The sequence below is a fragment of the Anser anser genome, assembly GCF_964211835.1.
Source record: "Anser anser genome assembly, chromosome: 7".
Classification (NCBI taxonomy): Eukaryota; Metazoa; Chordata; class Aves; order Anseriformes; family Anatidae; genus Anser; species Anser anser.
Genome location: NC_139727.1, coordinates 3,605,376 through 3,666,323, shown reverse-complemented (window position 1 = coordinate 3,666,323; position 60,948 = coordinate 3,605,376). Strand labels below are relative to the sequence as shown.

The window sequence follows — 60,948 nt, the reverse complement described above, 5'->3', positions numbered from 1 at the left end:
GATGGTGCGCACACCAAGATGCATACTTAGAGAAGTCATCTACATTCAGATTTCACCATTTCAAGGTATTAATACTGTGCATTTTCATTTTCTTGACCACCTTAAAAACATACGATGTGCTTAGCAGATAATGCCAGGAGAAAAAGAAAAACCTCTCAGCTTCTCAGAACATCCGAATCCCCCACCTCACCCCAGTTGTACCAGTACACTCATTTGCTTGTTACCAGTAACATGATCTTCCTGCATCAACCCTAAGCCCAAGAAGGAAAACATTTGCATGAACTTCTCCAGTATAAAAAGTGATTATAAAATAGAATAAGTTATTCCATCTCTAAACTTTATTTCCCATGGGAAACAGATTAAAGTGGTGGATAGGATGTGACCTTCAATTTATTAATGATTTAGCACAGTCAGCTGTGATTACTTGTACAGAGACAAGAGCATTTGAATTCACACCAGGAACCCTGCTCACAGACTGCTTCCGCTTTCCTCTGCGATAAACATATCCTTACTTTAAACTAGACTGTAATTCATTCAACAATATCAAACTTGGTATGTCAAAAACTCATTCACCTGAGCAGCTCTGTTTTAGAGCGCTTGCATGTTTAAATGGCTGCAGCATTGTATGGCTCAAAAGCTTTTTACTTGTGTATTGATGTTTCCAGTTCTGTTGAACTTGTATTCTACATAACTGGCTTGCAGAGTATTACCAGAAAAGAAAGTAGACTTTGTCAGACATGCAAATGTATGTGAAGGACAGAGTAGAGCATTTTAACTAATCACAGTGAAGAAAAGTTATAACCATTTTCAAAAGCAGCTAGAAATAACTGACATTATTATTTTTTTTTAAATTCAAATATTTTTTTAATTCCAAACTCACTCACGTTCAGTCATTTGGGAAAATCATCTTAGTGTAACTGCCATACCAATACCATTTAGCATGCTCTTTTCCCTTTCTTCCCAACCACTCTCTCTGTGCCCCACCCGGGGATTGCTTTATTGCCAAGACACTTAAAGTATGCTACAGCCTCAACTATGATAGTTATAAGTCCCATTCCTATTTTTCAGAGGTTGCCTGTCCAGATTCCATTAAAACAAGATAGTAGCTGCTGCACCACCTGAAATGCATGGAGATTAATATAACTGCTAACAAACCTTTTCCTTCTGGCTTCTTTCAAGACTATCACAATTGTTTCCACTCCTTTCAGCAAGTAGATTGCTGCAAAAACAAAACAAAACAGGAACCTATAGATCTGGAAGACATCCACTCCTCTGGATACACCCATATTCTAAGCACAAAATGCCACCATACCACCATCTAATTTTCTTAAGTGTACTCCAGCAGCATAAGATAACAATTCAGCACTTCATTCCTTCTCAAAGCTTAACAAATAAACCACCCAAAGACACCAATGTACCTTAAGCTGGACCACTCCCCTCTTAAAAAAAAAAAAAAAAAAATTGTCATGGAAGCTCACCTGCTTGACTGACTGCTGAAATGAAAGGGAAGGCTGGTAACAGAGGCTGTAATTGGAGAGAAGAAAGTATTAGAATCAGCTGGAAGCTCTGATAGGTGGTAGCTCCCCACCTGAGCTTATGCTCCTAAAGTAATTGTTACTTGTTTTGTTCTAAATCTTTTTTTTTTTTCACTGTTCTGAGGAGTTATTTTCAGATCAAAAACAGCCACTTGTGCTGCATTGTAGAAAACCAGATGCGGTTATCTACAGGTGGGGTGTGATTTTGATTGTACTGTAATTTTGAACACGCAACAAAACTAAAACTAAAATTAAAAAAAAAAAAAAACACGTGGGGAGAGCAGCTGTGGCATGGTGGTGAGTCCCTGGGAAAGCCATCATCTGGCGGAAGAAAGCCCAGGGAGACTTCTCAGAGGTAAGAAGCCTTCAAATGTACAGGGACCCCTAACTCGTGTGTCGAGTGTGCGAGACAAACGTCTGTGGCATGAAGATCAAGGACGACTTCTCAGAGGTAAGCAGCTTTCCCTTTGTTTCCCCGTCCTCTCAGGAGCCATCCTTATGCCCTTTGCGCACTCTTGAGGCCCACAACACTCATTTTTTAAGTGGGCGGGTGGTCGGGACGACACGTGGTCGGTGGCTTCTGCAGAAAAGGCCCTTCTGCGGGGCGGGGTCGGTGCCGCGCCGCACTGGACCGGGTGTGCTGCACGGTCTGCACTGCGCAGGGCTTCGGGGGGCTGGGGGAGAGCGGGGCGGAGGGGCGGGAGGCGGCAGAGCGGCGGGGGTGCTTGGCTGACTCCGCTCTGGGTTGGATGGGCTGCTCCGTCCTGAGGCATGCTGGGAGCTGTAGTTGTGTGGAGCCGGGTAGCCACGTGGGCTCCGGGATGTGCGGCCGGTCTTTCCCCGAGCCGGGGCCAGGCTGTGCGTGCCGGGAGGTGCAGGTTGTCGCTGGCTGCGAGCGCGGTCGCCGGCAGTGAGGTGAGCGAGAGCCTTCGGGGGTGCCTCCCCGGAGCGTCGGGCCGGGAGGGGTGGCGGCTGCGGCGGCCGGGCGCGGGTCCTCGCTGTGTTTGATCGTTGGACTGCGCCTCAGAGGTTTTCCTCTCCCTGTGTTCTGACAACCGGTTCTCTCCTTTTTCTGCAGTTCACCAGGGCAGAAGCAGCTCCCCGCCGCTAGGACCCCTGTGGGTTTTGTTGCCGAGCGAAGGTGGCGCACCAGCTAAACCAAGAAAAGCTGCAGCTGGTGTGCTGCAGTTGCAGGTTTCCCAGGAGAAAGAGCAGCCCGTCTGTCCCGACTGTCCAGGTAAGTCGTAGCGATTTTCGGGTGAAATCAAGGTGTGACGGGGATTTTGTTGGCTCTTCCAGATAGCTGTTCCTACTGTTAGCATTCACGAAGACACATAATCCACAAAGTGATTATATGAAGGTGCTTTATTAGGCGCCAGAAGCTAGGGGCATGCCTGCCCAAATCTAACTTCGTCCCATTTGTTCACTCAGTTCTCTTTTATCTCCTAAAATATTACATATGCATTAAGTTTCACAACACATCTATGCATATTCATTTCCTAGCTCCACCTAGCCCCGCTTCATATGCTAATTATCATATCAGTCCTTCTGCGCTTGCGTATTACTCTCTGGTGGTTGTCCAGGTGGTCATTGGGATGAAGTAAGATGTCTTCATCAGAGTTGAACTTTTTAACTTTTTCTTCTTGCGCATGCTCTCTGAGCCCTTGGCCTCAGTCCAAACTGCAAGGTTGGTTTGATCCAGTTCCCGGGGTCCGAGAGGCCCCTGTTATCTAGATGTCTTGTAAATTGGGCATTCTTTTAGTCCTCCTCCTTACTCCTCATCATGAATCGGTGCATTCTCTCATGCTATCCTTGCACATATATTTTGTATCTTCCAAGCGCAGCCCAGGCACAGTACATCGCAAATGTAACACATATTAAGCAATATTGCATATTTCATCTTCTATTACCAACACTACCGAAGATCCCATCGGTTACAAAAGGCAGTAGTAACCTTGTAGTTTCTACGTTCTGTAGCAAAATATACTGGCAGATGAATAAATGAGCAGGTACACATACATGTGACTCTACAGCTGAGATTAAATAACGTGCAGTTTTTTCTGTGTTTTATTTTTCAAAGCACGTTGTTGCCAAGTGCCTGAGCTTTTTGCTCATGTTACTGAGGAAAGGAATGGCTGCGCTTCTCCCCCCCTCTGTTTTTCTTTTTTTTTTCCTCTCCTCTTCTCCCTCAGTGACGGGGACTTGAAATGTTTTTCTCAGATGTCCACATGAAAATTAAAAAAAAAAAAAAGCTGATGGTGAACACTGACAGAATTGGGTGACATTTTCAAGGTAGAGGGCAAATAACATGGAAATTTCTAGTACGTTAGTGTTACTCTGTTAACAAAACCGACGTACTAGCTGCTTGCTGTTCCTAGTTTTTTGGTTTGGCTTGGTTTTCCTTTCAGTAGTCTCCCCAAAGGCCTTTGTTGACAAAACTTTGTCCCGCTTCAGTTTTAAGAATTATCCTAGAAGTAATGAAACAAGTGCTTGCAGGGCTTTCCAGAATGCTAGTTTTGGTTGGTCAAGAAAGACTTGGGAGGCAATTCCTTTCACAGAATCGTAGAGTGATTTGGGTTGGAAGGGACACTTAAAGATCATCTAGTCCATCCCCCTTGCCTCGATCAGCGGCATCTTTCACTAGGTCAGGTTGCTCAAAGCCCAATCTAGCCCAGCTTTGAGCACCTCCAGTAATGGGGCCTCCACAACTTCTCTGGGCAGCCCGTTCCAGTGTCTTACTACCCTCATCGTGAAGAATTTCTTCCTTTTGTTCGATCTAAATCTATCCTCTTTCAGTTTATAGCTGTTGCCTTGCCCTGTCACTACAGGCGCTGGTAAAAAGTCCTTGCCTGTCTTTTTTGTGAGTCCATTATATGTGTTTAATGGTAGTAATGAGGTCTCCCCAGAGCCTTCTCTTCTCCGGACCGAAGTGTGACAGAGCCCTGCTGCTGGCTTGCAGGTCAGTGCCAAGCTACTGGAAGGAGGTTTTTATGTACTTTTCCACTTCCTTCAAAGGGAAGTTGAAGCACAGACAAGCTGACTGAGAACATCCAAAGTGGTAGACGTGAGACTTTTTGTAGGACGCCAGGTCTTTTCCCCTGTGAGCGGAAGGAAAGCTTGTTTGGGCACAGGTATCTATCACAGAGGGATGCAGCTCTCTTGTTACCACTTCTGCTGACTCCTGAAGTGATCCTCAGCGCTGGTCTGATATCCCTGTGGCAAAAGATGTCCCTCAGATTGCAGAAGCAGCATTGTGGAATTTAGGTTTTGGTAGGTATCGAGGTTGTATCCCTGAAATCTCATCCATCTCAAGATACTACCTATCCTTGCAAACCTTGCTTCTCTGAAATCCAAGTCATTGTCCTTACCCCAGTAATACCGAAGGGAGAAATGCTCCATTGAGAAACTATCAGAAAGAAAGAATCTGTTTTGGCAAGCCTCCCTCCCTTGGAATCTGTGGATTCCTTAAACTGGCCCTGGCATGAGTATTTGAAGCAAACGCTATCCAAGAAAGAAAAATTATTTTATCTCTCATTTATCATTCTGTAATAGTTCCAGCTGACTTTGGTGACAGCATAATAGCGAAAGTGATTTCACTCTCTACCAAATAAAAACGTAAATTACTTCTTTTGACTGTCTTGAAAGAATGGTACTAATAATAAATAGGTGGGAAAACCAGAACTGTTGCGTTTCAGGAATTTTAGGTGGCCTGAGAAACACACAGCATGCACTAGGGTAGCAGCACAAAAGTATCTCAAAAACGGGCTCCTGCAAACAGAAAGACCTTTGGGAGGTCACTGACATTTGGTCAGAGTGGGCTGACTCAGCCATCATTCTGCCTTCGTTATATTTCATAGCAGTTTTGCGATATTGCAGGTCTTCAGCTTAAGGAAGACTTTTCTTCCAGGGATTTTCCCTATTGTTTGTTTACTTCAAACAGTACCAGGAAACAAAGTTGGAAGTTCTCATGTGTCCATTCAAGGCTAGGAGCTGGTTACCCAGCAAGATGCTTGCTTGAGGCACGGGCTCACCAGCTGATTAAATAACTGTCCTGGGGCAGGAGCATGTGGGACAAAATACTGCAGACAGCACAATCCATGCGTTTGGTTGCTTAATGCCACTGAGCTATGCTTTCGTAGCAGGAATGTGTCAGAAGTAGCAGTAATCCAGGGAAATGATGCAAACCTGGAGGTAGGCAGTCAGCTTTGTGAGCAGGGAGTGCTGGCATGGCCCTGCTCCCCTGACTACACCTGTGTGAATCAAGTAGGGGAAGTGAGTATGGGAGTGGTATTTCAGCCCTTTCAGGGAGCTGAACATCACTTGAAAAGATGATGACATCCCTGCCCTGAAGGACCTGCCCACTGCAGTCTGTAGCATTGTGTGCATTTGTAGCTTGATGGGCCTGAGAGTAGGGGACTGTGGGATGCTGGGGCTGGGATTTGATTTGCGGGTTGCTGCCGCAGCCCCAGGAGCTTGTGTGTTAAGTTTAAGCTTGGAAATAAAGGGGGAGTGAGGGAAGAAAAAAAGCAAAGCCTTGCAGAGCCTCAGCTCCACCGAGGAACGAATAACAGTCTGTTTGCTTCTGGAAGAACTTCCCACTGCTGAGGATGGATGGGGTGGACCCCAAAAGGTAGATGGGATTGTGTGAGAGCTGGTGATACTGCTAGCAGGACTCCACAGCTGACAAGAGACATCGCTGGTTTTGATGTCCATCACAACGGAAAATGCTCGTTTCATTCAATTTGGGGAAGTCATGTGAAACTCGCAGACAGAAACAATACCAGTGAGACTCTGTTATGCAGTCATGGTGAAAGCTTAGCATAGCGAAGGAACAGTGTATACTAGGTAAGGTGAAAAATCGAGTCACACCTCCAAGAAGTCCCAGTTTGTGGTCTTTAAGCTTTTTTTTTTGGGGGGGGGGGGGAGGAAGGGGGAGAAAGATGAATATTACCCACCAGAAAGGTGACCAAATCCATGCCTAAAAAGGTCAGCTGCTTAAAGCTTTTATAAATGATCTTTGTACTGCAAGTTTCAGTTTTCATGAAGCCAAGTTGAGATAAATCTGAAAATTTCTATCAGTTTAAAAGAACGCTTACTAAAATATTCTTGCCATTCACAATAATAATGGAGTGAGTGAACTTGTTCCACACAGTGACCTTATTTTTTTTTTTGTATTCCAGCAAACTGTGTACAGTCCCAGGAGCATAGGTACAGTCTTGTGTAGCATTGTCATTCTGCCCCACCACTCTGATATCTAACAAAGTAATACGTTCTGGATGTTGTCTACGAATTCTTTCCTTCCTTATGTAAGAGGTCAATGCACATATTGCCTAGTTTGTCATAGAGCATCGCTGAAGTACTGTTTTACTTGCATTTGTGAAGACAGCAGAATGAAAGATAGCAGCTCAGTGACTCCCACCGAGATGGTCATTAGGATAAAACAGGGAAGTTTCTAGCATATATTAAAAAGCCTGGAGGAATTAGCATAGCTTGCAGGAAAGTGTGCTGGAAAGAGATGATATTTGAGAGCAAGCGTGAAAATGTCTTTTTACCAAGAATGATGAGAACTGATGCATCTGCCCTGTGTTTGGATAGGTGAGTGAGAGAAGAGGAGCTGAGCATAGAGTTTGCAGGGGAATTGGGAAATGAATGAGATAATTTAACCTCTTTTCCATGCAAGCATGTTTTTTTTTTTTAATCCCATACTTTTGTTATTATCCAGAATTATTAATATAACTCTCTATTTTAACTGGTTTGGTTTTATGGGTAGCAGCTGACTACAGAAAGAACTAAGATGCTGAAGTGTCCTTGGAGCCGCTAACTCTACCTCTTTATCTGTTCCCTAAGAAGATGTCCCGGATTTAAAGATGATGTGTATTAAATGAAGTATGAGAAGAAACAGCTTCTTCCGACACTTGCGCTCCTTTTCTTCAGCTCATGCAGAAGGCTGACAGCCTGTCTCACTCTCTTCAGTGCTATCCCACCAGCTCCTTTAGGAGCTCAGCACCGCGTTTGGCCTGTTGTGATCTTCCCGATCTCCTCATTTCTGTGCTGCAACACCACCATCCACGAGAAGTCAAGTAGGATCTGAAGACCTTTGACATTGCTAAAGAATCAAACCTCAGCTGTCATTTTTAGCCCTTTGTATTCCAGATGTTTGCTTTGCTGGACGATGGTTTCATTTTTGATTTTGTAATATGTTCTTTGTAGAGGTTATTTTAAGCAGACAAGTAGGTAGCCTCCTTCCTTCAGTGGAATTGTGTGGGTTTTAGCTGAGCTTTGCACATCTGAGCGATTGCCCAGTGGTTGTTCTGGTCTTGACGCATCTCTAAAACCTTTGTCTGCCTCGCCCCCCTCTTTGTGTATTAAAATGCACGTTTGTGCAAAAATTATGTACGCTGTGCATAAGATGCCCGGTGGTTATGGGGCATTTTCAGCATTTCACAGATAAGGCTCCATGTTTACTTAATCACTTAAGTGTAGTCCTGGCTTTAAGTGTAGGTGTAGCTAATGATGGTTACTGAAGTGGTTATAAAGCTCAAAATGTTTGTGTATATCTATATAAATATATATATATATACATACATATGTATATGTATATATATATATATAATGAAACTGATTCTGTGGAGTAAAAGACTTCTCTGCTTGTTGCATATATTCATCTATCAGCAGACTCTTGCAGGCTGATCCAAACTGGGTGCTGTGCCTTTTTTGTTGCCTGGAATATGCAATCTGTGCACCTCAGGTGTACCTGGTCTATTAACTATCTCTTATATTGTGCCATCCCGTTAATATCAGTGGATGTACCCAGCACCACCTTGGGGCTACACATAACGTGGAAATTTCTAGTATGTTAATGTTACTCTGTTTACAAAGCTGACATACTAGCCACTTGCTGTTTCTATTTTTTTTTTTTTCTTTTCAGTAGTCTCCCCAAAAGTTTTTGTGGACATGTTGTGTATCTTTTCTGGTCTTCCAGGATTCATTTGTCAGGAAAGACGACCATGAAATCCGAGGGCTGTGGACAACCATCCACAGATGGTTGTCGCAGATGCCTTTGGTCACGTTATTTGTCCTTTTAGCTCGCCCTTTCCTTTATCTTGAGTTGATTTTTTTTTTTTTTGCAGCGCTATGTTTGCAGGGGTAACATTGCTGCCGAGGTGTTTTTGATTAAAAATGATCTTAACTGTAATAGTGAATTCACCGAGTGTGGCTTTGTATAATGACTCCCAAGATCATAACATTTTTTTCCTTTGTCACAGAGAGGAGAAAAGCTCTTTCCAGCGAGATGGAGAAGGAATTAATTATACCTCTGCCTCATCCTGTGAGACCAGAAGACATGGAGTAACTGTAAGCTGCGATTCTCAGGAGACACTAAGAGTCTCGGGTTCCTTCTCTGCCTGCCTCCCAAGGCCTCAGGGATGAGAAATCTTAGGCTTTATGTTTTTCCCTATGAAATACCGTCGTGTTAAGGGGCGTAGCTGACTTAACTGTTACGGGTCTGGTCGGATTCAGGTTACTGAACTAATACGGTCACGGATTCACCAATAACGTAGCACATCCTTGATCTAGTCGCATTCAATGAGAACTATCACGGCTAGGAACAATGCAATGAAGGGCAGTTTATTACAGCAGCCAGGGACACAGGTTCTTTGGATTGCCGGAGATAAATTCACTGTCCGCAAAAGCAAGCGAGCACGCATGAAATACACAGGTACTTGTCCTGGCTATTAACGTGTTAAAAGGCACAAAGGCTCTAGAGTTTTCTAAGTTTCCATGGAGACACCTGGTACAACCAAGTGTTCAAATCTTACCCCATGACATCCCAATGCAAGGGGAAGAGAGGCTCAGCCCATCGACTGATCCCGGAAGTCAGAAAGGTATCCTTCGTGATGTTATCTTCCCTAACATCCCCTTTCACTTAAACCAATTTACATTGTCCGCTGATCTATTCTCTTTAGTGACCAGTGATAGGACCCGCAGGAATGGTGTCAAGCTGCGGCAGGAGAGGTTCAGGGTAGACATCAGGAAGAGGTTTTTCACTGAGAGGGTTGTCGCGCACTGGAACAGTCTCCCTAGGGAAGCAGTCACTGCACCAAGCCTGTCGGAGTTTAAGAAGCGTTTGGACTGTGCGCTTAATCACATGGTCTGAATTTTTGGGTTGACCTGTGTGGTGCCAGGAGTTGGACTCGATGATCCATGTGGGTCCCTTCCAACTCGGGATATTCTATGATTCTATGATTATTTTCTGTCCTTGAGTGACTCTAGTCAGGCATATCTTGGTTATGATTGGTAAAAAGTTATCTTGCTTTTGTTCAAAGGAGAAATTCAGAGTGCATGCTCAGTGAGGGGTGGTCGCACCTTGGAGGCAAGGAGCTTTTGGGATGAAGGCGTGTTTTGATATTATAATGATGATATAATGAGCAAAAGTTCACTAGAGTACAGCATTTTTTCAAAAACACGACAGGTCGTTGGCTCAGGGTAGCAAATGTGCAGCGTATCGGTCTCAGTGTGCACAAGGCCCTCTGTGTTTGTGGCCTCTGTAAGTGGCCGTGTTGCTGGTTGCAGGTTCCTGGGTGTGGAGGGGACAGGGGCTGGGGGGTTGGCCCCGTGTTCATTGTCCATGGGGGAGCTGATGGATACAGACAAGCGATCTGGGTGTGGGGGCCACCCTGCTGGAGAGGCTGCAGGCTGGGGGGGGGGGGGGGAGTAAGGACAGCAATGGTGGGGGGAGGCCTGTGCTGTCTTTGCTCCCTGGGCCAGGTGTGGTGGGGCTGGTCTGCTCGGAGGGAGTGATTGGCGAGCGTGACCTGGGTTGCGGCTGCTGTGGAGGAGCAGGTGAGGGAGGGACTGGGGTCCCTGGTGAGGGGGAGGGAAGGGTGTTGGGGAGGCTGGGTCCTGCGGGATCAGCGGCTGGGGTAGGGAAAGCCGCGGGGGGTAGGCGGCAGGTCAGAAAGCACAGATTTGGCTCTGGGGCGGTGGCTGGGAGCATCTTGCCCCAGAGCATGCCGGGAGTTGTGGTCTTTGGGCTCCGGGCATCCGGTTGGCCATGTTGGTTTCCAGAGCACGCTGGGAACTGTAGTTTCATGTTGCCGCTCGGCACAGGGCCATTTAGGATGGGCAGTTATTTCCTCCGCGCCAGTGGAGAGGGGTGCCTTTTCTTGCCGTTTTCGTGTGGTGTTCCACGTGGCTCCCGCCACTTCCCTTAACGAGCAGACGGCCTGGGAAGCTGTGCCTGCCGTTCTGCTTCTGCCCATGCACGGAGCAGGCTGGCGTGGCGGCGCCTGGTGCCACCTGGTGGCCGAACAGCGAGCGGTGCTGTAGGCGAAGAGGCGCTGCAGCTACGCGTCGCTCTCTGCTCCCACCTGCTGGCGAAAGGGGGGTACTGCAGGCGGAGGAGATGCTCATGCGCTTTAGCAATTGCCAAGCTTCGTGCCCCGCAGGATGCCGGGAGTCGTGGTCTTTGGGTTTTGAGCGTCCTGTCGGCCATGTTGGTTTCCATGGCATGCTGGGAAACGTAGTTTTTCACATTGCTGTTCAGCTTCCTAGCTGGGAAGGGCACGTTGCTCAGGGCAGTTATTTCCTCCCCGAGACGACGTGGGGTGTGTTTTTCTGCCGTTTTCATTTGTGGTTTTCCACGCGGTTCGCACTGCTTCCGTTATTGAGAAAACGGTTTGGGAAGCTGTGTCTGCCGTTCTCAGGATGAGGGCGGTAGCGCCCTCTGCCACCACCTGCTGGCGAAAAAAATCAGTAACGCAGGCGGAGCCATGTAGGACTTCTCAGAGGTAAGAAGCCTTCAATGTATGGGGACCCCTAAACTTGTGCGCCAAGCCCGCAAGACAAATGTCCGTGGCACGAAGCTCAAGGACGACTTCTCAGAGGTAAGCAGCTTTCCCTTTGTTTCCCCATCCTCTCAGGCGCCCTCCTTACGATGCTTGTACACACTTCAGGCTCACAACACTCATTTTCTCCTCTACTTAGTATTCCTAGTCCCTGCCTAACCCCCACCCCCCACTTTCCAAGGACCTATGTGCTCTTCTCAGGTCCCTCCTGAGGTCCTACAGATCTTTTAAATCTGCTTAGTGTCTTTTCCAGGTTGTACTGTGCCACTATTTTTTCCCCTGCTCCTTTTGAGAATGTCTGTACCCTTCTCAGATCTTGATTGGGTTGGCTTTTTTGGACCCATCTGCATAGCCTTTTGTTTTTTAGATAGTCTACTAAGGTATGTTACTTTGCCTGTGAGTTATTTTACTACATTGAATTGCTTTTTTGTGGTTTGTAATCTGTTACACTCCTAGATTATTTCTACCTATGTAAAGAAAGGTTTCAGCTAATTACAGTCAAAAAAAGTTTTAGTTACCTACTTGCTCATATTGTCATTTCAATAATCAGAACTGAAGCAAAAGCACAGGAATTGTTACTTCTAGTAACACTCCACACATCATTGAGCTAAGCCAAATAAAAAATGCAGCTACTGGTCCTCCTGCTCTCTTTATCCCTTCCTGTGCTTTGCCCCTCCTCCTTCCCAGGTGATTGGGACAGGGTGCCGGGTGGGGCCTAATGGTATATGAGCAGCAGGTGTCCTATATGAGAGCTCATATGAGAGCTCCACCTGAGCAGCTCTTTGTGGGAAGGGAAGGGAAGGGAGTGCTCTGTTGTGGTGGAGCTCGGTCGCCCACCCCAGTAAAACCACCACAAGGGAAGATGTTCAGGTGTTTCCCTCTGAGGGTCTGAGGTGAGGCTGTTTGGGCCAGAGGAGCGGTGTGGCAGGTGGTTGCTTGCAAGCACAGTGGTCATTTTGTCCTTTTGTGTTGACAGGTGGCATGGGTGATGCTGTCTACTCCTTTTGAGCTTGGATCTAATTTCCAGGTACAGAGGCAAGTGGACTGCTGTTTTGAAATGATAAAATGAACTATGGAGTCACTTCTGTTGTTGAGGGATGGGTGCTAATGGTGGCAGCTGAATGTTTATCTTCTGTGTTTTTCTTTGTTCAGGCGGAAACGCAGTGTGCGATACAGGATGTCATGGCCCGAGCTGCCTCTGGAGTGACTCTGGTGGGCGATGAAGAGATGTAGCAGTTGCTTTTGGGGTGCGGTTGTCACTGCAGTTATTTTACGACATCAAATAGAGTAAAATTCCAGTTTGCCTTTTCGAGGTGCTGTAAGTGGCTAAAGAGAACAGATGGAAGCATCTGCTCTGTGGGGTAGGTAAGCTGCTGAGGTAAAGGAGGGGATGAGAGTAACTGACCTAAGGGTGCTGTGGCTATTGCTGCTGTGGTTGCTTTCTCTTCTGTTTCTCAGGTGCCACAGGCAAGGTGGACTGTGATAGTCTTCAGAATAGGAGCAAAGCAGGTCACTTGAATGCTGCCTGGTTCGTGAGAAAGGGGTTGTAGAGGAGAGAAGCTTTCAATATTCAAAGTTGAAGCAAAAGCATGGGCATTGCTGCTTCTAGAAACACCCCAGTTCTCTTGTCTGCACTCTGCATGGTGTTGAGCTAAAATCCAGATGAAAGAAAAAAAAAAAACACAGCTGCTGCTTGTCCTGCTCTGTCTACTTTGTTGTTTCTTGCCCCTCCCCTTTCCCAGGTGCTTGGGTTTGGGTGCTGGGCGGGGCCAAATGGTATATGGGCCCCAGGCAAGGCATGAGGGAGCTCCTTCTGCCTGGGCTGCTCTTAGGGGTAAGTGCTTTGTTTTTCCTTCTGTCAGTTGCAGGGTTCTTTAGGTGGGTCAGAGTCTCTGGATTTCTAGATTGCAAGTGCTTGGAATTCACTTAATAGAGGGCTATTTAGCAGAGGTTGCCAGCTCGCTCGTTTTTGGGACGGTGGTCTACGCTTCTGTTTTGGGGTTATTTTAATCTCGAGATGTATCAAACCTCTTGTGTAACTCTCCAGAGGACTAAAAAGAGCTTGTTTACACACTGCAAGAGGCTTGACCACAGGCGCAGTATTACCAAGAGACTGAGCAGGGTCATACCAGAGTTACCTTTTCATCTGTAAAGGGTAAGTCTGTGATTACCCCTGCTGGGGCTGTTGTGTGTGCATGGCTTTTTGGCATTTGTGGAGCTCAGTTGTTTTTGTGTGTATGTTCTTACTTTTTTTTTGAAGGGCAAATTGTGTGCTGAGTGTGGTTGGCAAGAGGAGGTGGGGAGTTGTCTGGCAGGGGAGCTGTTCAGGATTGGTAGGTTTGGTTTCTAGGAGCGTGCGGCATCCTTCCTGAAGTGGGATGCGACATTGTTGGGCAGGAATGTTCCAGCTGTGGTGTGTCTTAAACAATGTAGCTTGTGTAGTGTGTGTTGTGCGGCCCAGGCAGAGTTTGCTGTGGCGCCGTGAGTGAAGAATCTCAGTTAGAGCTGGTGAGTGTAATGGGTAAGATGTATTTGTTCATTGTATAAAGAAATAAAAAAAAAAAAAAAAAAGAAAAGGGATAAGATGGTTATAAAATAGATAGTATTTTACACGAGGTTGGGACAGAGCTTCCTGATCATAATAGAACCTTGATATATGATGACAAAGTTGGGGAGGGGGGGGATTTGCTAACTATCTGTAAGGAATTTGGGAATCTGCGAGGGAGATAAGGTTGCACAATGTTGCCTCAATGAAGGGGAGGCTTATTAGGCAGATAACAAGAAGGGGGGGTGTTGGGTAAACATCCTTGAACAGGTACAAAGACTCTGTGAAATACCCCATCGCAAGACATCCTGTCTGCTACTTCACTCCCCCCCACCCAAACATTAGCACAACGCGTGAGCACCAAAGAGAGGAAGCAGCCCCCCCCCCCTTTGGACTGCATAGCCGCAGCTGGTTCAACAAGCCCGGACAAGCTGGAACTCGGATACTATAAAACAGCACCCCCGGAGAAGGAAAATTGTGCGCCGCTGCGGAGTCGGAACTCCCTGGCCGCCCAGCGCTGTTTTGCTTCTGCTTGCTTGCTTACTTAATTAATAAATTCTGTGATTAATAACATTTATTAACAGACCGACTTCGTATGCGAGTCTGTTCATAACAATTTGGTGCCGTGACTCGGATAGGCAATTTGATTGAGGACTCCCCTTTGGGGGTGGCGCCCCGCCGATTTTGGCGGCCCTCGAAGCAGGAAGTCTCATTCAGGCCTTCACCGACGAACCTCAAAAATTAAGCAGAAGCAAATAAAGCCGGCAAACCCTTAGCAATCTTTGTGCACGAAGACCGAACGAAGACCCACGGGGTGGGTAAGTATAGGCCGGTGATCCGTTCGGTAAGGGTGGGGAATCCCGGAGTACGGCTTCTGAGACGGCCAATCGCGGCTGAAGCGAGTGCGGACCCCTCGGTAGTGCGGTTCCCACATCCCGCGAGGGACTGGGCCACGAAAAGGGGGAAGTGTGTGTGTGTGTGAGTGAAGGAACTCCGGAAGATGGGACAGAAGAAAAGTAAGCCTTCTGGTCCCATGGGTGGGGGAAATAGCGGTAGGAATATTCCTCCTATTCCCCCGGATAGCCCGCTGGGGCTAATGATTAAGAATTGGAGTAATTCCCCTTCTAGGCGGGGAAAAAAGTAAAGTAAAAATGATTCATTATTGTGTAGAGATCTGGGGTAATAAGCCCATAAAGGGGGACAGTGTGTTTTGGCCCCTTTTCGGTTCCTTTGAGGATTGGATATGTCAGGCTCTAAATATTTATGTTAATTCAAAGGAACCATTTAGTTTAGAGGAAAGCGAATACGCACATTTATGGATAAATTTTGAAACTGGGACCCAGTTATACCCTCTAAAAGAAAAAGGAGGGAAGGGAAAGAAGAGAGATTTGGAAGTCCCAGTTGCGCCACCTCCCTACGTGCCCTCTTTGCCAACAGCACCCTCTGCTGCCGAATCTGAGGATTCGGATGACAGTGCCTCGGTCCAAGGGAGACGAGGGCCAGTAACTAGAAGCCAGACTCGTCGCGCTAAAGAAGGGTTGTACCCCTTGCGGGAGATTGCAATGGGGGGACCTCAACCAGGGATGGGATATGTAGCCGTCCCCATTAATTCAGGGGATGTTAGAGACTTTAAAAAGGAGATGGGAAGTCTCTTAGAAGACCCGTTAGGAGTAGCCGAACAGGTAGATCAGTTTTTAGGGCCAAACATTTATACTTGGGAAGAATTACAATCTATTTTGGGAATATTATTTACATCAGAAGAGAGAGGAATGATAAGGAGAGCAGGTATGCGAATTTGGGACCAGCAACATCAGCAAGGTCCTGCTGCTGATATTAAGTGGCCAATGCAGACACCTAACTGGAATAACCAGGATCCAATACACAGGGGCCACATGCAGGATCTAAGAACAATCATAATACAAGGAATCAGAGAATCTGTGCCCAGAGGACAGAATATAAATAAAGCATTCAGTGAACAACAGAAAAAGGATGAAACTCCAACAGAATGGTTGGAGAGACTTCGTAAAAGTCTGCAATTATACAGTGGGTTAGACCCAGGTACCCCGTTAGGGGAAGCATTACTTAAGACACAGTTTGTGGCTAAGTCTTGGATAGATATCAGAAAGAAATTGGAAAAAATAGAGGATTGGCAAGATAGAGGTCTGGACGAATTATTAAGGGAAGCACAAAAGGTGTATGTTCGTAGGGAAGATGAGAAGGAAAAGAAGCAAGTGCGAATGATGGTGGCAGCGGTGCGAGAAGGATCCAGAAGGGCTGGCAATGAACAAAGATGGAGGAATGAAGGGTTTACTAGAAGGAATAGGAAAGAGAAAAAGGGTGCCCAGGAAAGAAGAGATGTGACCTGTTTTTACTGTAATAAGAAGGGTCACATGAAAAGGGAGTGCCGACAGAGGAAAGAGGATGAGAAAATGTTTAGAAATGAATAGGGGTGTCAGGGGCTCTATTTGCTGGGGACCCAAAGGAACAGTGAGCCCTTGATAAAGTTACGAGTGGGCCCCCAGTGCGAGGAAATCGAATTCCTCATAGACACGGGAGCTGAAAGATCAACTGTCCAGACATTACCTTTAGGATGTAGAACTTCAAAGGATAGAATACAGGTAATAGGAGCAAAAGGGGAGCCTTTTGGGGTCCCCGTTATAAAAGAGGTACCGATTGAATTGGGATCAAAAAAGGGTACGGGGCATCTGCTTCTTGTGCCAGAAGCCGAATATAACTTATTAGGTAGAGATTTGATAATAGAATTAGGCATAGGACTAGAGGTAGTAGAAAAGAAACTGGAAATAAAGCTGTGTCTTCTTCTGGTAGAGGATGAGAAAGAGATAGACCCCGAGGTTTGGTATACCTCGGAGAGCGTTGGAAGGTTAAACATTAAACCATTTAAGGTAACTATCAAAGAGCCAGAAGTACCAATCAGGATAAAACAATACCCCTTGTCTGAAGAGGGTAGAAAGGGTCTGAAGGAAGACATACAACGATTATTACAACAGGGGTTGTTAGAACCCTGTATGTCTCCTTTCAACACCCCTATATTACCAGTTAAAAGAAAGGATGGTAAATACCGATTGGTACATGATTTGAGAGAAATTAATAAGAGAACTATAACCAGATTCCCCGTGGTAGCAAACCCACATACCTTATTGAGCGAATTAAGCCCAGAGGACAAGTGGTACAGTGTAATAGATTTAAAGGATGCTTTCTGGGCCTGTCCTCTTGATGAGGACAGTAGGAATTATTTTGCCTTTGAATGGGAGGATCCCGACACTCACAGGAAACAGCAACTAAGGTGGACAGTGTTACCTCAGGGGTTTACAGAATCTCCAAACTTGTTTGGCCAGGCCCTGGAGCAAATTCTAGAGGATTACGATAGAATGCCAGGGACCAAAATGATCCAATATGTAGATGACTTATTAATAGCGGGGAAAGATGAGAAAATCGTACGACAGGCAAGTATAAACTTGCTGAATTTTTTGGGCTCACGGGGACTAAAGGTTTCAAAAGCAAAATTACAATTCGTGGAGGAAGAAGTAAAGTATTTAGGCCATTTATTAAGCAAAGGAACAAAGAAATTAGACCCTGAAAGAGTTAGAGGTATTTTAGAACTCAGGGCACCAGAGACGAAAAAACAAATCAGGCAGTTGCTAGGATTGACAGGGTACTGCAGACAGTGGATAGAGGATTACAGCGGGAAGGTAAAATTTTTATACAACAAATTGAGTAACGAGGGCCATCTTAAATGGACAAAAGAGGATGAGGAACGACTGATGCTCCTAAAAGAAGAACTCGTGAATCCACCGGTTTTAAGCTTTCCCGAATTAAAGAAGCCCTTTTTCCTGTTTGTTAATACTACAGAAGGAACTGCGTATGGAGTACTGGCACAAGAATGGGCAGGATGTAAAAAGCCTGTGGCCTATTTGTCAAAATTGCTAGATCCAGTCACTAGAGGCTGGCCAAACTGTTTACAAGCAATTGCAGCAGCGGCCTTATTGGTTGAGGAGGCACAAAAGATTACCTTTGGAGGAGAAATTAGAGTAATATCTCCCCACAACATTTGCGGAGTGTTGCAGCAAAAAGCAGACAAATGGATCACCGACGCAAGGCTGTTGAGATACGAGGGGATATTGATCTCTTCCCCAAGATTGACTCTAGAAACTGCGCCAGTACAAAACCCTGCGCAATTTCTCTACGGAGAAACAAATGGCCATCTAGAACATGATTGTCTCAGCAACATCGAAGAACATACGAGATTAAGACCGGACTTAGAAGATACCGAATTGACTCATGGGGAACAGATATATGTGGATGGATCCTCTACGGTAATAGAAGGGAAAAGAAAATCGGGGTATGCCCTGATAGATGGGAAAACATTTAGAGTCATAGAATCAGGACCCCTCAGTCTGAGTTGGTCAGCTCAGGCTTGTGAATTATATGCAATGTTAAGGGCTTTGAAATTATTGAAAGATAGAAGCGGAACCATCTATACGGATTCAAAATATGTTTATGGGGTAATACACACCTTTGGAAAAATTTGGGAAGAGAGGGGACTTATAAACTCCCAGGGGAAAGGACTAGTTCATCAAGAATTGATTGTTAGGGTTTTACAAGCGATTAGGGAGCCAAAAGAGATAGCGGTGGTACATGTAAAAGGTCACCAGTGTGGACTGACCCCGCAAATAAGGGGAAACAATCTTGCTGATCAAGAGGCAAAGCGGGTAGCCCTCATGACTAACTATGTAATAACAAAAAGGGCGGATTGCCCAACTTGTGGAGAGGATTTAAAGAGGGAACCTTGTTATGGGTGTTGGAAGAATTGGGGGATGGATGGAGTAGAATGTAATTGTTCAAAGGAAGAGAGCCCTCCTTACAAAAATTGTTTCAAACATGGCTTGCAAATGTCTTTGATAGGAGGGACTTTCTTCTCCCCCTTGTTGTGTTTTACTGTGCAAGAAAAAGGGAAAATGATACAAATGGGAATTAAGGAAAATAAGGAAGGGAGATGGTTGCTACCTGATGGGAGAGAGGTATTGCCTAAATCAGTAGCTGTGAGGGTGCTACGGAGATACCATGATCAATCCCACTGGGGAGTACAGGCCCTAGTGGACCAATTTGCATACAAGTATATGTGTATTGGAATATATGATATAGCAAAGACAATAGTTAATGGATGTATAACTTGCCGAAGGGTAAATGCCAAAAACATAAGGAAAAGGAGTATGGGAGGAAGGGAATTGGCCCATCGACCCTTCGCAAAAATTCAATTGGACTTTACGGAACTCCCCAGAGTAGGGAGATATAAATATTTGCTCGTGATAGTAGATCATTTGACTAACTTTGTCGAGGCATTCCCTACGGCAAGGGCAACGGCACAAACAGTAGTAAAAATTTTACTGGAGAACATAATCCCTTGATACGGAGTTATTGAAATGATAGATTCTGATAGAGGGCCTCACTTTGTGTCAAAGGTTATACAAGAAATTATGAGAAACTTAGGAATCAAGTGGGAATACCACACTCCTTGGCACCCTGAGAGCTCGGGAAAAGTAGAACGAATGAATGGGGAAATTAAGAAACAACTTACTAAATTGATGATAGAAACTAAAACCTCATGGATAAAATGCTTACCTCTTGCTTTGCTAAACCTGCGTACGAAACCCCGAACTGATCTGGGGTTGTCACCATTTGAAATGCTATATGGGATGCCCTATGACTTAGAGATACCCGTCGATCACCCCCACATTCAAGATGAGAGTTTGAAGTCTTATTTAGTACAGTTAGGGAACAGAAGGAGGGAATTGCAGAAAAGGGGTCTGGTTATACAACGCCCTCCTCTGGATATGGCAATACACAATATACAGCCTGAGGACCAGGTCTTGATTAAAACTTGGAAAGAAACTGCATTGACCCCACGTTGGGAAGGTCCCTATATTGTTTTGCTAACTACAGAGACTGCTGTCCGGACTGCTGAACGGGGATGGACGCACGCCAGCCGAGTTAAAGGGCCAATACAGAACGACAGGTGGGAAGTGACTTCCGGCTCTGAGGACTTAAAGCTGACTCTGCGACGAACTCGGTAGGCATTACTGGGAAGGGGTGGAGGCTCCATGGTCCCTGAAGAATACTACTGCTGCCGAGAAGAATCATAACCCCGTAGGTGGTAGCACCTCATCTGACGGGCGAGGCAGAGTGGTAAAACAAGTGGGAATGGACCTTCACTACCCCCTGTGGTGCTTGGGGTTATTCGCGATGGTCATGCCACCCACCGCTGGTCAACACCACCCGCATCAGCCTTTCTTGTGGAGCTTGATAAGACTTTTCGATACTACGGTCGTACAGCAGATTGTTACGCCAGGGGCTCCCAGCTTTAAGACTGATCTCTGCAACCTCACAACGACTTTGGAGCTATGTAACAATCAGTCAGATTTCTACTTATGCCCAGCTTCTAACCCAGGGAAAAGCTACTGTAATTCCCCAGCACAGTATTACTGCGCTTATTGGGGTTGCGAAACTATAGCCACAGCATGGAATCCAGGCGGGGGAAAAGATAAATATTTAACTGTCCAATTTGGGCCTCAGGGTTGCAGTAATCGGAACACGGTTGAGGCAGTCTATCACCGTGGAACAGGGACCGTACAAAAAGGGAATTGCGCGTTTTTGTGGGTTAACGTAACTAATCCGATGGATCTGGGGTGGATCCTTGGAAGGACTTGGGGAATAAGGTATTATGAGAAAGGAGCTGATAGAGGGGAAATAATTTTAATAAAGAAGGAAGAACCGCCTAAAACACCTCGAAAGGTAGGCCCCCTCTCACATTTGGAAAACAAAGGGACGTCTCGCCCCACGACAACTAAATTGACCCCCACGCGGCCTGGTAATAATAAAATGACGTCCATTCCCACTCCTACTCCCACTGCGATAGGAAGAAATAGGGATGATTCTTCCTTAAGTAGAATGTGGAAAATTATTGAAGCCAGCTATCAACTCCTTAATCAAACAAACGCGGAAATTACAAAAAAATGCTGGTTATGTGTCAGTGCCCAGCCTCCATATTACGAGGCAATAGGGGATATGGGTGCACTCGAATACTCGAATGAATCAAACCCCAGCACATGTAACTGGGGGCAGGAAATCGGGATCACTCTAACACAGGTGACAGGGAAAGGTAGGTGTATAGGAACAGTCCCAAGAGGGAAAAGAGATTTATGCAGTATTACAGAAGATAGAAAACAACCCTCTAATTGGTTGATTCCGGCTAATAATACTCGATGGGTATGTTCGTCTTTAGGGGTAACTCCGTGTCTGTCTTTAAAATTGTTTAATTCGTCCCGCGACTTCTGTGTACAGGTAGTAATTATACCAAGAATTCTGTACCATTCTGAAGAGTATATATACATGCAACACACAATACCACAATTTAATCTAAAAAGGAGGGAACCGGTAACAGCTGTTACCCTAGCCACTTTAATGATTTTAGGGGCCGCGGGAGCTGGAACGGGGATTGCATCCCTAGTTAAACAAAGTCAAGAATTTACCTCTTTACGAGTTGCTGTGGATGAGGACTTGGCTCGCATAGAGCAATCGATAACGGCCCTAGAAAAGTCAGTCAGGTCATTATCTGAAGTAGTGCTCCAAAATCGCAGAGGACTGGACTTGATATTCTTACAACAAGGAGGACTTTGCGCAGCCCTGCGAGAAGAGTGTTGCGTATATGCTGACCATACAGGAGTAGTAAGGGACACTATGACAAAACTCCGAGAAGGATTAGAGAAACGAAAAAGGGAACACGAAGCTCGCCAGAGTTGGTATGAATCTTGGTTTAATTACTCACCTTGGCTTACAACATTGTTATCTACTATTGCTGGACCATTATTGTTGCTAATATTTGTGTTGACTTTTGGCCCATGTATCTTTAACCGGGTAATTGCTATTGTAAAAAGTCGACTGGAGGCTGCACATGTGATGCTTATACGTGCTAAGTATGAAACTGTAGATCAGGAAGAAGATACTGAAACCTTGATGATGTGTAAAAAAGCTTTGGAAGAATTTAATGAACAAAATAAGTAGCCTAAAAGAAAAAGGAGGGATTGTAATGGGTAAGATGTATTTGTTCATTGTATAAAGAAATAAAAAAAAAAAAAAAAAAAAAAGAAAAGGGATAAGATGGTTATAAAATAGATAGTATTTTACACGAGGTTGGGACAGAGCTTCCTGATCATAATAGAACCTTGATATATGATGACAAAGTTGGGGAGGGGGGGATTTGCTAACTATCTGTAAGGAATTTGGGAATCTGCGAGGGAGATAAGGTTGCACAATGTTGCCTCAATGAAGGGGAGGCTTATTAGGCAGATAACAAGAAGGGGGGGTGTTGGGTAAACATCCTTGAACAGGTACAAAGACTCTGTGAAATACCCCATCGCAAGACATCCTGTCTGCTACTTCACTCCCCCCCACCCAAACATTAGCACAACGCGTGAGCACCAAAGAGAGGAAGCAGCCCCCCCCCCCCCTTTGGACTGCATAGCCGCAGCTGGTTCAACAAGCCCGGACAAGCTGGAACTCGGATACTATAAAACAGCACCCCCGGAGAAGGAAAATTGTGCGCCGCTGCGGAGTCGGAACTCCCCGGCCGCCCAGCGCTGTTTTGCTTCTGCTTGCTTACTTAATTAATTAATAAATTCTGTGATTAATAACATTTATTAACAGACCGACTTCGTATGCGAGTCTGTTCATAACAGTGAGCAGCTGAAGTAAAGGAGCTGGGAAGAGAGAGGTATTGCCGCAGGTACGCTGTGGCTGTGAGGTGCCTCAGTATGGGTGACGCGTTCGGTGACAAACTGGAGCTGATTGATATGGTGATGCACGAAGGGTTAAGAAGAAGGTTACTCAGGGGCATAGAGTGGTAACCAGGCTAGAATAAGAGACAGTGGGAACCAGTAAGAAGGAGTTGTTAGGCTCGGATGGGCCTATAGCGGGCTATGCGTGATCAAAAGGAATGCACCAATCAGAAGCCTGTAACTATGTTTGCCAGCCATGTGCAGCGCGTGTAGGGGCCCAGAAGAACTATGTAAGATCTGGCATCGGGACAATAAAGGGTCTCCATTTCCAACTATCTTGGAGTCCGTGTCGTCATTCCCTTCAAATGGTAACCCCGTCGTGATAAGGGGTAGAGAGATGCTGTATGGGCATCCGGAGGGAACCCAGCCGAATGAATCAAGCTTGCAGCTGGACTGCAGCTTCAACCCTGGGACATGGCCTGAAGGACAGGTGAGTGGCTGGGCATTCATGATGGGAGCCAATATCTCAGCAGAAGAGGCAATAGTAAAATTATTAACGCAATTATTAATAAAAAGGGGTGTAAAATATGACCCGTTTAAGATAAAGCTACTATCGAAGTTTTTGCAAAAGCAAGGGGTCCCCTCGATGGTCTCAGCTGTGTTTCTTGTAAAGACTTGGGAACAAGGGGGGAGAAAGTGTGGGAGGCAGCATCAAGTGGGGGATACAAACGCTGCTGGGCTGCGGGCCCTCACCTTGCTCCTCCCTGCTGCCAGAGGGCAGCACCACGGCGGCGGGCAGGGTCCAGCACCAGTGGCAGTCCCCGGAGCAAGGCAGGAGCTCACTGGAGAGGAAGAGCCATGGCTCACCGGGCTGCAGAGCTGACAAGTTAAGACCACCTTCATCAAGCCCTTCCAGTATTATTCGCCGGACTTCCTTGTTGGACACACTTGCTGCTCCCTATCTTGCTGGACAGTGGCCTCGTGATAATCGTGGCCAAGCTGTTCCATGTATGTGAGACAAAGCCACTCAGGCTGAAAGTGCCTGGGCTGAATAATATTTAGAAAAGAAGAGAAGCTCACACAAACGTTCAGCATCGTGGGGCAATCAAATGGTTTTGCAAGATGTTGTAAGGAATAGTCCAGCAATTCGTGCCACTAAGGGGTGTGAAGGGTTAACATTGAGGCCTGGGTTTAGGCGAGAAGAGAACAAAGGGATTTCTTCAGAGAAAAACTGCTGACTTTGCACGGACATGCAGTAACTTCTGACAGCCGGCCAAGAGACCACTAGATAAGGAGGAAGAATATGAGCCTCCCTGTCCGAGCGGCCCCCGAGAAACTAACAGAGACTGATAAGCAGGCGCACCTGGGAGGACTTCGGATTTGGGAAACCAATTATAATAACCCTGCCTCTTCTAGAAGTAGTAATGAATATGTATTAGCCTAGGAGCATAAAAACCAGCCGCCTTACGTAACAGGTGTGCGTCCCGGTGGAGCAGAGACTCCCGGCGCACCCAGCGCTGTTTGCTTGCCTCTATTCGTTTAATAAATTGTAAACTCTGATTGTAATCCTATTTGGGACCCAGTCATTTATAACAATTGGGGGCTCGTCCGGGATGGTCTTGGTTCCTGAATTCTGACTTGATCTAGGAGGGGCGCCCCCACCATTTGGTGGCTCCTGTTCGAGTCAGGTCAGGGCTAATGCCATCTTGAACCTGAATAAGGGCAAGCAAAGATTTAGATTTTTTTATGAGCTCCCTTTGCCGGCTGCAGCACTATATTTTGCCCGTAATTCTGCGCGCGAAGATCCGAACGAAGACGACGGAGTCGTAAGTATTTAAGGCGTATACCGTTCGGTTGGGTGGGTTTCGGTTGCCTGTGTGTGTGAGAGTGTGACTGAGACGGAACGTAGTTCCGAAGCGATTGTGGAGGTCTTCTAACCGCGGTTCCAATCTCCCGCGAGGGACTTGGCCGGTGAAGGACCGAAGCGATTCCTATAGGATTCGTGGGTGGGTGATAGGTCCTAAACCCCCTGCAAGACACTCTCACTAAGGCAACCAAGGGCTGTAGGAATTGCCACAGTAAAATTCCTAGATGGGTCAGACAAAATTGAAGACCCGGGACCAGAGAAAAGGGAGCAAATTACCAGACATACCACCAGAAAGTCCATTAGGGATAATGATTAGAAATTGGAACGATAGGGGCCCCAGAAAAGGGAAAAAGTAAATTAAAAATGGTTCAGTATTGTATGACAGAATGGCCAAAGGAGCCTTTAAGACCACATGTCTTTTGGCCCGTTTTCGGATCCTTTGAAGACTGGGTTTGCCAGGCCTTAAATATACATGTTAATTCAAAGGAACCTTTTAGCCAGGAGGAAAGTGATTATGCAGGATTATGGATCAGGATCTCACGTCCTTTTCCAGCCTCAATATTTACACTAAAAGCAGACGAGAAGTTTGACGAAGAAGAGAACAAAAAAATAAAAAATAAAAAAAAAAAGGAAAAAGAAAAAGATGATGAATGGGAGTCATTGGATAACCTACCACCTCTATATCCTAACAATCCACCCCCGGTGGTGCATCTTGTAATCCTGTTTTGTTCTTAAATGTTTTGACTGTGTCAAGGAGGAAGGTGGGAGCATTATCTAAGTAACAGTTTAGAAGTTTGGGTATATTCGCGGTGGTGTTCGGTCAGTTTCCCAAGTATCGGGGGTGGGGGGCTGACTGATTATCAAAGTGGTAGAACGGAGAGCCACTTTGGTGGTTCGGGCCTGAGCCCTGGGAATTTGGTAAGAAGGGGGAGAGCGAATTTATTTAGGCCTCAATACCTTTTTAAACCCCCATCTTGACGGATACACAGGAGTGATTCCTTGTTTTGTGTAGGCTTACTAACAAAGTGCATGAGAAAAATTAGCATTTGGCTTGAAATTCGGTCTTATTGAAATGTAAATTTTGTGGAAAAGGTGTTATTGTTTGTCTAGAAGACAGAAGGCTGAGTGCTTCAGGTGTTTTTCCGAAGTCCTGCGGATTTATGATTGGAATGGGGCTCATTAATAATCTGAAATAGTAAAGTTTGTATGTGGAAAGAAGAGTTTAATCCCAGAGAATTGGGACATTTGGGAAGAAGATTAGGAAAGATAGTAAAAACCTGCAATAAAAAGGTTTGTGTGGAAATTGAAACAAGGTACAGTAACTAATATAAATAAATAAAAGGGAATGGGAAATCAAGGAAAAGGGGAAAATCCAAAAAAAAAAAAAAAAAAAGACGTCCTTGGGTGCATATTGGCACATTGGAAGGATATTGTTAGAAATGGGGGCACAGAAAGCAAGAGGACTTTCACTAAGTATTGCAATCAATGGTGGCCACTATATAAACTAAATGGCCACTTTATGGATCAATCGACTATAACAGTGTCTTGCAATTAATGTTTTTGAGGAGAGAAGGAAAATAGGATGAAATGTTGTATAGTGATATGTTGTTTCAGCATGTTGGAGGGAAAAGGTTTGGAATTAAGTTGGCCCCTGACTGAGCCTTTGGTGTTGGCATTAGAAAAGTACGGGCTGGAGAAAGATAAAGGAAGTGTTAAAAGGATTGTTGAAGGTGTTAAAGGTTGTGTGGCATGTAGTATTTAACAGAGCTGTTTGATGCTGAATGAGCAGGGAAAGAGGATGTAGGAATGCTAATAGTTCCGCCTCAACCCGAGGCTGAGATCTCAAAATCACGGTGTGAGCCCTCTGGGGCGGAGGGACCATGATGGGTCCGAGAGAGTTGTCGTGGAAACAGAAAAGCAGCTAACTCTTGAAACAACCTGAGTTCCTGTGTGAGCTCAGATTGCCAATGGGACCGCTCAGGGAACTTTCAACGATTGCATTCCCCTGACCGACCCCCTCACTGAGACCCTAATCACCCCGGAAATTATGTAAATACTAAAATCTGGTTAAATTGGCTATTGGGAATTGAGAATCTGTTCCAACAAGGTCCAAAAGAAACCCCTATGGAATTTATGGAATTTTTGAATTTCTGGACCAACTTTGAAATGCAATGAAAAAAAAAAAATGGACCTGGCTTAAAAAAAAAAAAAAAAAAGAGAGAGGCAACTGGCTAACCTCTTTCCAGGGCAATCAGCCCCTGATATCAGAAAGAAATTGTCTTAGGCTGCAGGACAAACAACAGTCAGGAATGATGGGGACCTGGGGCATCTACCCTAGCAGGTCCACTAGTTGAAATAAAGCTAGGAAACGAAGACAGGCTTGAATTTTTTGTTGGTTATGGGAGCTTCTTTCTCTGTGTTAATTAGGCTGTAAATGTAATAGGAGCAACATATTCAGTGTTAAATAGTTTAAAAGGACGATTAGGAACTAAGACAACTACAATAATTGGAGCCACAGGGAAAGAGGAAGAATGGTCATTCTTACGACCCCTTGATTTGCGTTTTGGGGGTGAGGAACTAACCCATAAATTTTAGTATGTACCAGAATGCCCGATGCCACTCTTGGGACGGGATCTATTAGCCAAATTAGATGCAACAATAACCTTTGAGGATGGAGAATTAATAATGAAGGTACCTGAGTCCAAAGTAGGCCAAATCCTAATGATCAAAGATAAACCCTTTGTTAATATTCCAAGAGAAGTAGAAAATGCAGTTATAGCAACAGTACGGGAAACAGATGTACCAGGGAAGTCGAAACTGGCACAACTGGTAAAGGTGGAATTAAAGGAAGGAGCCAAACCTGTTTGAATCAAACAATATCCACTTAAGATAGAAGCTAGGCACGGGAATAGTGAAAATTATTGACAAATTTCTCAAATATCAGATTCTGGAAGAATGTAAATCGGAATACAATACTCCAATTTTTCCAGTAAAGAAGCCGAATGGCGAGTATGGATCTGTACAAGATCTTAGAGCAATAAATGAAATAACAAAGGATATTCACCCAGTAGTAGCTAATCCTTACACATTGTTAACATCTGTGAAAGAGAAATATAAATGGTTTACCGTGATAGATTTAAAGGATGCCTTCTTTTGCATACCTCTTGATAAAGATAGTAGAAAATTATTTGCCTTCAAATGGGGAAACGTATTGAAGTTTTTGGACCACATATGGTAACAACCGTTTTGGAACAAAGGGGGGGGGCACTGGTTATCACCCAGCCGGATGATGAAATATCAGGCAATCCTAACTGAACAAGATGACATAACCTTGAAAACGACTAACCTGTTATATCCAGCAGTATTTCTAGGAACCGTTCCAGAAGAAGGACCGTTGGAACACAATTGTGTGGAAATAATCGAACATACGCCAGCCACAAAGATTTGAAGGATGTACCCCTTGAAAGGTATTCAGTGGGAATACCACACTCCGTGGCACCCACAAAGCTCAGGGAAAGTAGAAAGGATGAATCAAACAATAAAACAACAATTGGCTAAGTTAATGATCGAGACACAGCTGCCCTGGACGAAATGCTTACCATTGGCACTTTTAAACATAAGAACTAAACCACACAGTGAGACTGGATTATCATCACATGAAATGTTATATGGTATGCCTTATTCTCAAGGGATGCCCCTAGGGAACAATGTAGTTGAGGATCATAGTATCCAGAAATACATAATTACCATTGGAAGGAGATTACAGGAGATAAGAGAAATTGGGATGATGACTCAGACACCACCTTTAGGATTTGCTATTCATAAAATACAACCAGGAGACAAGGTCTTAATAAAAACCTGGAGAGAAGAATCATTGAACCCCCGATGGGAGGGACTGTACCTTGTTTTACTTACTACTGAAACAGCTGTGAGAACAGCAAGAAGGGGTTGGACCCACGCATCCAGAATAAAAGGACCAATAACTACCGAAGCCTGGAGGGTTGAGTCCACTCCTGGGGAACTGAAACTGAGACTAAAGAGGAACTGATATCCCAGCAGTGAGGTTCTGCATGAATTAAGGGCACTGGATAAAGAGGACAAGGCTGAAGGGAGGAAAGGGAGAAGGCAAGACCGGGGTAGGACCCTCCACTGCGGCGTGTATGGTCTACCGAGGGAGGCAACCCCTATGGGTATTGACCGCCGAGTGAGAGTGCCTCGACCGGACTTCTCCCGCGCTAAGATCAGGTTGTCCTGAGAAAAATAACATGAGAACCTTTTAAACCCATAATAAAATTGTGATTAGTTTTTCCAGGAGCTGGATCACCCTGAAGGGCTGAATGGTAACACAAGCTCTGAAAGCGGGCCCAACCCCATGATTGAAGGAGCTTCCCACACTCTCAAGATTGGACGGCGAAAAAGGCTTATAATATGACAGGTCGCCAAAGAGAACTGAATTGTGACTGTAAGTGGAAACCCAACGTGGGAGCTTGGAAGCGTGCATATACGAGTACAAACGGGGCAGACATTGTAACAGGACCACTCGGTAACAAGGACACTCTGTATTATCACACCCCAAAGGGTAAAGATGGATGGGATGGTCATTTTCCAAACGGGACGTGGGCCCTAAAGGGACATTATTGGGTGTGTGGCAAACATGCTTAGAAGAGGCTACCCGGAAACTGGTCGGGAATATGCTATGTGGGGTACATAAGACCCTTGTTCTTTTTATTGTCACAAACACAAGGAAATCATTTAGGAATAAGATTATATGATGACCTGAACAGACTAAAACGATCTATTGATACTTCCTTATCCGGGGATAGTGCCCAATCATACAGCATTATGGGCCAGCTACCTGGAACCCAAATGAATTGGTATCAGGAGCCCGAGAACCTATTTATAATTTGAACCGAATAATTAGGTCGCAAGCTATCCTCGAAGTTGTAACCAATCAAACAGCGACGGCCTTGGATCTTCTGGCTGATCAGTCCACTCAGATGAGGAATGCTATCTTTCAACGTAGAATGGTCATAGACTATTTACTAGCAGAAGAAGGGGGAGTGTGTGGAAAACTGAACGATTCTAATTGTTGTTTACAAATTGATGATAATGGAAAAGTAGTTAAGCAGATAACAAAAGAAATTAAAAAGCTAGCCCACGTCCCAGTACAAACTTGGAAGGGTATGGATTGGGATTTCTTTTCATGGTTGCCCGGTGGACCATGGGTTAAAAGAATGCTATTTTTATTTTTATGTGGTGTAATGACATTATTGTTTATACCTTGTATGATACCTTGCTTTATGTTGTTGATACGGCGGATAATAAATAGCACCCAATTTGTGATGACTTTGCGAGAGAAAAGGTGATGTGTCGATAATGATGCTTAAGAAATGGACACCCCGAGAACTGACTGATGAAATCCAATTGCTACTAACAAAAGTTGAAGAAGAGACACGAATTGATGATATTAAAAAAAAAAGGGAGGAATTGTAAGGAATAGTCCAGCAATTCGTGCCACTAAGGGGTGTGAAGGGTTAACATTGAGGCCTGGGTTTAGGCGAGAAGAGAACAAAGGGATTTCTTCAGAGAAAAACTGCTGACTTTGCACGGACATGCAGTAACTTCTGACAGCCGGCCAAGAGACCACTAGATAAGGAGGAAGAATATGAGCCTCCCTGTCCGAGCGGCCCCCGAGAAACTAACAGAGACTGATAAGCAGGCGCACCTGGGAGGACTTCGGATTCGGGAAACCAATTATAATAACCCTGCCTCTTCTAGAAGTAGTAATGAATATGTATTAGCCTAGGAGCATAAAAACCAGCCGCCTTACGTAACAGGTGTGCGTCCCGGTGGAGCAGAGACTCCCGGCGCACCCAGCGCTGTTTGCTTGCCTCTATTCGTTTAATAAATTGTAAACTCTGATTGTAATCCTATTTGGGACCCAGTCATTTATAACAATGTCTTTTGTATGAAAAGGTGTATTTTATAACAAAGACTTGTGGTGTGTAGCAGATAGTGTTTAAAAGACACTTTTCTGGTGACAATTCTCTCCCCCCTTTCCCCACACACACTTTTTTTAGTAGGGAAGTTTCTTTTTACTTGGCTGTTTTACAGCTACTGGGACCAAAGGATTGCTGAAGTATTTCAGCAGTCTCAAATTATGTGACCTTGCTGAACAGCCTCAGCCCTAAACAAAATAAGACAAGTTAACGTGTTTGAAAATTTTAAAATTGAAGAGTATCTAAAAAGCAGTGTTAGTCTGTGGTGTACTTTTTTTGTTGATATCATAAATTTGTGTTTCAGGTAAGTCCCACGTAAATAACTGTCTTATAGCAATAAACTTTACTGAGCAAGTAAGCGTAAATCACAGTGGCCTCTACAAGTCCTGCATTCAGGGTGCATTGAGCCCCTCTTTAAAACATTATGCAAAAGTTCAGCAAATGAAAAATGTACCAGGAGGTATTAAAATATTAGGTCTGTTAAACTAGTAAATGAGCAGAATTTGATTTGCTATCTTTCTTCCCATTAAAATAGAGAGATGTGTGCAGATGGGACTAGAGAGCTCTGTTTTCAAGTAACAGCTCTGATTTACACTGAAGAAATTGTTGAGGGGGAGAAGGTTTTAAAGGTAGTGGGTTTGTGCATCAGATTTGCGTGATATGACCAGTTGATGGTTCTTCTCTAGTTTTTGCGGATATTAATTTGTTCTGAAACAGTTGCAGAGAAAGTCAAAGTCTAAGATATACTGCTTTAGATAGGTTGTTTAAAACTGGTATGACTGGATTCACAGAAGATGGGCTCATTCAGGTGAAGGAAGTCTGTGATTCTGTTGATTGCTGTGGCAGCTCTACTTTAATGTGAATTCACACTACAGACTCAGAATTAAGTAAATACAACAGCTCTTGTTTTAAGGCCAGCTTTTACATGTATGCACCCAAAAACTAGCCTTAAATTTCACGTGCTGTCTTGTGCCATAGCAGAGCTGCAAGGTAAAGTATTTAAATCAATTTCAAAATCTCTTTGAGAGTGTGTAGAACTTTTTTTAAAAAAAAACCTCTTATGTATAGAGTTGGAATATTTGGCTTTCTGGGGGGTTAATCTGTGCGTTGTTCAAGCACAGTCTTAATGAAAGAGTTCAAGTTCTTTTAGCACACTTTAAAACCTAACTATGCATAGAGCTAGTCAGTTCCTTGATTAACTGCTTTGGAGCTTAAAAAAGAAACCCTTAATGTGGTTCAGCTGTCCTTTCCTTGCTTGATGCTGTAGTCCTGTTGCAACAAATTTAAGTACTTGAGAAAGGAAAAGATAATGATTATTTTGTTTATCGCGTTTGTTGCAATTATAATAGTTACACCATGCCTGCTGCAACGATTGCAAAAAATGATTAATTGTTTGTGGCACACAATTTGGCTTGTAGAAACAAAGAAAGGGGGAATTATGAGTGACGCGTTCGGTGACAAACTGGAGCTGATTGATATGGTGATGCACGAAGGGTTAAGAAGAAGGTTACTCAGGGGCATAGAGTGGTAACCAGGCTAGAATAAGAGACAGTGGGAACCAGTAAGAAGGAGTTGTTAGGCTCGGATGGGCCTATAGCGGGCTATGCGTGATCAAAAGGAATACACCAATCAGAAGCCTGTAACTGTGTTTGCCAGCCATGTGCAGCGCGTGTAGGGGCCCAGAAGAACTATGTAAGATCTGGCATCGGGGCAATTAAAGGTCTCCATTTCTCGACTATCTTGGAGTCCGTGTCGTCATTCCCTTCACCTCAGGGTGTGCTTTTCTCTTGTCTTTGCAGGTGCCTAGTGCAGTCTTGGACAGGGAAATCCCCATGTCACGGAGCAGTGAGGGAAGGTGAGAGTGTTGTGAGCGAGGTCATCCCTTATCGGAAGCGAAGGGAAAGACGTTCAGGTGTTTCCCTCTGAGGGTCTGAGGTGAGGCTGTTTGGGCCAGAGGAGCGGTGTGGCAGGTGGTTGCTTGCAAGCACAGTGGTCATTTTGTCCTCTTGTGTTGCCAGGTGGCATGGGTGATGCTGTCTACTCCTTTTGAGCTTGGATCTGATTTCCAGGTACAGAGGCAAGTGGACTGCTGTTTTAAAATGATAAAATGATAAAATGAACTATGGAGTCACTTCTGTTGTTCTGTTGTTTTCAGATAGCCTACTCAAGTGTGTGATTTTTCCTGTGAGTGATGTTATTTCATGGAATTGGTTTTTCTTTTTTGGCGTGTCATCTGTGGTGCTCCTAGATTTTTCTTCCTATGCAAGTTACTTGCATAGTCAGTTACTTGCTTTGTCATATTGTCCTCTAAATATTCAAAGCTGAAGCAAAAGCCTGGGGATTGTTGCTTCTAGAAACACCCCAGTTCTCTTGTCTGCACTCTGCAAGGTGTTGAGCTGAAAACCAGATGGAAAAATAAAAAAGAAAACCACAGCTGCTGCTTGTCCTGCTCTGTCTACTTTGTTGTTTTTTGCCCCTCCCCTTTCCCAGGTGCTTGGGTTTGGGTGCTGGGCGGGGCCAAATGGTATATGGGCCCCAGGCAAGGCATGAGGGAGCTCCTTCTGCCTGGGCTGCTCTTAGGGGTAAGTGCTTTGTTTTTCCTTCTGTCAGTTGCAGGGTTCTTTGGGTGGGTTGGAGTCTATGGACTGATGCGTACCGGTCTCTACTTGGAAATGCACATCTCTTTGAGGTAAGGGTTCGAAGGATCTGTTGGAGGAAAGCAATCTATATAGTAGGAGCAGGTGCCTTTATTGCATGCAGCTCTTCTTCAGGTGAGTAATTGTTAGAGCGTGTTTCCGGATAGGGTGGTAGTGTTAGCTTGTGTGCTCTAGGTCCCTTAGGATTTTGACAGCTTGATTGGGGCTTCCTGTGAGTCTTGGCCTGTATGTCAAATATTATCCAAGTTCCAGCTGTGGTGGTGAAGTGATGGAGCAGGGTTTAGGAGAACTGGCTCATGGAAGCTCCCTGTGCAAGCATGTATCTGAAAAGAGCAGCAGGAGGCAGGTAAGGTGTAGTCTTTTCCAGGGTTGGGGGCGGTTTGTTGTATTTCTGGAGCTTTTGCCTGTGGTTTGGCTGGCTGTGGAGTCTTTAGACCTTGCAGCCTTCTAGATGTTAAGTGCTTGGAATTGACGTCCTAGAGGTATGTTTAGGAGGGGTTGCTGGCTACCTTGTGTTTGGGAAATGGTGGGGGTACGGTTCCTTGACTGCATAAGCGCAGTATTACCTAGAGAGTGAGCAGGCTCACCTTTTCCATTCGTGAAAGATAAGTCTGTGATCGCAGCGCCGCCCGGGTCGCTTTTCGTGCGGCGCCGCCCGGGGAACATTTGTCTCAGATCGAGCTAACCTGCAGCTGAGGTAAAGGAGCTGGTGCGAGGGAGGTATTGCAGCAGGTACGCTGTGGCTGTGAGGTGCCTCAGGGTGTGCTTTTTCTGTTGTCTCTGCAGGTGCCTAGTGCGGTCATATTTGCCTCATTGGTGCTTTATTCAGCATTTCTCTCCCATCAGGGAGTATCCATTTTCCCTCAGACTTCATGGCTCCTGATTCCTTAAAGAAATCTCTCTTAAAACTTTTTAGTTCTTTCTTAGTTTTCAACAATTCCCTGAATCCTCTCTCGATTTATTCTCCGTTTTCCCTCAGACATTAGGTGCCTTAAATACCTGACTTCTCTTTCTACATATTGTAATTTATTTTTCAATACTCCCAAGCCCTGCTTTCCCAGAAAGTTGAATAGCTTGTTAGTAGCTTCCTTCACAACTGTTTTCTCCTGTCCTGACAATAAACGATCATCCACATTTTGTAACAGAAATTCCTCCTTGGGAGGTTGGAATTGCTCCAAAATCTGTTCTAGAACTTTGCCCAAATTAATCGGTGGCCCTGTAAACCCCTGAGGTAAAACTGTCCATATGTATTGTTGCTTCCGCCCCCACTTCAGAGTCTTTCCAGTCAGAGGTGAATATATCTTTGCTCTCAGGGCCCGAGAGCACTCCATTAATACCACTGTTATTCCAGTCTAACAATTTACTATTTGAATGCCCAATTTCATCATCAAATCCCTTCCCAACAAGTTAGTCCCTGCCTTGGGTACATACAATAATTGCCTAGAGATCATTTTATCCCCTAGTCTCAGCTTGGTATCCCCCAAAGGTGGCACTGTTATCCCAGCCCCCATCTACCCCCATCACTTTTTAGGGTTTCATTAGTTAATTTAATCCCTGATACTTTACAGGCCGGTAATGACCTAGCTGCCCCAGTGTATTGGGTTTGATGGCAAGGTTTGGGGGGGGGCTGCAGTGGCAGCCCCCCACGTGGAGAATCCAGAAACCTCCCCGTAGCAGATAAGGGACAATTTCATCCGGCCCCAGAGGGGCTCACCGCTGCCCAGAGCCAAGCCATGAGCAACACAGTCCGTGCCTCTGTGAGAGCACATCCACGAAAACAAACGAGCAAACAAAAACCTGCTGCTCAACAGCAGCTGGGAGAGCGAGGAGTGAGAAACCTCCCCGCAGACACCAAAGTCAGCACAGAAGGAGGGGGTGGAGGCGCTCCAGGTGCCGGAGCCGAAGCCCCCTGTGGCCTGTGGAGACGCCCCTGGTGGAGCAGGCTGCCCCCCCCCATCCCCCCCCCTTCTCGATACTTGGGAACCTGACCAAACACCACAGCAAATATACCAAAACTTCTAGACTGTTACTTAGATAATGCCTACATCCTCTTTCCCTGCTCATTCAACTTTCCCAACTCATTCAAAAAAACAGCTCTGTCAAACATTACATATCCCACCTTTAACACCTTCAATAACCCTTTTTAACACTTCTTATCTTTCTCCAGCCTGTACTTTCACCAGTCTCAGTCATTAGCCAACTTAATTCCATACCTTTCTCCCTCATCCGATTTTCCTTCTCTCCTCCTTCTTCCACTCCGGATATTCCTACCTGAAGTGGCCAGCCTGCCCACACTTAAAACATCCCATCAAAGCCTGTCTCTGCTAAGATTCAGGCCGCAACACGGGTAGCTTTCCTTGCCTGCCATTCCTTCATCTCTCTTCCTCTCTTTTCCATCCTGGCCCTGACTCCCCCTGAAGATTTCCTTCCTCTTTCTCCAACCCTCTGCCTGACTACTTGCTACACTGTCAATACCATTAGTTTCACTCTGTGCTTTTCCTTCTCATCTCCCCTCTTGACACACACGTTCAGGGCCTCCCACAGGAGGGCCCCCCAGTGACTGTTCACTACATCCCCCCCACCTTCTGGAGCATTTTCTGTGTATCTTGCCAGGCTTCAATCACAAAATGAACTTTCAAGAGCCCTTGGGATACCGGGTCCTCAGGATTCATCCCCAAGTACTTTCTCATTCTGACCCCAAGTCTCTCATATGATTCCTGTGTTGCACACTAAGATTATTCCAGCCAGGATCAGCAAGTGGTTATTTCTGCCTTGCCGGTATTACCCCTGGTCCTGGAGGATGAGTTTTTCCCATTTTTGTATAGCAGCTCTCCTCCTGATCATTCCCATTTCTTTCCCTGTAAACAACATATTTATATACATAATTTCCACCCCCCCCCCCCCCCCCCCCCCCCCGAGTATAAGTTAGGTCCTAGGAAACTCCTAATCTCTCTGCTGGTAAGGAGGGGGGGGAAGTTCACTTAAGAGTATACACAGTTAGTGTTAGTACTGTTAGTATCCGGAAGGCAAAATTCTCAGTACCTCTTCTACCTTGTTTTAATTCTTGCCAGAGCCTAGAGTACGCTCTTCTCTAGGGACAGTGTTAATTGCAGTCCCTGTCTCCTTTCCTGGAGCGGCTGCTGCTGCCACCAGTGCAATATTAGGATTATAGGGAGCATAACTTGGCTCCTCCTCCAAAAAAAAGGAATCTTATCGTTTACACATAAATTTCAAGCCTGAATTTTTATCAGGCCCGTATTTTGGCCAAAATACTGCTGTTTCCTTAATTGGTTCTTTTTGTCTTAGTAATTTATTCTCGATTGCAATGGCGGGCGCCCCACAAGCAGGAGAGCGCACCTACTAGTTCCAAAACACAGTTTATATACTTTTTGATGACAGGACCCTCCCCTGTTTCCCCACTGGAGTGGGTAATCCAGGTTCACAATCTATCTGATGCTTCACAGGCAATGCCTGGCCTTCAGTTTCTGGCCTGTTTTTGAGATGGTAATGTTTCCTCCCCTTATCTGGCTTGACTTAACATTGTGATTTTTACCTGATTGCTCTAAGGAGTCTGGTTGTCTGCATTTTATGAGGTCACCTGCTGAGGTTTCTTATCACTGTAAGCATATCTCAATACCACATTCCTTCCTTCTAAATTATGTAACACTGCAAAAACATTTCTATTCCCACAAGAGTGAGCAGGCTCACCTTTTCCATTCGTGAAAGATAAGTCTGTGATCGCGGTGCCGCCCGGGCGCATTTTCGTGCAGCGCCGCTTGGACACATTTGTCTCAGATGGAGCTAACGAGCAGCTGAGGTAAAGGAGCTGGTGCGAGGGAGGTATTGCAGCAGGTACACTGTGGCTGTGGGGTGCCTCAGGGTGTGCTTTTTCTGTTGTCTCTGCAGGTGCCTAGTGCGGTCTTGGACAGGGAAATCCCCGTGTCACGGAGCAGTGAGGGAAGGTGAGCGTGTTGTCAGCCTGGTCGTCCCTTAACCGAAGTGAAGGGATGTAGTGGGTTTATGTGGCAAGGTTTTGGTAGCAGTGGGCTCTAGGGGTGCCTCCTGTGGGAAGAGTCTAGAAGCTGCCCCACGTTAGGTAAGGGCCCCAGTGCCGAGCGGAGCCAATAAGTGATGTTGTTTGCGTGTCTGTGAGAGCATATTTAAGAAAGGAAAAAAAACAAACCACACGCTGTGCCACACAGCAGCTGGGAGAGCAAGAGGAGTGAGGAACAGCCTTGCAGGCGCCAAGGTCAGTGAATAAGGAGGGGGAGAGGTACTCCAGGCGCCGGAGCAGAAGTCCCCGGCGGCCTGTGGCGAGGACCACGGTGAAGCAGGCTGTCCCCCTGCAGCCCATGGAGTACCATGGTGGAGCAGGGTTCCACGCTGCAGCCGGTGGAGGAGACCACGGTGGAGCAGGTGGACCTGCACTGATGGAGGCTGTGGCCTGTGGAAGACCCCTGCTGGAGCAGATTCCAGGCCGGACCTGTAGACCGTGGAGAGGAGACCACGCAGGAGCAGGTGAGCTGGCAGGAGCTGCTGCCCGTGGGGGACCCAGGTTGGAGCAGTTTGCTCCTGAGGGATGGACCCCGTGGTATGGACCTACATCTGGAGCAGTTCTTGAAAAGCTGCTGCCTGTGGGCAGCCCACACCAGATCAGTTCACCAAGGACTGTATCCTGTGGGAGGAACCCCACAGCACAGGGGATGAGGGCGTCTGAGAAGGAGTGGCGGCGAAGAAGCGCTATAGGCTGACCATAAACACCGGTCACCTGCACCGCTGGGGGGGAGAAGGTGGAAGAGGGTGGTTGTGGGGGGAAGGTGCTTTTGGTTGCTTTCCTTCGTTTCTCGCTTCTGTAGGTTGTGTAGTAATAAGCAATAAATCTTACTATCTTCCTATGCTGAGCGTGTTTTGCCCGTCACGATATTTACTGTGTGACCTCCTCTCCTCGTCCTTATCTCAACCCTTGAGCCCTTTTCATCATATTTTTTCCCTGTTATTCTTTGAGGATGGGGAGTGAGAGAGTGATTGTGGTGGAGCTCGGTTGCCAACCCCAGTAAAACTACCCCAGGGGAAGACGTTCAAGTGTTTCCCTCTGAGGGTCTGAGGTGAGGCTGTTTGGGCCAGAGGAGCGGTGTGGCAGGTGGTTGCTTGCAAGCACAGTGGTCATTTTGTCCTTTTGTGTTGACAGGTGGCATGGGTGATGCTGTCTACTCCTTTTGAGCTTGGATCTAATTTCCAGGTACAGAGGCAAGTGGACTGCTGTTTTAAAATGATAAAATGAACTATGGAGTCACTTCTGTTGTTGAGGGATGGGTGCTAATGGTGGCAGCTGAATGCTTATCTTCTGTGTTTTTCTTTGTTCAGGCGGAAACGCAGTGTGCGATACAGGATGTCATGGCCCGAGCTGCCTCTGGAGTGACTCTGGTGGGCGATGAAGAGATGTAGCAGTTGCTTTTGGGGTGCGGTTGTCACTGCAGTTATTTTACGACATCAAATAGAGTAAAATTCCAGTTTGCCTTTTCGAGGTGCTGTAAGTGGCTAAAGAGAACAGATGGAAGCATCTGCTCTGTGGGGTAGGTAAGCTGCTGAGGTAAAGGAGGGGATGAGAGTAACTGACCTAAGTGTGCTGTGGCTTTTGGTGCTGTGGTTGCTTTCTCTTCTGTTTCTCAGGTGCCACAGGCAAGGTGGACTGTGATAGTCTTCAGAATAGGAGCAAAGCAGGTCACTTGAATGCTGCCTGGTTCGTGAGAAAGGGGTTGTAGAGGAGAGAAGCTTTCAACATGCAAAGCTGAAGCAAAAGCATGGGCATTGCTGCTTCTAGAAACACCCCAGTTCTCTTTTCTGCACTCTGCATGGTGTTGAGCTAAAATCCAGATGAAAAAAACAAACTCGATAAAGATATTAAAGAGGACTGGCCCCAGCACTGAGCCCTGGGGGACTCCACTAGTAACCGGCCTCCAACTGGATTTGGCTCCATTCACCACTACGAGTTGGGCCCGGCCATCCAGCCACTTTTTAACCCAACAAAGCGTATGCCAGTCCAAGCCACGAGCGGCCAGTTTCTTGAGGAGAATGCTGTGGGAAACGGTGTCAAAAGCCTTACTGAAGTCAAGGTAGATCACATCTACAGCCTTCCTCTCATCCACCAAGCGCGTCACGTGGTCATAGAAGGAGATCAGGTTCAGACTTTTCTTCCTATGCCAAAAGAAAGGTTTAAGCCAATGCCAGCTGAAAAAGATCAGTTACTTGCTTGGTCATATTGTCCTCTCAATATTCAAAGCTGAAGCAAAAGCCTGGGGATTGTTGCTTCTAGAAACACCCCAGTTCTCTTGTCTGCACTCTGCATGGTGTTGAGCTGAAAATGAGATGAAAAATAAAAAAAGAAAACCGCAGCTGCTGCTTGTCCTGCTCTGTCTACTTTGTTGTTTCTTGCCCCTCCCCTTCCCCAGGTGCTTGGGTTTGGGTGCTGGGCGGGGCCAAATGGTATATGAGCCCCAGGCAAGGCCTGAGGGAGCTCATTCTGCCTGGGCTGCTCTTAGGGGTAAGTGCTTTGTTTTCTCTTCTGTCAGTTGCAGGGTTCTTTGAGTGGGTTGGAGTCTATGGACTGATGCGTACCGGTCTCTACTTGGAAATGCACATCTCTTTGAATCACAGAATCGTCTAGGTTGGAAGAGACCTCCAAGATCATCTAGTCCAACCTCTGTCCTAACACTAACAAGACCTCCACTAAACCATATCACTAAGGGCTACATCTAAATGTCTTTTAAAGATCTCCAGGGATGGCGACTCAACCACCTCCCTGGGCAGTCCATTCCAATGCCTAACAACCCTTTCAGTAAAGAAGTTCTTCCTAACATCCAACCTCAACCTCCCCTGGTGTAACTTTAGCCCATTCCCCCTCGTTCTGTCACCAGGCACGTGGGAGAATAGACCAACCCCCACCTCTCTACAGCCTCCTTTAAGGTACCTATAGAGAACAATAAGGTCACCCCTGTGCCTCCTCTTCTTCAGGCTAAACAACCCCAGCTCCCTCAGCCGCTCCTCGTAAGACTTGTTCTCCAGACCCCTCACCAGCTTCATTGCCCTTCTCTGGACTCTCTCAAGTACCTCCATGTCCTTCTTGTAGCAAGGGGCCCAAAACTGAACACAGTACTCGAGGTGCGGCCTCACCAGAGCCGAGTACAGGGGGACAATCACTTCCCTAGACCTGCTGGCCACACTGCTTCTTATACAGGCCAGGATGCTGTTGGCCTTCTTGGCCACCCGAGCACACTGCTGGCTCATATTCAGCCGACTATCAACCAGTACTCCCAGGTCCTTCTTGGCCAGGCAGCTTTCCAACCATTTGTCTCCCAGCCTGTAGCGCTGCTTGGGGTTGTTAGGCCCCAGGTGCAGGACCTGGCACTTGGCCTTGTTGAACTTCATACAGTTGACCTCAGCCCATCGGTCCAGCCTATCCAGATCCTCCTGCAGAGCCTGCCTTCCCTCGAGCAGATCGACACACGCACCTAGCTTGGTGTCATCTGCAAACTTACTGAGGGTGCACTCGATCCCCTCATCCAGGTCGTCGATAAAGATATTAAAGAGGACTGGCCCCAGCACTGAGCCCTGGGGGACTCCACTAGTAACCGGCCTCCAACTGGATTTGGCTCCATTCACCACTACGAGTTGGGCCCGGCCATCCAGCCACTTTTTAACCCAGCAAAGCGTACGCCAGTCCAAGCCACGAGCGGCCAGTTTCTTGAGGAGAATGCTGTGGGAAACGGTGTCAAAAGCCTTACTGAAGTCAAGGTAGACCACATCCACAGCCTTCCCCTCATCCACCAAGTGTGTCACTTGGTCATAGAAGGAGATCAGGTTCATCAAGCAGGACTTACCTTTCATAAACCCATGCTGACTGGGCCTGATCGCCTTGTTGCCCTGCAAGTGTCGTGTGATGGCATTCAAGATAATCTGCTCCATGAGCTTCCCTGGCACTTGAGGTCAAGCTAACAGGCCTATAGTTCCCCAGGTCTACCCTCCGGCCATTCTTGTAGATGGGCGTCACATTTGCTAGCTGCCAGTTGACTGGGACCTCCCCTGATAGCCAGGACAGCCGATAAAAAAATGGAAAGTGGCTTGGCCAGCTCCTCTGCCAGTTCGCTCAATACCCTCGTGTGGATACCATCCGGCCCCATCGACTTGCGTAAATCCAAGTGTTGTAGCAGGTCACATTCATGGCCTTTTGGCCTTTGTGGACCTGAGGGTGTGTTTTTTTCTGGCTCTGGTCTCTGTGCTTGAGACCTCTGCAAGGAGCTGTACTGTGTTTGCGTGTCCATCACGGGCGTGACCTTCTCTCTCTTTCTTGTAGGCCTTGTCATGGGCACGGACTAAGCTGGAAACTTGAAAGAGGCACGAGGGTGAGTGGATGGCAGTGTGGGCCCTGAGTTGGTGGGTGGATTGTTAGTCTGTTTGGCCTGTCGGGCAGGCTTTGCAAGCACTTGTGACAGCATTGTGCATCTCCTGCCATGTTCCTGAGGGGCGTCAGCGGGTCCAGTTCCTGAAATGCTGACCCATCAGCATAGCCTCTTGGTTTTCAGGTGGCCTACTCAAGTGTGTGATTTTTCCTGTGAGTGATGTTATTTCATGGAATTGGTTTTTCTTTTTTGGCGTGTCATCTGTGGTGCTCCTAGATTTTCCTTCCTGTGTAAAGGAAAGGTTTAATGCCAGCTGAAGATGATCAGTTACTTGCTTGGTTGTATGGTCCTCTCAATATTCAAAGCTGAAGCAAAAGCCTGGGGATTGTTGCTTCTAGAAACACCCCAGTTCTCTTGTCTGCACTCTGCATGGTGTTGAGCTGAAAACCACATTAAAAAAAAGAAACACAGCTGCTGCTTATCCTGCTCTCTACTTTGTTGTTTCTTGCCCCTCCCCTTTCCCAGGTGATTGGGTTTGGGTGCTGGGCGGGGCCAAATGGTATATGAGCCCCAGGCAAGGCCTGAGGGGGAGCTCATTCTGCCTGGGCTGCTCTTAGGGGTAAGTGCTTTGTTTTTCCTTCTGTCAGTTGCAGGGTTCTTTGGGTGGGTTGGAGTCTATGGACTGATGTGTACCGGTCTCTACTTGGGAATGCACATCTCTTTGAGGTAAGGGCTAGAAGGATCTGTTAGAGGAAAGCAATCTATAGAGTAGGAGCAGGTGCCCTTATTGCATGCAGCTCTTCTTCAGGTGAGTAATTGTTAGAGCGTGTTTCCGGATAGGGTGGTAATGTTAGCTTGTGTGTTCTAGGTCCCTCTAGGATTTTGACAGCTTGATTGGGGCTTCCTGTGAGTCTTGGCCTGTATGTCAAATATTATCCAAGTTAGAGCTGTGGTGGTGAAGTGATGGAGCAGGGTTTAGGAGAACTGGATCCTGGAAGCTCCCTGTGCAAGCATGTATCTGAAAAGAGCAGCAGGAGGCAGGTAAGGTGTAGTCTTTTCCAGGGTTGGGGGTGGTTTGTTATATTTCTGGAGCTTTTGCCTGTGGTTTGGCTGGCTGTGGAGTCTTTAGACCTTGCAGCCTTCTAGATGTTAAGTGCTTGGAATTCACATCCTACAGGTATGTTTTAGGAGGGGTTGCTGGCTACCTTGTGTTTGGGAAATGGTGGGGCACGGTTCCCTTTTTGGGGTTCTATTTTAATCTCTAGGTATATCAAGGCATTTGCGTAACTGTGCAGAGGATTCCCAAAGAGCCTCAGTATGCATGGCAAGGGCCTTGACTGCATAAGGGCAGTATGAGGAAGAGACTGAGCAGGGTCACCTTCCTCATCTGTAGAGGATAAGTCTGGGATTAGCCTTGCAGGGGCTGCTGTGCGTTCCTGGCCTTTTGGCCTTTGTGGACCTGAGGGTGGTTTTTTTCTGGCTCTGGTCTCTGTGCTTGAGACCTCTGCAAGGAGCTGTACTGTTTGCGCGTCCATCATGGGCGTGGCCTTCTCTCTGGTTCTTGTAGGCCAGGTCATGGGCATGGACTAAGCTGGAAACTTGAAAGAGGCACGAGGGTGAGCGGATGGATGGCAGTGTGGGCCCTGAGTTGGTGGGTGCATTGTGTTAGTCTGTTTGGCCTGTCGGGCAGGCTTTGCAGGCACTTGTGACAGCATTGTGCATCTCCTGCCATGTTCCTGAGGGGCGTCAGCGGGTCCAGTTCCTGAAATGCTGAGCCATCAGCATAGCCTTTTTGTTTTCAGATAGCCTACTCAAGTGTGTGATTTTTCCTGTGAGTGATGTTATTTCATGGAATTGGTTTTTCTTTTTTGGTGTGTCATCTGTGGTGCTCCTAGATTTTTCTTCCTGTGCAGAAAGAGAGCTTTAATGCCAGCTGAAGAAGATCAGTTGCTTGCTTGGTTGTGTGGTCCTCTCAATATTCAAAGCTGAAGCAAAAGCCTGGGGATTGTTGCTTCTAGAAACACCCCAGTTCTCTTGTCTGCACTCTGCATGGTGTTGAGCTAAAAGCCATATGGAAAAAAAAAAACCCACACCTGTTGCTTGTCCTGCTCTGTCTACTTTGTTGTTTTTTGCCCCTCCCCTTTCCCAGGTGATTGGGTTTGGGTGCTGGGCGGGGCCAAATGGTATATGAGCCCCAGGCAAGGCATGAGGGGGAGCTCATTCTGCCTGGGCTGCTCTTAGGGGTAAGTGCTTTGTTTTTCCTTCTGTCAATTGCAGGGTTCTTTGGGTGGGTTGGAGTCTATGGACTGATGTGTACCGGTCTCTACTTGGAAATGCACATCTCTTTGAGGTAAGGGCTAGAAGGATCTGTTAGAGGAAAGCAATCTATAGAGTAGGAGCAGGTGCCCTTATTGCATGCAGCTCTTCTTCAGGTGAGTAATTGTTAGAGCGTGTTTCCGGATAGGGTGGTAATATTAGCTTGTGTGTTCTAGGTCCCTTAGGATTTTGACAGCTTGATTGGGGCTTCGTGTGAGTCTTGGCCTGTATGTCAAATATTATCCAAGTTAGAGCTGTGGTGGTAAAGTGATGGAGCAGGGTTTAGGAGAACTGGATCCTGGAAGCTCCCTGTGCAAGCATGTATCTGAAAAGAGCAGCAGGAGGCAGGTAAGGTGTAGTCTTTTCCAGGGTTGGGGGTGGTTTGTTATATTTCTAGAGCTTTTGCCTGTGGTTTGGCTGGCTGTGGAGTCCAGAGAGTGCACTGGCACCACTGGGGATGCACCCCCGTGGCTCTAGAGAGTGCACTGGCACCACTGGGGATGCACCCCCGTGAGTCCAGAGTGTGCACTGGCACCACTGGGGATGCACCCCCGTGAGTCCAGAGTGTGCACTGGCACCACTGGGGATGCACCCCCGTGAGTCCAGAGAGTGCACTGGCACCACTGGGGATGCACTGCAGTGAGTCCAGAGAGTGCACTGGCACCACTGGGGATGCAGTGCAGTCAGTCCAGAGAGCGCACTGGCCCCACTGGGGATGCACTGCAGTGAGTCCAGAGAGTGCACTGGCCCCACTGGGGATGCACTGCAGTGAGTCCAGAGAGTGCACTGGCACCGCTGGGGATGCAGTGCAGTGAGTCCAGAGAGTGCACTGGCACCGCTGGGGATGCAGTGCAGTGAGTCCAGAGAGTGCACTGGCACCGCTGGGGATGCAGTGCAGTGAGTCCAGAGAGCGCACTGGCACCGCTGGGGATGCAGTGCAGTGAGTCCAGAGAGCGCACTGGCACCGCTGGGGATGCAGTGCAGTGAGTCCAGAGAGCGCACTGGCACCGCTGGGGATGCAGTGCAGTGAGTCCAGAGAGCGCACTGGCACCGCTGGGGATGCAGTGCAGTGAGTCCAGAGAGCGCACTGGCACCGCTGGGGATGCAGTGCAGTGAGTCCAGAGAGCGCACTGGCACCGCTGGGGATGCAGTGCAGTGAGTCCAGAGAGCGCACTGGCACCGCTGGGGATGCAGTGCAGTGAGTCCAGAGAGCGCACTGGCACCGCTGGGGATGCAGTGCAGTGAGTCCAGAGAGCGCACTGGCACCGCTGGGGATGCAGTGCAGTGAGTCCAGAGAGCGCACTGGCACCGCTGGGGATGCAGTGCAGTGAGTCCAGAGAGCGCACTGGCACCGCTGGGGATGCAGTGCAGTGAGTCCAGAGAGCGCACTGGCACCGCTGGGGATGCACTGCAGTGAGTCCAGAGAGCGCACTGGCACCGCTGGGGATGCACTGCAGTGAGTCCAGAGAGCGCACTGGCACCGCTGGGGATGCACTGCAGTGAGTCCAGAGAGCGCACTGGCACCGCTGGGGATGCACTGCAGTGAGTCCAGAGAGCGCACTGGCACCGCTGGGGATGCACTGCAGTGAGTCCAGAGAGCGCACTGGCACCGCTGGGGATGCACTGCAGTGAGTCCAGAGAGCGCACTGGCACCCCTGGGGATGCAGTGCAGTGAGTCCAGAGAGCGCACTGGCACCCCTGGGGATGCAGTGCAGTGAGTCCAGAGAGCGCACTGGCACCCCTGGGGATGCAGTGCAGTGAGTCCAGAGAGCGCACTGGCACCCCTGGGGATGCACTGCAGTGAGTCCAGAGAGCGCACTGGCACCCCTGGGGATGCACTGCAGTGAGTCCAGAGAGCGCACTGGCACCCCTGGGGATGCACTGCAGTGAGTCCAGAGAGCGCACTGGCACCCCTGGGGATGCACTGCAGTGACTCCAGAGAGCGCACTGGCACCACTGGGGATGCACTGCAGTGACTCCAGAGAGCGCACTGGCACCACTGGGGATGCACTGCAGTGACTCCAGAGAGCGCACTGGCACCACTGGGGATGTACTTCAGTGAGTCCAGACAGTGCACTGACACAACTGGGGATGTAGTGCAGTGAGTCCAGAGAGTGCAATGGAACCACTGGGGATGCACTGCAGTGAGTCCAGAGAGTGCACTGGCACCACTGGGGATGCAGTGCAGTGAGTCCAGAGAGTGCACTGTCACCACTGGGGATGCACTGCAGTGAGTCCAGAGAGTGGGCTGGCACGACTGGGGATGCACTGCAGTGAGTGCAGGGGGTTCCGTGGGACCACTTGGGATGCACTGCAGTGAGTCCAGAGGTGCACTGGCACCAATGGGGATGCACTGCAGTGAGTCCAGAGGTGCACTGGCACCACTGGGGATGCACTGCAGTGAGTCCAGAGAGCGCAATGGCACCAGTGGGGATGCACAGCAGTGAGTCCAGAGAGCGCACTGGCACCACTGGGGATGCAGTGCAGTGAGTCCAGAGAGTGCACTGGCACCACTGGGGGTGCATGGCAGTGACTCCAGAGAGTGCACTGGCACCACTGGGGATGCAGTGCAGTGAGTCCAGAGAGTGCACTGGCACCACTGGGGATGCACCCCGGTGACTCCATAGAGTGCACTGGCACCACTGGGGATGCACTGCAGTGAGTCCAGAGAGTGCACTGGCACCACTGGGCATGCAAACCGGCGAGTCCAGAGAGTGCACTGGCCCCACTGGGGATGCACTGCTGTGAGTCCAGAGAACGCACTGGCACTATTGGGGATGCACTGCAGTGAGTCCAGAGAGTGCACTGGCACCACTGGGGATGCACAGCAGTGAGTCCAGAGAGCGCACTGGCACCACTGGGGATGCACTACAGTGAGACCAGAGAGTGCACTGGCACCATTGGGGATGCAGTGCAGTGAGTCCAGGGAGTGCACTGGCACCACTGGGGATGCAGTGCAGTGAGTCCAGGGAGTGCACTGGCACCACTGGGGATGCAGTGCAGTGAGTCCAGGGAGTGCACTGGCACCACTGGGGATGCAGTGCAGTGAGTCCAGGGAGTGCACTGGCACCACTGGGGATGCAGTGCAGTGAGTCCAGGGAGTGCACTGGCACCACTGGGGATGCAGTGCAGTGAGTCCAGGGAGTGCACTGGCACCACTGGGGATGCAGTGCAGTGAGTCCAGGGAGTGCACTGGCACCACTGGGGTTACACGCCGGTGAGTCTAGAGAGTGCACTGGCACCACTGGGGATGCACTGCAGTGAGTCCAGAGAGTGCACTGGCACCACTGGGGATGCACTGAAGTGAGTCCAGAGAGTGCACTGGCACCACTGGGGATGCACTGCAGTGACTCCAGAGAGTGCACTGGCACCACTGGGCATTCACCGCGGTGAGTCCAGAGAGTGCACTGGCACCACTGGGGATGCAGTGCAGTGAGTCCAGAGAGTGCACTGGCACCACTGGGGATGCAGCCCGGTGACTCCAGAGAGTGCACTGGCAGCACTGGGGATGCACTGCAGTGAGAACAGGGAGTGAACTGGCACCACTGGGGATGCACTGCAGTGACTCCAGAGAGTGCACCGGCATTGCTCGCGAAGCACTGCAGTGAGTCCAGAGAGTGCACTGGCACCACTGGGGTTACAACCCGGTGTGTCCAGAGAGTGCACTGGCACCACTGGGGATGCACTGCAGTGAGTCCAGAGAGTGCACTGGCACCACTGGGGATGCACCCCGGTGAGTCCAGAGAGTGCACTGGCACCACTCGGGATGCACTGCAATGAGTCCAGAGAGTGCACTGGCACCACTGGGGATGCACTGCAGTGACTCCAGAGAGTGCACTGGCACCACTGGGGATGCACCCCGGTGAGTCCAGAGAGTGCACTGGCACCACTCGGGATGCAGTGCAGTGAGTCCAGAGAGTGCACTGGCACCACTCGGCATGCACCCCGGTGAGTCCAGAGAGTGCACTTGCACCACTGGGGATGCACTGCAGTGAGTCCAGAGAGTGCACTGGCACCACTGGGGATGCACTGCAGTGAGTCCAGAGAGCGCACTGCCACCACTGGGGATGCACTGCAGTGAGTCCAGATAGCGCACTGCCACCACTGGGGATGCAGTGCAGTCAGTCCAGAGAGTGCACTGCCACCACTGGGGATGCACCCCGGTGAGTCCAGAGAGTGCACTGGCACCACTGGGGACGCAGTGCAGTGAGTCCAGAGAGTGCACTGGCACCACTGGGGACGCAGTGCAGTGAGTCCAGAGAGTGCACTGGCTCCACTGGGGTTGCAGTGCAGTGAGTCCAGAGAGTGCACTGGCACCACTGGGGACGCAGTGCAGTGAGTCCAGAGAGTGCACTGGCACCACTGGGGATGCACTGCAGTGAGTCCAGAGAGTGCACTGCCACCACTGTGCATGCACCCCGGTGAGTCCAGAGAGTGCACTGGCACCACTGGGGATGCACTGCAGTGAGTCCAGAGAGTGCACTGGCACCACTGGGCATGCACCCCGGTGAGTCCAGAGAGTGCACAGGCACCACTGGGGACGCAGTGCAGTGAGTCCAGAGAGTGCACTGGCACCACTGGGGATGCACCCCGGTGAGTCCAGAGAGTGCACTGGCACCACTGGGGATGCAGTGCAGTGAGTCCAGAGAGTGCACTGGCACCAGTGGGGATGCAGTGCAGTGAGTCCAGAGAGTGCACTGGCACCACTGGGGATGCACTGCAGTGAGTCCAGGGAGTGCACTGGCACCACTGGGGATGCACTGCAGTGAGTCCAGAGTGTGCACTGGCACCACTGGGGATGCACTGCAGTGAGTCCAGAGTGTGCACTGGCACCACTGGGGATGCACTGCACTGAGTCCAGAGTGTGCACTGGCACCACTGGGGATGCACTGCAGTGAGTCCAGAGAGTGCACTGCCACCACTGTGCATGCACCCCGGTGAGTCCAGAGAGTGCACTGGCACCACTGGGGATGCACTGCAGTAAGTCCAGAGAGCGCACTGGCACCAGTGGGGATGCACTGCAGTGAGTCCAGAGAGTGCACTGGCACCACTGGGGATGCACCCCGGTGAGTCCAGAGAGTGCACTGGCACCACTGGGGATGCACTGCAGTGAGTCCAGAGAGTGCACTGGCACCACTGGGGATGCACCCCAGTGAGTCCAGAGAGTGCACTGGCACCACTGGGCATGCACTGCAGTGAGTCCAGAGAGTGCACTGGCACCACTGGGGATGCACTGCGGTGAGTCTAGAGAGTGCACTGGCACCACTGATGATACACCCCGGTGAGTCCAGAGAGCGCACTGGCACCACTGGGGATGCACTGCAGTGAGTCCAGAGAGCGCACTGGCACCACTTGGGATGCACCCCTGTGAGTCCAGAGAGTGCACTGGCACCACTGGGGATGCACTGCAATGAGTCCAGAGAGTGCACTGGCACCACTGGGGATGCACTGCAGTGACTCCAGAGAGCGCACTGGCACCACTGGGGATGCACTGCAGTGAGTCCAGAGAGCGCACTGGCACCACTTGAGATGCACCCCCGTGAGTCCAGAGAGTGCACTGGCACCACTGGGGATGCACTGCAATGAGTCCAGAGAGTGCACTGGCACCACTGGGGATGCACCCCGGTGAGTCCAGGGAGTGCACTGGCACCACTCGGGATGCACTGCAGTGAGTCCAGGGAGTGCACTGGCACCACTGGGGATGTACTGCAGTGAGTCCAGAGAGTGCACTGGCACCAGTGGGGATGCACCCCCGTGAGTCCAGAGAGTGCACTGGCACCACTGGGGATGCACTGCAGTGAGTCCAGAGAGTGCACTGGCACCACTGGGCATGCACTGCAGTGAGTCCAGAGAGTGCACTGGCACTACAGGGGATGCACTGCAGTGAGTCTAGAGAGTGCACTGGCACCACTGATGATACACCCTGGTGAGTCCAGAGAGCGCACTGGCACCACTGGGGATGCACTGCAGTGAGTCCAGAGAGCGCACTGGCACCACTTGGGATGCACCCCCGTGAGTCCAGAGAGTGCACTGGCACCACTGGGGATGCACTGCAATGAGTCCAGAGAGTGCACTGGCACCACTGGGGATGCACTGCAGTGACTCCAGAGAGCGCAGTGGCACCACTGGGGATACACCCCCGTGACTCCAGAGAGTGCACTGGCACCACTGGGGATGCACTGCAGTGAGTCCAGAGAGTTCACTGGCACCACTGGGTATGCACTGCAGTGAGTCCAGAGAGTGCACTGGCACCACTGGGGATGCACTGCAGTGAGGCCAGAGAGTGCACTGGCACCACTGGGGATGCACTGCAGTGAGTCCAGAGAGTGCACTGGCACCACTGGGGATGCACTGCATTGAGTCCAGAGAGTGCACTGGCACCACTGGGGATGCACTGCAGTGAGTCCAGGGAGTGCACTGGCACCACTGGGGATGAACTGCAGTGAGTCCAGAGTGTGCACTGGCACCACTGGGGATGCACTGCAGTGAGTCCAGAGAGTGCCCTGGCACCACGGGGCATGCACCCCGGTGAGTCCAGAGAGTGCACTGGCACCACTGGGGATGCACTGCAGTGAGTCCAGAGAGCACACTGGCACCACTGGAGATGCACTGCAGTGAGTCCAGAGAGCGCACTGGCACCACTGGGGATGCACTGCAGTGAGTCCAGAGAGCGCACTGGCACCACTGGGGATGCACTGCAGTGAGTCCAGAGAGCGCACTGGCACCACTGGGGATGCACTGCAGTGAGTCCAGAGTACACACTGGCACCACTGGGGATGCACTGCAGTGACTCCAGAGAGCGCACTGGCACCACTGGGGATGCACTGCAGTGACTCCAGAGAGTGCACTGGCACCACTGGGGATGCACTGCAGTGAGTCCAGAGAGTGCACTGGCACCACTGGGGATGCACTGTAGGGAGTCCAGAGAGTGCACTGGCACCACTGGGAATGCACAGCAGTGAGTCCAGAGAGTGTACTGGCACCACTGGGGATGCACTGCAGTGAGTCCAGAGAGTGTACTGGCACCACTGGGGATGCACTGCAGTGAGTCCAGAGAGTGCACTGGCACCACTGGGGATGCACTGCAGAGAGTCCAGAGAGTGCACTGGCACCACTGGGGATGCACTGCAGTGAGTCCAGAGAGTGCACTGGCACCACTTGGGATGCACTGCAGTGAGTCCAGAGAGTGCACTGGCACCACTGGTGATGCATTGCAGTGAGTCCAGAGAGTGCACTGGCACCACTGGGGATGCACTGCAGTGAGTCCAGAGAGTGCACTGGCACCACTGGACATGCACCCCGGTGAGTCCAGAGAGTGCACTGGCACCACTGGGGATGCACTGCAGTGAGTCCAGAGAGCGCACTGGCACCACTGGGATGCACTGCAGTGAGTCCAGAGAGCGCACTGGCAGCACTGGTGATGCACTGCAGTGAGTCCAGAGAGTGCACTGGCACCACTGGGGATGCAGTGCAGTGAGTCCAGAGAGTGCACTGGCACCACTGGGGATGCACTGCAGTGAGTCCAAAGAGTGCACTGGCACCACTGGGGATGCACTGCAGTGAGTCCAGAGAGTGTACTGGCACCACTGGACATGCACACCGGTGAGTCCAGAGAGTGTACTGGCACCACTGGGGATGCACCCCGGTGAGTCCAGAGAGTGCACTGGCACCACTGGGGATGCACCCCGGTGAGTCCAGAGAGTGCACTGGCACCACTGGGGATGCACTGCAGTGAGTCCAGAGAGTGCACTGGCCCCACTGGGGATGCACTGCAGAGGGTCCAGAGAGTGCACTGGCACCACTGGGGATGCACTGCAGAGGGTCCAGACAATGCACTGGCACCACTGGGGATGCACTGCACTGGGTCCAGAGTGCACTGGCACCACTGATGATGCACCACGGTGAGTCCAGAGAGTGCACTGGCACCACTGGGGATGCACTGCAGTGAGTCCAGGATGTGCAGTGGTACCACTGGGGATGCACTGCAGTAGTCCAGAGAGTGCACTGGCACCACTGGGGATGCACCCCGGTGTGTCCAGAGAGTGTACTGGCACCACTTGGGATGCACTGCAGTGAGTCCAGAGAGTGCACTGGCACCACCTGCGATGCACCCCGGTGAGTCCAGAGAGTGCACTTGCACTACTGGGGATGCACTGCAGTGAGTCCAGAGAGTGCGCTGGCACCACTGGGGATGCAGTCCGGTGAGTCCAGAGAGCGCACTGGCACCACTGGGGATGCACTACAGTGAGACCAGAGAGTGCACTGGCACCATTGGGGATGCAGTGCAGTGAGTCCAGGGAGTGCACTGGCACCACTGGGGATGCAGTGCAGTGAGTCCAGGGAGTGCACTGGCACCACTGGGGATGCAGTGCAGTGAGTCCAGGGAGTGCACTGGCACCACTGGGGATGCAGTGCAGTGAGTCCAGGGAGTGCACTGGCACCACTGGGGATGCAGTGCAGTGAGTCCAGGGAGTGCACTGGCACCACTGGGGATGCAGTGCAGTGAGTCCAGGGAGTGCACTGGCACCACTGGGGATGCAGTGCAGTGAGTCCAGGGAGTGCACTGGCACCACTGGGGTTACACGCCGGTGAGTCTAGAGAGTGCACTGGCACCACTGGGGATGCACTGCAGTGAGTCCAGAGAGTGCACTGGCACCACTGGGGATGCACTGAAGTGAGTCCAGAGAGTGCACTGGCACCACTGGGGATGCACTGCAGTGACTCCAGAGAGTGCACTGGCACCACTGGGCATTCACCGCGGTGAGTCCAGAGAGTGCACTGGCACCACTGGGGATGCAGTGCAGTGAGTCCAGAGAGTGCACTGGCACCACTGGGGATGCAGCCCGGTGACTCCAGAGAGTGCACTGGCAGCACTGGGGATGCACTGCAGTGAGAACAGGGAGTGAACTGGCACCACTGGGGATGCACTGCAGTGACTCCAGAGAGTGCACCGGCATTGCTCGCGAAGCACTGCAGTGAGTCCAGAGAGTGCACTGGCACCACTGGGGTTACAACCCGGTGTGTCCAGAGAGTGCACTGGCACCACTGGGGATGCACTGCAGTGAGTCCAGAGAGTGCACTGGCACCACTGGGGATGCACCCCGGTGAGTCCAGAGAGTGCACTGGCACCACTCGGGATGCACTGCAATGAGTCCAGAGAGTGCACTGGCACCACTGGGGATGCACTGCAGTGACTCCAGAGAGTGCACTGGCACCACTGGGGATGCACCCCGGTGAGTCCAGAGAGTGCACTGGCACCACTCGGGATGCAGTGCAGTGAGTCCAGAGAGTGCACTGGCACCACTCGGCATGCACCCCGGTGAGTCCAGAGAGTGCACTTGCACCACTGGGGATGCACTGCAGTGAGTCCAGAGAGTGCACTGGCACCACTGGGGATGCACTGCAGTGAGTCCAGAGAGCGCACTGCCACCACTGGGGATGCACTGCAGTGAGTCCAGATAGCGCACTGCCACCACTGGGGATGCAGTGCAGTCAGTCCAGAGAGTGCACTGCCACCACTGGGGATGCACCCCGGTGAGTCCAGAGAGTGCACTGGCACCACTGGGGACGCAGTGCAGTGAGTCCAGAGAGTGCACTGGCACCACTGGGGACGCAGTGCAGTGAGTCCAGAGAGTGCACTGGCTCCACTGGGGTTGCAGTGCAGTGAGTCCAGAGAGTGCACTGGCACCACTGGGGACGCAGTGCAGTGAGTCCAGAGAGTGCACTGGCACCACTGGGGATGCACTGCAGTGAGTCCAGAGAGTGCACTGCCACCACTGTGCATGCACCCCGGTGAGTCCAGAGAGTGCACTGGCACCACTGGGGATGCACTGCAGTGAGTCCAGAGAGTGCACTGGCACCACTGGGCATGCACCCCGGTGAGTCCAGAGAGTGCACAGGCACCACTGGGGACGCAGTGCAGTGAGTCCAGAGAGTGCACTGGCACCACTGGGGATGCACCCCGGTGAGTCCAGAGAGTGCACTGGCACCACTGGGGATGCAGTGCAGTGAGTCCAGAGAGTGCACTGGCACCAGTGGGGATGCAGTGCAGTGAGTCCAGAGAGTGCACTGGCACCACTGGGGATGCACTGCAGTGAGTCCAGGGAGTGCACTGGCACCACTGGGGATGCACTGCAGTGAGTCCAGAGTGTGCACTGGCACCACTGGGGATGCACTGCAGTGAGTCCAGAGTGTGCACTGGCACCACTGGGGATGCACTGCACTGAGTCCAGAGTGTGCACTGGCACCACTGGGGATGCACTGCAGTGAGTCCAGAGAGTGCACTGCCACCACTGTGCATGCACCCCGGTGAGTCCAGAGAGTGCACTGGCACCACTGGGGATGCACTGCAGTAAGTCCAGAGAGCGCACTGGCACCAGTGGGGATGCACTGCAGTGAGTCCAGAGAGTGCACTGGCACCACTGGGGATGCACCCCGGTGAGTCCAGAGAGTGCACTGGCACCACTGGGGATGCACTGCAGTGAGTCCAGAGAGTGCACTGGCACCACTGGGGATGCACCCCAGTGAGTCCAGAGAGTGCACTGGCACCACTGGGCATGCACTGCAGTGAGTCCAGAGAGTGCACTGGCACCACTGGGGATGCACTGCAGTGAGTCTAGAGAGTGCACTGGCACCACTGATGATACACCCCGGTGAGTCCAGAGAGCGCACTGGCACCACTGGGGATGCACTGCAGTGAGTCCAGAGAGCGCACTGGCACCACTTGGGATGCACCCCTGTGAGTCCAGAGAGTGCACTGGCACCACTGGGGATGCACTGCAATGAGTCCAGAGAGTGCACTGGCACCACTGGGGATGCACTGCAGTGACTCCAGAGAGCGCACTGGCACCACTGGGGATGCACTGCAGTGAGTCCAGAGAGCGCACTGGCACCACTTGAGATGCACCCCCGTGAGTCCAGAGAGTGCACTGGCACCACTGGGGATGCACTGCAATGAGTCCAGAGAGTGCACTGGCACCACTGGGGATGCACCCCGGTGAGTCCAGGGAGTGCACTGGCACCACTCGGGATGCACTGCAGTGAGTCCAGGGAGTGCACTGGCACCACTGGGGATGTACTGCAGTGAGTCCAGAGAGTGCACTGGCACCAGTGGGGATGCACCCCCGTGAGTCCAGAGAGTGCACTGGCACCACTGGGGATGCACTGCAGTGAGTCCAGAGAGTGCACTGGCACCACTGGGCATGCACTGCAGTGAGTCCAGAGAGTGCACTGGCACTACAGGGGATGCACTGCAGTGAGTCTAGAGAGTGCACTGGCACCACTGATGATACACCCTGGTGAGTCCAGAGAGCGCACTGGCACCACTGGGGATGCACTGCAGTGAGTCCAGAGAGCGCACTGGCACCACTTGGGATGCACCCCCGTGAGTCCAGAGAGTGCACTGGCACCACTGGGGATGCACTGCAATGAGTCCAGAGAGTGCACTGGCACCACTGGGGATGCACTGCAGTGACTCCAGAGAGCGCAGTGGCACCACTGGGGATACACCCCCGTGACTCCAGAGAGTGCACTGGCACCACTGGGGATGCACTGCAGTGAGTCCAGAGAGTTCACTGGCACCACTGGGTATGCACTGCAGTGAGTCCAGAGAGTGCACTGGCACCACTGGGGATGCACTGCAGTGAGGCCAGAGAGTGCACTGGCACCACTGGGGATGCACTGCAGTGAGTCCAGAGAGTGCACTGGCACCACTGGGGATGCACTGCATTGAGTCCAGAGAGTGCACTGGCACCACTGGGGATGCACTGCAGTGAGTCCAGGGAGTGCACTGGCACCACTGGGGATGAACTGCAGTGAGTCCAGAGTGTGCACTGGCACCACTGGGGATGCACTGCAGTGAGTCCAGAGAGTGCCCTGGCACCACGGGGCATGCACCCCGGTGAGTCCAGAGAGTGCACTGGCACCACTGGGGATGCACTGCAGTGAGTCCAGAGAGCACACTGGCACCACTGGAGATGCACTGCAGTGAGTCCAGAGAGCGCACTGGCACCACTGGGGATGCACTGCAGTGAGTCCAGAGAGCGCACTGGCACCACTGGGGATGCACTGCAGTGAGTCCAGAGAGCGCACTGGCACCACTGGGGATGCACTGCAGTGAGTCCAGAGTACACACTGGCACCACTGGGGATGCACTGCAGTGACTCCAGAGAGCGCACTGGCACCACTGGGGATGCACTGCAGTGACTCCAGAGAGTGCACTGGCACCACTGGGGATGCACTGCAGTGAGTCCAGAGAGTGCACTGGCACCACTGGGGATGCACTGTAGGGAGTCCAGAGAGTGCACTGGCACCACTGGGAATGCACAGCAGTGAGTCCAGAGAGTGTACTGGCACCACTGGGGATGCACTGCAGTGAGTCCAGAGAGTGTACTGGCACCACTGGGGATGCACTGCAGTGAGTCCAGAGAGTGCACTGGCACCACTGGGGATGCACTGCAGAGAGTCCAGAGAGTGCACTGGCACCACTGGGGATGCACTGCAGTGAGTCCAGAGAGTGCACTGGCACCACTTGGGATGCACTGCAGTGAGTCCAGAGAGTGCACTGGCACCACTGGTGATGCATTGCAGTGAGTCCAGAGAGTGCACTGGCACCACTGGGGATGCACTGCAGTGAGTCCAGAGAGTGCACTGGCACCACTGGACATGCACCCCGGTGAGTCCAGAGAGTGCACTGGCACCACTGGGGATGCACTGCAGTGAGTCCAGAGAGCGCACTGGCACCACTGGGATGCACTGCAGTGAGTCCAGAGAGCGCACTGGCAGCACTGGTGATGCACTGCAGTGAGTCCAGAGAGTGCACTGGCACCACTGGGGATGCAGTGCAGTGAGTCCAGAGAGTGCACTGGCACCACTGGGGATGCACTGCAGTGAGTCCAAAGAGTGCACTGGCACCACTGGGGATGCACTGCAGTGAGTCCAGAGAGTGTACTGGCACCACTGGACATGCACACCGGTGAGTCCAGAGAGTGTACTGGCACCACTGGGGATGCACCCCGGTGAGTCCAGAGAGTGCACTGGCACCACTGGGGATGCACCCCGGTGAGTCCAGAGAGTGCACTGGCACCACTGGGGATGCACTGCAGTGAGTCCAGAGAGTGCACTGGCCCCACTGGGGATGCACTGCAGAGGGTCCAGAGAGTGCACTGGCACCACTGGGGATGCACTGCAGAGGGTCCAGACAATGCACTGGCACCACTGGGGATGCACTGCACTGGGTCCAGAGTGCACTGGCACCACTGATGATGCACCACGGTGAGTCCAGAGAGTGCACTGGCACCACTGGGGATGCACTGCAGTGAGTCCAGGATGTGCAGTGGTACCACTGGGGATGCACTGCAGTAGTCCAGAGAGTGCACTGGCACCACTGGGGATGCACCCCGGTGTGTCCAGAGAGTGTACTGGCACCACTTGGGATGCACTGCAGTGAGTCCAGAGAGTGCACTGGCACCACCTGCGATGCACCCCGGTGAGTCCAGAGAGTGCACTTGCACTACTGGGGATGCACTGCAGTGAGTCCAGAGAGTGCGCTGGCACCACTGGGGATGCAGTCCGGTGAGTCCAGAGAGTGCACTGGCACCACTGGGGATGCACTGCAGTGAGTCCAGAGAGTGCACTGGCACCACCGGGCATGCACTGAAGTGAGTCCAGAGAGTGCACTGGCACCACTGGGGATGCACTTCAGTGAGTCCAGAGAGTGCACTGGCACCACTGATGATACACCCCGGTGAGTCCTGAGAGTGCACTGGCAGCACTGGGGATGCACTTCAATGAGTCCAGAGAGTGCACTGGCACCACAGGGGATGCACCCCGGTGAGTCCAGAGAGTGCACTGGCACCACTGGGGATGCACCCCCGTGACTCCAGAGAGTGCACTGGCACCACTGGGCATGCACTGCAGTGAGTCCAGGGATTTCACTGGCACCACAGGGGATGCACTGCAGTGAGTCCAGAGAGTGCACTGGCACCACGGGGGATGCACCCTGGTGAGTCCAGAGAGTGCACTGGCACCACTTGGGATGCACTGCAGTGAGTCCTGAGAGTGCACTGGGCACCACTGGGGATGCACCCCGGTGAGTCCAGAGAGTGCACTGGCACCACTGGGGATGCACTGCAGTGAGTCCAGAGAGTGCACTGGCACCACTGGGGATGCACTGCAGTGAGTCCAGAGAGTGCACTGGCACCACTGGGGATGCACTGCAGTGGGTCCAGACAGTGCACTGGCACCACTGGGGATGCACTGCACTGGGTCCAGAGTGCACTGGCACCACTGATGATGCACACTGGTGAGTCCAGAGAGTGCACTGGCACCACTGGGGATGCACTGCAGTGAGTCCAGAGAGTGCACTGGCACCACTGGGGATGCACTGAAGTGGGTCCAGACAGTGCAGTGGCACCACTGGGGATGCACTGCACTGGGTCCAGAGTGCACTGGCACCACTGATGATGCACCCTGGTGAGTCCAGAGAGTGCACTGGCACCACTGGGGATGCACTGCACTGGGTCCAGAGTGCACTGGCACCACTGATGATGCACCCTGGTAAGTCCAGAGAGTGCACTGGCACCACTGGGGATGCACTGCAGTGAGTCCAGAGAGTGCACTGGCACCACTGGGGATGCACTGAAGTGGGTCCAGACAGTGCAGTGGCACCACTGGGGATGCACTGCACTGGGTCCAGAGTGCACTGGCACCACTGATGATGCACCCTGGTGAGTCCAGAGAGTGCACTGGCACCACTGGGGATGCACTGCAGTGAGTCCAGAGTGTGCACTGGCACCACTGGGGATGCACTGCAGTAGTCCAGAGAGTGCACTGGCACCACTGGGGTTACACCCCGGTGTGTCCAGAGAGTGTACTGGCACCACTGGGGATGCACTGCAGTGAGTCCAGAGAGTGCACTGGCACCACTGGTGATGCACCCCGGTGAGTCCAGAGAGTGCACTGGCACCACTGGGGATGCACTGCAGTGAGTCCAGAGAGTGCACTGGCACCACTGGGGATGAACCCCTGTGACTCCAGAGAGTGCACTGGCACCAGTGGGAATGCACTGCAGTGAGTCCAGGGATTGCACTGGCACCACTGGGGATGCACTGCAGTGAGTCCAAAGAGTGCACTGGCACCACTGGGGATGCACTGCAGTGAGTCCAGAGAGTGCACTGGCACCACTGGGGATGCACTGCAGTGAGTCCAGAGAGTGCACTGGCAAAATTGGGGATGCACTGCAGTGAGTCCAGGGAGCGCACTGGCACCACTGTGGATGCACTGCAGTGAGTCCAGAGAGCGCACTGGCACCACTGGGGATGCACTGCAGTGCGTCCAGAGAGTGCACTGGCACCACTGATGATGCACCCCGGTCAGTCCAGAGAGTGCACTGGCACCACTGGGGATGCACCCCGGTGAGTCCAGAGAGTGCACTGGCACCACTGGGGATGCACTGCAGTGGGTCCAGACAGTGCACTGGCACCACTGGGGATGCACTGCACTGGGTCCAGAGTGCACTGGCACCACTGATGATGCACCCTGGTAAGTCCAGAGAGTGCACTGGCACCACTGGGGATGCACTGCAGTGAGTCCAGAGAGTGCACTGGCACCACTGGGGATGCACTGAAGTGGGTCCAGACAGTGCAGTGGCACCACTGGGGATGCACTGCACTGGGTCCAGAGTGCACTGGCACCACTGATGATGCACCCTGGTGAGTCCAGAGAGTGCACTGGCACCACTGGGGATGCACTGCAGTGAGTCCAGAGAGTTCACTGGCACGACTGGGGATGCACCCTGGTAAGTCCAGAGAGTTCACTGGCACCACTGGGGATGCAGTGCACTGGGTCCAGAGTGCACTGGCACCACTGATGATGCACCCTGGTAAGTCCAGAGAGTGCACTGGCACCACTGGGGATGCACTGCAGTGAGTCCAGAGAGTGCACTGGCACCACTGGGGATGCACTGAAGTGGGTCCAGACAGTGCAGTGGCACCACTGGGGATGCACTGCACTGGGTCCAGAGTGCACTGGCACCACTGATGATGCACCCTGGTGAGTCCAGAGAGTGCACTGGCACCACTGGGGATGCACTGCAGTGAGTCCAGAGTGTGCACTGGCACCACTGGGGATGCACTGCAGTAGTACAGAGAGTGCACTGGCACCACTGGGGTTACACCCCGGTGTGTCCAGAGAGTGTACTGGCACCACTGGGGATGCACTGCAGTGAGTCCAGAGAGTGCACTGGCACCACTGGTGATGCACCCCGGTGAGTCCAGAGAGTGCACTGGCACCACTGGGGATGCACTGCAGTGAGTCCAGAGAGTGCACTGGCACCACTGGGGATGAACCCCTGTGACTCCAGAGAGTGCACTGGCACCAGTGGGAATGCACTGCAGTGAGTCCAGGGATTGCACTGGCACCACTGGGGATGCACTGCAGTGAGTCCAAAGAGTGCACTGGCACCACTGGGGATGCACTGCAGTGAGTCCAGAGAGTGCACTGGCTCCACTGGGGATGCCCTGCAGTGAGTCCAGAGAGTGCACTGGCACCACTGGGGATGCACTGCAGTGAGTCCAGAGAGTGCACTGGCACCACTGGGGATGCACTGCAGTGAGTCCAGAGAGTGCACTGGCACCACTGGGGATGCATTGCAGTGAGTCCAGAGAGTGCACTGGCACCACTGGGGATGCACTGCAGTGAGTCCAGGGAGTGCACTGGCACCACTGGACATGCACACCGGTGAGTCCAGAGAGTGCACTGGCACCACTGGGGATGCACTGCAGTGAGTGCAGGGAGTGCACTGGCACCACTGGACATGCACACCGGTGAGTCCAGAGAGTGCACTGGCACCACTGGGGATGCACTGCAGTGAGTCCAGAGAGTGCACTGGCACCACTGGGGATGCACTGCAGTGAGTCCAGAGAGTTCACTGGCACGACTGGGGATGCACCCTGGTAAGTCCAGAGAGTGCACTGGCACCACTGGGGATGCACTGCAG

General features: G+C 50.3%; 1 protein-coding gene across 50 annotated transcripts; it reads left to right on the top strand.

The window, feature by feature from the left end:
• Positions 1 to 1,212: 1,212 nt before the first annotated feature.
• LOC310902897 (uncharacterized protein) lies at positions 1,213 to 39,629 on the top strand. Of its 50 annotated transcripts, none has more exons than XR_014587091.1 (11): positions 2,225 to 2,450; positions 2,614 to 2,772; positions 4,442 to 12,407; positions 12,533 to 24,543; positions 27,947 to 28,051; positions 28,888 to 32,275; positions 32,383 to 32,518; positions 32,602 to 37,057; positions 37,147 to 37,758; positions 38,246 to 38,479; positions 38,605 to 38,904. XR_014587091.1 is itself a non-coding variant. In XM_083845123.1 (6 exons), the coding sequence occupies exons 1-5, from the start codon at positions 32,614 to 32,616 to the stop codon at positions 38,458 to 38,460; spliced, it is 351 nt and encodes a 116-aa protein (XP_083701249.1). In that variant the 5' UTR covers positions 32,542 to 32,613; the 3' UTR covers positions 38,461 to 38,479; positions 38,605 to 38,904. The 50 variants fall into 50 exon arrangements, 1 of the variants encoding a protein (XP_083701249.1); XR_014587092.1 differs by having other exon boundaries at positions 27,944 to 28,051; XR_014587062.1 differs by adding an exon at positions 38,911 to 39,629 and having other exon boundaries at positions 2,229 to 2,450; positions 12,533 to 32,275; positions 38,246 to 38,345; positions 38,429 to 38,487; positions 38,605 to 38,817.
• Positions 39,630 to 60,948: the final 21,319 nt, after the last annotated feature.

Excerpts from the sequence above, each read along its gene's own strand:
- LOC310902897 (XM_083845123.1), top strand. The coding sequence starts at position 32,614 with ATGCTGTCTACTCCTTTTGAGCTTGGATCTGATTTCCAGGTACAGAG. Across the intron at positions 37,203-37,442 it reads TCACGGAGCAGTGAGGGAAG|CAGCTGGGAGAGCAAGAGGA; the intron begins GTGAGCGTGTTG and ends TGTGCCACACAG. Across the intron at positions 37,759-38,428 it reads AGGAGACCACGCAGGAGCAG|GTGGCATGGGTGATGCTGTC; the intron begins GTGAGCTGGCAG and ends TTGTGTTGACAG.